Genomic DNA, 72,089 nt, shown 5'->3' on the forward strand with positions numbered 1-72,089 from the left:
AGGTGAAACGGTGTATGTTATGTACCCTTTAATACAGTATAGAAGCTATTCTGCCTTGTTATGTGTTTGTATAAACCAATTCTAAAATTGTCATTAGGGAAATACAGGGAAGAAATATATATAATACAAATTATTGGTTATCAGCCAACAGTGTATTTGATTTCTTATACATTTAAAGTACATAAGTCTGTCAATAAAACAGAATTTTTTTTTTACATTTCTGTCCCCCTCATTTCTGAAATGATGGCTATGCCCCTATGTGTGCAGTACAGAAAACAGTGCACAAGTCTTGTTGTGCTTGAATGGTTTAAAATCTTATTAAAATGCGCATAGAGGAATCGATTAGAGGAATCTAAATTTGAATTTTATAACAACTAGACGATTCCTGACCTTCAGCAACGTATTCCAGAATTTTATTTTTACCTTATTGGAATCGAAATTTGGAATTGACAAGAATTGGAATCATTAAAAATTCAAACAATGCTCAACCTTACCCATACCCCAGATTATTTTATACTGACACCTTTCTATTCACACCATTTTAGACCATTTCTTTTCTTTTAAACCCTGACTTACCCTTCTTTGCTTTTGCCCTTCTTAAAAACAACCACATAATCATGAAAATACTTTCAATACACAGAAAATACTTGCATACAGTGTAGGGCAGGCAGTCATACAGTCATTCACATAAGGTAACCACTTAATCAAAAGACAATACGGGGAATTATGTAAGGCTAAGAGCTTCCAACATAACTAGTCCTTATAGACATTATTAATACCAAATGAGTTTTAAGAACCAAGAAGAACAGCGACTGGCAGAGCTCTCCAAATGTAAACTTTATTTATCCTAATTATTAAACCGATACCATCAAGTTCACATTAAACCCCAAGACAATCACTATAGTTTTCACGTGATGTTATGGAAAAGACATTGTATCAAGTAATCTTTCATTTGTATTCCCATAATTCGCATACATTCAGAACCAAAAACCTATAGAACAGCTTAACATTAATTTTGTAAGCTGATTGTTAAACCTCTCTTTTAAAGACCAGTTTATACGTTTTATAATAATTTACTCTTTGTGAACTTTCTAAGAAGCTACGTAACAATTCGGTCATTATTTACAACATTCTACACTAAAAAAATATTAGTAAATATGACACAGTCACATCTTTTCTCGGACAATTTCTATTTACGTCACATTTATGATTCAGTGTTTGAGAACAGTCTTTGATCAAAAGAAGTGAACTGCAAGTGAGTGGTCTATTTACCTTTACAGTGGACCAGCACTAATATATTTAAGCACAACTTTACATACAATACAGATCATATTTTCTCACATGAAGGCTAAAGATTTCGATCCTTTAAATGTACCGACATAAAAGTGTCAGTCTTTAAAATTCCATACTGATGAAATGTTAAGAGGATGTGGTAAGAGATGATTAATTAATTCAATCCTATGTTGGCCCCTCAAATTAAAAAAAAGGCTTAAAAAGACATTAGCAGATTCAAATTAATCCAAAACGAAAAAAAAAAAAAAAACACTGGCTAAACATCATTTGACCTGACTAGTTGAAACAATGACACTATATGTAACAAGTCGCTAGAATTGGTCTTACCAGTCAAGATTTATACAAGTTAACAAAATAGACTTTTATATTTTACTTTCCAGTGACACTTACTGATCATTAGGACAATTTACAATATTCTAATGAGCTGAAAATGTTCTATAACATTTTACTTCAGTGTGTTAGTCGTGGCATGTTTTAACAACTTTGCAAATGCTGAATCACATTCAAACGTTACCACCAGTGAACAAAAATTTGGATACAAACACACTGGTAGATACAAAGCGAGGAGGTAGGTGAAGGTGTTCTGTCATGAGGCCATGACCAAGCAAGAGTGTGAGTGTGTATATGTGATCTTCATGATAATCATGCAGAAATGAATCCCTCCACTGTGATAATATAGTATTCATGAACTCAACAAGGCTTTCGGGCTTTTAAAAATGAAAAGGACTGAAATGGGAATAACCATATTCAAAACATTAAAAAAATAAAATTAAAATAAAATTCAAGTGAAAGGCTGGACACTTCTAACCCAACACATCACAAATCGCTGTGGGTCTTAATTTATCTTTGTTAGTAGTCCGATTTAATACAGCTAAAAAGAACAGGATCTTTGTGTATTCTTGCTGCACATGGTAGCACTGCAAATTGAAACTGTACCTAAATACCTGTACCATGTGTTCGTATAGCCACCAATCGGTGTCTTCACACTTATTACTTTCACTCCATGGTCACTTTTTACTTTGTCCATGGTCACAAGTCTGTCACTTTATTTTCTACAGCTGCAGCAACCTGTTGAAGCCGGTAGCCAAGCTGCATCTTCTGAGTGGTGGTGTCTTCCTCTAAGGCAGTGATAATCTAACAAACACACACATATAGGAATAAAATTACAGCATATATATATATATATATATATATATACACACAGTACAGACCAAAAGTTTGGAAGCATTACTATTTTTTATGTTTTTGAAAGAAGTTTCTGCTTCTGCTCATCAAGCCTGCATTTATTTGATCAAAAATGCAGAAAAAAACAGTAATATTGTGAAATATTATTACAGCTTAAAATAATAGTTTTCTATTTGAATATACTTAAAAAAAAAAAATTATTCCTGTGAATTTTCACCATCATTACTCCAGCCTTCAGTGTCACATGTAACATCCAGTCTATCACATGATCATTTAGAAATCATTCTAATGTTCTGATTTATTATGAGTGTTGGAAACAGTTCTGCTGTCTAATATATTTGATGAATAAAAGGTTAAAAAGAACTGCATTTATACAAAAAAAATATATAAATTCTAATAATATATATTCTAATAATATAGTTTCTTTACTATCACTTCTTATCAATTTAACACATCCTTGCTGAATAAATGTATTGATTTTATTAAAAAAAATAAAAATAAATTACTGACCAGTAGTGTATATTGTTATTACAAAATATGTATATTTAAAAAACAAAGCTTTTTTTTTTGTTTTTACTTTTTATTCATCAAAGTATCCTAAAAAAGTATCACATGTTCTGAAAAAATATTAAGCAGCAGAAATGTTTCCAACTTTGATAATGAATCATCATATTAGAATTATTTCTAAAGGATCATGTGATAATGATCCTAAAAATTCAGCTTTGCATCACAGAAATAAATGATAATTTAAAGTATAATACATTTAAAAACATTATTTTAAATTGTAATAATATATCACAATATGACAGTTTTTTTTCTGTATTTTTGATCAAATAAATGCAGGCTTGATGAGCAGAAGAAACTTCTTTCAAAAACATAAAAAATAGTAATGTTTCCAAACTTTTGGTCTGTACTATATATATATATATATATATATATATATATATATATATATATATATATATATATATATGCACAATTTTAGAGGCAGCAGAAAACTACATAATGCAGTAGCTAACATGAACAAATTAGCAATATACAACAACTTAAAAAAGTTAAGAATTATTTGATCAAAAATACATTAAAACCGTAACATTGTGGAATATTATTTAACATTTTATTATATTTTTACATATTTAAAATGTTACTATTTAGGTTTCAATTTTATTATTTACATTTTTATATTATATAATTATATTTAATTATTATCAATGTTGGAAACATTGCTGCTTAATATTTTTTGTGGAAACTATGGTATACTTTTTCCAGTATTCTTTTACAATCACTTTTAATCTATCCATTGTTGAATAAAAGTATTAATTTCTTTAAAGAAAATTTGGTAACACTTTCTATGAAGCTCGTATTTATAATAAATTATAAGGGTATTCTTAAGGCATTATAATGAATGCATAATGCATTATAAAAAACCTTATAATATGTTGTATCCGCTCATAAATATTCATAACAAAACTTTTAGTATATGTATTATAATATTTACTTATTTGTGGTTATAGTTTTTAAGAGTATGATTATTTATAACACAAAATGAACACCTTGCATCCACTTTTACAATGGATTATATTTCTCATAGTTATAATGTATTATAAGTCTCATATCTTGCCATTTTTCTGATGCTACTTTACTGAAAGTGGTCAAAGACCACTTATAAGTAGCAGTAATAATAATAATAATAATAATAATAATAATAATAATAATAATAATAATTCTCTCTCAAACAACCATAAGATCAGATGAATATGTAATATGACACATTTGCTTTGAACTATTTGTATTGTAATATTAGTTTGATTATTTTGATGGTACCCTTTAGACAGCTGTTGATAAGAAACTCTGCAACTACATGTCAACTAGCAGTCATTGGAGTATTAGTATGTGTGCTACTGTAAATATATTCAAACTCTTTATTTTGATGATCAACCAACAGATAAGCTGACTATAAGTGTCTTTGCAAGTATTAGATTCTGCCATTATTGAGCATATTAATACTCTAATGAGAGTTTGTTGGTGTGTAGTTGCAAAGTTGCTTATAGCCGATTGATTAAGGGGACCATCAAAATAAAATGTAAGCATATAAAACGTAGCATTTTTTTCAGTTGGGGTATTAAGCTCACATCAATTAATTAACATTAGCTTCACAGAAACACTCAGATAACACTCAACATCTAACCACTCTCAGCTGTAGTAAGATAATGTGCAGATCTTAAATAAACAATGTCAAGATATGATACAGTCCATTATAATGTAAATGAAGTCGATTTAATATGGTGTTCATTGTGTGTTATAAATAATCATACTCTTAAACTTATAACCACAAATACGGTAGTATTATGATGTATTATAATTGTTGTTATGATTATTCATGAATTGATATAACATATTATACTTTTTTTTTTATAATGCATTATGCATTCATTATAATGCCTTAAGAATACCCTTATAATGTATTATAAATACGGGCTTCATAGAAAGTGCTATCGAAAAGTTTACTGAGCCCAAACCTGTGAACAGTAGTGTATATTTTTTTCAGCATTCGTTAACACTTTAATTTAGGGACTGATTCTTACTATTAACTAGTTACTTACTTGCATGCATATTACTCGCATATTGGCTGTTTTTAGTACTTACAAAGTACTAATATTACATATATTAATGCTTTACTCTAGATTACCATATTTTAGATCCCCTAATCCTACTTAAAATGAACAACTAACAATTATAAGCAGCAAATTAAGAGTTTATTGGGGCAATAGTCATAGTTAATAGTTGTCCGTAGTGGGAATCCGCAATCTAAAGTGTGACCCAATATAAACATTAAGATTATGCTGTAGAAGTACATTGTTAGTTATTGTTAGCTTATAGTAGTTAACTAATGCTAACAAATTCTTCTAAATATCTTAGCCAGTCATGACTCACCTGGTCGTAGTATTTGTTGATGTACTTATAGAGCTCATGCAGGGCCACCAGATAATTTAATTCTCCAGAGTAATTCTGACAGTCAAAACAAATGTGGAGTGTAAATCTTAAGAACAACAAAACTACTACAGTGCTACAAAACACTATAACTAACCCCCCATCTCTAACCTTTTACAAATTCAAAAACAGTCAATATGACTTTTTCAAATTTTACAACCGAAAGGAAGTAAACAGACATACCCTGGAGAGCTCAGCAAGAGCGGAGTTCATGTCCTGATCGCTGGCAGAGATGGTCTGCTTGATGTCTGCATAATATCTATTTAAGAAAAACAGTGATATTCAGAACAAGATGACTTTCTAATATAGTCTATATACTGTAGTAAAGTAGTCCAAGGTATTTTTACCGTTCAACCATCTGTTTATAGCGAGGGATATCTCTGGCATACAGCAACTTATTAATAGGCGAATCCTAGATAAACATGAATAAAAAGAAATGTATCAGTTTTTCAATCTTCAGCGAGGTCTGTATTCCACTCTACTGGCTTCCTGTTCCTTTCTGTTTGTCTCTTACCCTTCCAAGTTTATGCTCTGTGGTAGTGCAGGAGTCCATGAATGTTTGAGCAATGACTGACAGAACCGCGTCCACATTATCTGACACCTGCACATCGAAGATGAACTGAGGGTTCTTTACAATGTTGATCCAGAACCGCAGAGGCAAACTAAAACCAAAAGACAACCAAATCAGATCATCAAGAAAACTTTCAACTATTACTTCACTTGTAGGTGGATACCTAATATTGTTTTAATCCGGTTAAGGCTTTCAATATCTAATTCTAATCCATTCATTTATGAGACTATCACCGAGTAGCTCCATTAAACACTTAGGATAAAGGTATAGTTCACCAAAAAAGCAAACTTTTGTTTATCTTTAGGATACAAATAAAGATAATATTCTCTTAACACTTTGGTCCATCCATTCAAAGTCTATACAACTAAAATGTATTTTACCCAGGAAAATGAACAACACTCTTAGTGTGCAAGTAAACGACAGAATTTATTAAAAACCTTTAGGGTGTACTGACCCTTTATCACAGATCACAGGTTAATATAAAAAGGGTAGCAAGAGAAAAATGAAAATGAATGACAGTTATTTTTCCGGTGTGAAAAAAAAACATAATTCCCGGATTTAGCATTTTTTTATGGTTAAATTGGTCACAAAGTTAATTAGTACCTGTTCGTTTTCCAGATGTGAATAGTTTCAGAGTCTGAGATGCCATGGCGCACTGCCTGATCATCAAGCAAGTCAAAGAAATATTTGATTGCCAGAGGAACCGGTTGACTAGTGCTTAGAATAACTGTGAACAGATCGTCCACAAACTTCTGCAGTGTACCCTACACAAAGACAAAGACACAGCAAGTAAACAGGTGTGCGTATGTTCATTTGTTATTCAGCTATGTATACTAGACAGAGTTGTACATGACTGGTATGAGTTTGGCTTCTCCTTCAAGCTTTTGTCTGTATCTTTAGGCTGGGTGAACGCATGTTTAAGATACCTTCATTGACAGGAGCCGTGTGAGATAGATCTCTGGTATTGTCTTGGCTCTTTCTCGTTCTTTTAAACTGCCTCGTCTGTGTTTGGGTAACTCTGGCTCCTCACTGGCCTTCACTAGATGCCACAGTCTCACTCCTTCCTCATCTGCATCCTCTAGCATGGGCGTCTCTGTGGAGGGAGAATGAAAGACAATAAATTAAAGCAATATATTCAAGTGTTGAACAGAGAACATAGAATGATAATGTTAGTTACCAAAATGTAGTCTACAATGTTTAATGAAACATTTTATACATTTTACACACTGTTTTTTTGGAGCTGCCTGTTACAGTTGCTTATATATGAGACACACACACACACACACACACACACACATATATATTAATGTCAAGAAAAGTGAAGCCAGTATAAGTCACAAATCCTGCCCTCTCCATGTAAACAAATAGGGTGTGACTATAATTGACTGCTTCTCTGGGTGAAGTAATCACAAGGCACCAGCAGACTTCTTTTGGGGGCTTCAGGAGGAGACTGAAGCACATTTACATAAAATTGGAGAAGCAAAGCTGCATAAAGTTTAAGAGGGTGATCTAGTATAGGCAGAACCTTGATACTATGCAGGCTCAGGCTTCAAATGACACCATCTGTGAAAGATAGCAGCAGCTATCCTGGGACATTTGGCTTCACTTTTCTACAGTGGAAGGACGATGAGATGCATTGTTGATCTTTTTTTACAGTTTATAGTCAGTACCCTTTTATTTATTTTTTTATATATACAATACTGTCTAAACAATCATTAAAATCAGCCCTGTGTGTTGCGTGTCTGTGAACATGAACATTTTGCAGAGTTATGTTCGCTATACTGTACTCACTCTCCCCTGCGATGTAATCATGGGTATCATGGTGAATATGTTTGCTATTGCGAAGCACCAAAGCTACAGTTGCTCCATCTGGAACCTGAAATCACAAAAATATATGTAGAATAGAAGTTAAAAGTGTTTACTATATTTTAGTTCATGTAACTAAGGAATATTTGGGATGTGATTTAGTTTAAATATGAACCAGTCAAATGAGGATAGTCCCTATGGTGCCCGGGAGGTGACATGGTCGGTTCACTTAGTTCTATCGTGGCCACGAAATAACTTGTGGCAATGTGATAATATGTCATGGCCATGAGACATTCATTCTTGGGAATGTTATGTTAACTCGAGGTAACGACATCCTTATGTCGTGGCCACGAATTCTTATGCTGAGGGAAGGACATCCATTTCTTGTGGCCATGATTTCTTATGTTGAAAGAAGGACATATTTTTCCACAAGTTTAATGCGTAAACAAACCTGCTTGACCATAGCTACCTGGGATTATCAGATATTTATTCAGTAATATTTTATTTTGAATTATGAAATTATTACATTATTTATTATAGAAAATATTTCATTATTAATTTATTATATTAACCATATACCTTTACAACCGGACTTTATTACATGCGATAGCGAACATTCACATAAAGTTTATCATGAATAAATGTAACATTATTATTATTAGTATAAGACTTTTATTAGTGGATATGTTTTATTCGTTTAAATTCATATTTTGCTTCATTTCGATCTTTTTACTTAACGTTCTGAATACTTTTGTAAATAATAGCCTACTGTAAATGCTCGACATGTAAATAAAGCCTTAATTATGCTTACTGGAATCTTTTCTGGATTGCAGTTTAAATTTAACATTTAAATATGAATATTAATGAACATTAATATATCATTATATTTCTGGCTAATTAATAGACCATAATTATAAATACTAAAGTGTTTCGTTGAGGAATTAATCATTCACGTAGTTTCATTTGTAAATGAAAACACATCACGCTCTTTTATCATTTATCTGACAATTATACCAATAAAGCCATAAGGGTGTCATTACCTCAACAAAAATATCTCATGGCCACAACATATTATCATGTTTCCATGAGTTATAATATAATGGCCACAACAAAACTAAGTGAACCGACCATGTCACTTCCCGGGCACCGTATGTCCCTATTTGGTCCTCCACTTTAAAACAAAGCAGATTTCCTAGTGTTGGGAAATTTTAATCCTCATGCAAAATTCCTAAATTGACTGATTTCTATAGAAATTACTAGATTTTGCCCATAAAAGTTAGCAGAGCAATAGTTTTTCCATTGGCTTGCTCACTAAAAGGATCTGTTAAGCATTGTTTTTTGTGAAGTACTTGACTTGAGAGGTTTACAGCACTGTAATTTAAAGATTGCATTGTACCTTATAATGCTGGAGCGTGTTCAGGCGTTTCCAGTTGCCCTGAACCACAGATGTTAGATCTTCATCTGAGAGGATTAGGTGACCTGCTACACCAGACCGCCATTCTGGAAATCCCAAAGGAACAATAAAAACCACATGTACAGTCATAGACATATAAAGTTTGAAAAGAAACTACTAAAAGAATGTAAGAATGAATGAATATGACATAAAGAGGAAACAAATGATATGAGTAAGAGAGAGTAGACTACATGTGTGAATAGCAGAGCAATTGTAAATGTTCTCACCCAGGTCCACAGAATCAGCATGTGGTCTATGGGAGTATGAGGTGCCCTTGTACACCTGGTCTAGTATCTTCTCCTTCGCCTGGGTTATAGTGTCACAGTCTAAAACTTTGGCAGCAACTGGCTGAGCCTCATTCACACCTATTCCCTGCATCAACACATTCAATGTCTAAAGCGGAAAAAAGATAAGAGAAATAATTAAGCATTCTAACTTCACATTTTAATCATCTACATTTTATAAAAGCACACAAAAAAATCCACCTATGATTCTCTAATAAATCTTATAAACTGGTCTGTAATATCCCATTTGATTTTTCTATTCTCTTCAAGACCATGGCTTCTGATCTGAACCATGTTATATTTAAATTGCACATCTTTCACCTCCACCATAAAACCAGCAATTTTTTTTGCTGAGCAGTTAGTAAGAATCAACTATGGATGGAAAGGCACTGTCAAAAGATCTCTGGGATGAAGTCAGGAGATGGATACAAAAACATTTCAAAGGATTTATCAATGTCTAGAAGCACAGTAAAGTACATTTATAAGACGTGAAACTTTGGTACAACACAGACCCTCCCTGATTTAGCATGTTACTCCAAACTGGATGAAAGAGCCAGGAGGAAACTGCTCAGAGAGGTGCCCAAGAGGCCTACAGTAACTCTGAAGCAGTTGTAGGACTTTATGACAAAGAGTGGTCATTGAGTGATCGTGAGACAACAATATCAAACATTTGGCTTGTATGGGAGAGTTGCAAGAAAAAAGGGACACTCCTCAAGAAAGGCCACATCCAGTCATGCCAGTAAAAAAAAACAAAAAAAAAAAAAACACTTTGAATAATTTGGCCTCAACACCAAAAGATATGTCTGGTGGAAATCCAAAACAGCTCACCATCCAAATAACAACATTCTTACTATATTAAAGCATGGAAGTGGTAATATCCTGGAGCACTTGTCAGGATATAAGGAAAAATGGATGGGGCAAAATACTGTCAGATTCTTGAGGAAAATCTGCTGCCTTTTGCCAGAAAGTTTACCTTCCATGATGACCCAAAGCAAACAGCAAAACTGCACACACAATGATTGAAGGAGGAAATGGTGAATGTTTTTGCATGGACTAGTCAGAGCCCAGACATAAACCACATTAAAAATCTATGGAATGACTTGAAGACTGCAGTCCAAAAATGGTTACCATCAAACTGAACTTGAGCGGTTCTGCAAAGAAGAGTGGGCAAATATTGCCCACTTACCTAGTATTAAGTCCAGATGCGCAAAATCTGTAAGACTAAAGTTTGTACAGACTAAAGACTGTAATTAAAGCAAAAGGTGTTTTAACAAAATACCGTAACACTTTAGAATAAGGTTCCATTAGTTAATGTTAGTTAACTACTTTCGTTAACATGAACTAAGCAAGAACAATCCTTCTACAGCATTTATAAGTCTTAGTTCATGTTAATTTCAACATTTACTAATGCATTATTTAAATCAAAAGTTGTGCTTGTTAACATTAGTTAATGCACTGTGAATTACCATGAACTAACAATGAATAACTATATTTTCATTAACTAACATTAACGAAGATGAATAAATACAGTAATAAATGTATTATTCACTGTTTGTTCATGTTAATTAATACATTAACTAACATTAACTAATGGAGCCTTATTCTAAAGTGTTACCCAAAATACTGACATCAGGGGGATCCTTTTTCCAACTCTGATTCAGTTTTTTTCTGACATATTGGTGTAATATCTTTCAATTGGATGTTATAAGTTACACCGAGGAAATGCAGCTAGATAAAAAAAAATGTTGTTCATCTTCATTTCAGGCTACAAAGCAACAAAATGTGGTTATTTTAAAGGGGTATTGATTCTTTTCTATACCCACTCTACCATTCTTCAATTATACCCATAAAACTTACTGTGAGAATAATGTTAATTCTATATTATAATACACTGATGTGCCAAAACATTACAACCGTCTAAAATGATGTTGGCCCTCCTTGTTCTGCTAAAACAGCACTGACCTGTCGAGTCATGTACTGTACAAGACCCCTAAGAGTGTCCTGTGGTATCTGGCACTGGACATTAGCAGTAGATCCTTCATGTCTTTAAGTTGCGAGGTTGAGCCAACAAAGAATTGGACTGGTTGGTCCAGCGCAAGCCGCAGGTGCAAAGTGGAGATCAGGACAACACTTGAACTCTTCATAACACTTCTTTAAACCACTCCTGAACAATGTGTGCAATGTAGCAGGGTGAAATATCCTGCTGGAAGAGGCCACTGCCATCATGGAATGCTATTGCTATGATGCACCTGGTCTGCAATGAGGTTCAGGTAGATTGCATGTCTCAAATTACATGAACATTGCCCAGAGCATCACAGTCCCTCAACCAGCTTTGTCATCTTCCTGCAGTGTATCCTGGTCCAATTACATCCCAAAGTAAATGTGATGCAAAAGAAAACTTTCTTACACTGCCCCAAGGTCAAGTTATTTTGTTTGTGTGCCCATTCTTGGGGCTTTTGGCTGTATACAAGGGTCATCATCAAGGGACCTCTGGCCAGTCTGCATCTACACAGGCCCATCATTAAAATGGTTGACACATGGACCTTCTACCACCTCCTCAGACCACTGTTGGTAAGTTCTCAAAAATGCTGCTCAGGAGCACCTCACAACCTTTGCTGTTCCACAACAATTCGGCCCCTTGCCAGATCTCACTCAGATCTTTGATTCCTGCCCATTTCTCCTCCACCTACACATTGACTGAATAAACTGATTGTTCATTTACCATAGAAATTACCTAGACCTTCACGTGCCCTTGTGAGAAGATGATTAACAATATTAATTTCACCTATGAGTTTGGCTCACCACCAGTATATGTAATTATAAAAAAAATAAAATAAAATAAAAACACTGGTTAACACTTTATTTTTAAGTGTACTTTAGTATACGTGTTACAAGTACTTACTACAGTAATAACATTAAACTAGTCATAATTACAACCAAATAACCCGAAACCAAATTCTATTCCTAACCCTATACACCGTAGTCAGGTCAGATGGCATGTTAAATTTAACGCCGATCTTTACATTGACACAAACAGTACAAAAGATTCCGGATCACACAATTTTACCAAATGATACATTTCAAAACTGTTTTATGGAGTTCTTGTCTACTAATTATAATTTTTTTGTTCCTGAAACACATTTTATCAGCTGAACAATTGTTCAACAACAGTAGAATCTATATAATACACTGTGCTTCTTCCCCCTCACAGCCGCGTTTTCATTCCTGTCCAAAATGAAATATGCCGCTACCCTGACTAAGGTCTTGTCAGGGTTCTGTCACTTCAGTCTAGTGGTTTTCATGTTTTGTGACAGAGCCCTGATACTCTCCTTCTGTCATTGTTTTCATGTGAGTGCGCGGCTTCGAGACCGCTCGAGCTGTGCGCTCTTGTCTGCGTGTCCTGTTTCATGTTGGAGCGTGGTGTTCGGATCCCGGCACTCATGTCTTGCTGAGTTTCGGTTTCGTGTCGGGGACCGAGCACTCGCGCTCCATGTTCTGTTTTATTGTGGCATTGTTGCACACAGCTCGAGTTATCGGCTGTGTGCTTGTTATATTTTGTCTTGTGCTGTCGCACGCAGCTTAGATTTTACTGGCTGCGTGCTGTCTTGTGTGAACACGCGGGTTATGAGCTTGCTCATTAGCTGAATGTTTGTGTCCGATTCGAGCACATGGCTTGCGATTGGTTTGCTGGCCATGTGCTTGTGTTTTTTGTTTTGTGTGAGCACATGGCTTTTGTCTTCGTTCCTATGTGCCATGTGCTCTCGTCAATTGTCTTGACCCCTCCCATCTTGTTACCTGATTATTGATATAATTTTCCCCACACGTGTTCCCTCGTTAACCTCCTCATTAGCTCCCTATTTATTGCCCTTGTGTTTGCAGTCTGGTGGCGAGTTCGTCGTCGAATCTTTGTCTGTGTATGCCTTGCCTTGCCTTGCCTTGCCTTGCCTTGCCTTGCCTTGCCTTGCCCAGTCAAGTTAGTCTGTTTTCCCCCACGGGGTAGTTTTTGTTTGTTTGTTTTATTTTTATTGCTATTAAAGAGCCCTTCTCTCTGCATCTTTGAGTCCTCGCCTCATCCCTCTACCCAAAACCCTGACAGTACGAACTCGCCAGTATGAGGACTCAGCGGAAGAAGGGTTTGCACTGTCCACCAGCCTCCACTCTCTCCAGCCCCCACTATCAGCGCATGCTCCAGTTCAAGACTTTGATCTCTCTCCATCAACAAGGGACTGGTGTGAGGGATTTTGCCCTGGAGTTCAGTGGGACTGCAGAGGGATTGGAGGTCAATGATGCGGCCCTCAAGGACCTCTTCAATTACGCCCTTGATGAGCCTCTCAGCTGGTGGAGTATGAGGGGGCTGGACCACCTGTCGTTTGGGGAATTTGTGGAGTTCTTGGCACGTTCCCCAGCTAAGGAGGCTGCCGCGCCCCCAGAGGAGCCTGTTGAGGCTGCCGCGCCCCCAGAGGAGCCTGTTGAGGCTGCCGCGCCCCCAGAGGAGCCTGTTGAGGCTGCCGCGCCCCCAGAGGAGCCTGTTGAGGCTGCCGCGCCCCCAGAGGAGCCTGTTGAGGCTGCCGCGCCCCCAGAGGAGCCTGTTGAGGCTGCCGCGCCCCCAGAGGAGCCTGTTGAGGCTGCCGCGCCCCCAGAGGAGCCTGTTGAGGCTGCCGCGCCCCCAGAGGAGCCTGTTGAGGCTGCCGCGCCCCCAGAGGAGCCTGATGAGGCTGCCGCGCCCCCAGTAGTGGCCGACATTTCAGTGCCCCAGTCTCGGAGACGGAGGAGAAGGAAAAGGAGAAAGACTTCCCCCGTCCCACATGGCCCGGAGGTCATTCCAGTCATGCCCAGTCTCCTGGCCCTGCCGGCGCCGCCCAGTCTCCTGGCCCTGCCGGCGCCGCCCATTCTCCTGGCCCTGCCGGCGCCGCCCATTCTCCTGGCCCTGCCGGCGCCGCCCCAGCCCGAGCCCCCAGCCCTGATGCCGGCGCTACCCCTGAGGAGTGCCTCGCCGGCTTTGCCCTCCCTATCTGTCGGGGTCCCTGTTTGGCTGGAGGTCTCCTGGTCTCCCCGTCTGGTTTCGCCCTGCTGGTCTGCCGGGGTTCCTCTTTGGCCGGATCCCCGCTGGTTCGTCCCTCCGGCTCCGCCCTGGTGGTCTGCCGGGGCTCCTGTTTGGCCGGATCCCCGCTGGTTCGTCCCTCCGGCTCCGCCCTGGTGGTCTGCCGGGGTTCCTGTTTGGCTGGATCCTCCTTGGTCCGTCCCTCCGGCTCCACCCTGGTGGTCTGCCGGGGTTCCTGTTAGGCCGGATCCTCGCTGGTTCGTCCCTCCGGTTTCGCCCTGGTGGTCTGCCGGGGTTCCTGTTTGGCTGGATCCTCCTTGGTCCGTCCCTCCGGCTCCACCCTGGTGGTCTGCCGGGGTTCCTGTTAGGCCGGATCCTCGCTGGTTCGTCCCTCCGGTTTCGCCCTGGTGATCTGCCGGGGTTCCTGTTAGGCCGGATCCTCGCTGGCTCATCTCTCCGGTTCCACCCTGGCCCACTGCTGGGACTCCTGGACTGCCTGAGCCTCCTTGGCTCAGCCCTCCCGCCCCTCCCTGGTCCCTTTAATAACTGCTTGGGTTTTCATATTGCTTGACTGGGCTCCCTTCCCTCCCTCCCCTCCCTCCCGTATTTTGTCTGTATTTTGATTTCCATGTCTTGTGTTCTGTTGTGTACCGGGTTTGTGTTGCCATGCCTGTGCTGTCTCGTGCCGGTCTTGTTTTTGGGTGTTCTTCGTTAGGGACGCCAGGTGGCGTCCCTTTTGAGGGGGGCTAGTGTCAGGGTTCTGTCACTTCAGTCTAGTGGTTTTCATGTTTTGTGACAGAGCCCTGATACTCTCCTTCTGTCATTGTTTTCATGTGAGTGCGCGGCTTCGAGACCGCTCGAGCTGTGCGCTCTTGTCTGCGTGTCCTGTTTCATGTTGGAGCGTGGTGTTCGGATCCCGGCACTCATGTCTTGCTGAGTTTCGGTTTCGTGTCGGGGACCGAGCACTCGCGCTCCATGTTCTGTTTTATTGTGGCATTGTTGCACACAGCTTGAGTTATCGGCTGTGTGCTTGTTATATTTTGTCTTGTGCTGTCGCACGCAGCTTAGTTTTTACTGGCTGCGTGCTGTCTTGTGTGAACACGCGGGTTATGAGCTTGCTCATTAGCTGCATGTTTGTGTCCGATTCGAGCACATGGCTTGCGATTGGTTTGCTGGCCATGTGCTTGTGTTTTTTGTTTTGTGTGAGCACATGGCTTTTGTCTTCGTTCCTATGTGCCATGTGCTCTCGTCAATTGTCTTGACCCCTCCCATCTTGTTACCTGATTATTGATATAATTTTCCCCACACGTGTTCCCTCGTTAACCTCCTCATTAGCTCCCTATTTATTGCCCTTGTGTTTGCAGTCTGGTGGCGAGTTCGTCGTCGAATCTTTGTCTGTGTATGCCTTGCCTTGCCTTGCCTTGCCTTGCCTTGCCTTGCCCAGTCAAGTTAGTCTGTTTTCCCCCACGGGGTAGTTTTTGTTTGTTTGTTTTATTTTTATTGCTATTAAAGAGCCCTTCTCTCTGCATCTTTGAGTCCTCGCCTCATCCCTCTACCCAAAACCCTGACAGGTCTATAGTACATGTTTTTAATTAATATTTATCATTACCTATTGGTATATTTACTCTAACAATCACACCTTAAAATAAAGTGTAACTAAACATTATGATACTTACATTTTGTAAGCGTGGACGCAATCTGTGAGCTAAGATGGAGTGTTTCAGTCAATTAAAACATTTTTATTGATTTGTTTTTTTTACAAAAGCTTTATGGCAATAAATGGACTAATGCACTAAAACTGTATAATAAAGAGATTCAAAGATTCTAACCAGAGTGCGGTATTCCAAATCCTCTCTCAGCAAACGGTTATCATTTAAGGTGTATTTGGCTTTGCCAGTCAATGCATCCACCGGCCCTTTATCCACTTGGTGTTTAATTGCTCTGAAGAGCATGTACAGAGGCTCACCAGCTGAGTGCTAAACACAGGAAGCAGAAATATAATCATTTACACAATACAACATGGGTGATCTACTTAAAAACACACATACAATTTTTTTTTTTATTGCTCACACAACAATCCTACCAATTTTTATACGCACCCTTAAGAAAGCATAGAGGCAGATGGATATCCAGTTTGTCAGGAGCTTTTCAACTACCGTCTCTGTTCTGAGAAGACAATTAAAGCCTCAGTCATACAGACACTTGAGAACAATGAATATTGAATTGGTACTTCTAATGTCAGCTACTGCAACATCCATACCTCCGGAGCATGAGCTTTGGGTTCTTGGCGATATACTGTTCCACCAGATCGTTCAACAGTGTTTTGAGTATGTCAGTAAAGTACTCTAGTTTACTGTGAAGAGCCACAGTGAGCAAAGAAGCCACATATCCTCTATCTCTAGGCGAAAACGTCCTCTGGCTCTCCAGAGTGTGGATAAACTGTAGGAAAGAAACATCAGAGAATTAATATCAGAAGATGGTGAGAGTTATCAATTAGTGTAATTATTCACAGACACAACTTTCATAAAAAGTCTTGTTTATTATTGTACACTAAGTATTCAGAAGCTATAAAGCTTATTTACGGTACATGCTTTCCCAAAATAAATAAAAAATAAGTACAAATAAGTACAGAGTATTAAGAATAACAGAAGTGTTTCACATGGACAGCAGGATGGATTATATATTATATATATATATATATATATATATATATATATATATATATATATATATATATATATATATATATATATATATATATATATATATAAAGTCAAATTATATTTATTTTGTCTTGCTACATAAGTGTAAAGACGTTCTTAAATTTCTTAAAGTTTTAAAGTGGTTAAGCAAAAACAAACTGGTATACATAGGGAGTTTAAAGTGCTCATCTTTGAGCGATTGGACAACAGTGAGGATAAGGGGATTTTAGCTACCTTTGTGAGGAAGAGTTTGCTGTTTAGAAGATTAGATAACTGAATGAGTCCTTGCTCCACCGTGGCCCGGCGACACTCCTGCACATCCAGGTCTCTGCGAAGTGGCGACTCGCGGTGCCCAGGGAAGAAGATGCGTTCAGCATACATGCGGTACTCCAAGAAAGGAATCCCTGATCCAACCAGATCACTTGTCATATCCATCATTTCAGTCATCAAATCTGTGGAGGTTTAAGAGTCAACTGGATGATTATTAAGAGGAACGATTTGAGAAACATAACTGATGGCTGAAATACCGCACTGGATAATTTGCGATTTGTTTAAACATTTTATGAAGCTTTATTGAACATTTCAAATTAATTCAGCTTTTCAGAATCTAAGTGGATAAGTGTGACCTTATTTTGACCAACAGGTCCAACTCTTATCATTTTATTTACTTTTTATTTACCACTATGAATGAATGATGGAATACATTTTGGCCTCGCTCACAGCTTTTCTTAGACTTAAAGGGTTAGTTCCACAAAAATGAAATTTCGGTTATCATTTACTCACCCTTATTCTCATTTGAAATATAGTAAACAGCAGCACAAATGTCCAATTCAATGGATAGACAAAAATTATGTCAATCAATTGAAGGTCAGTTATCTTCATTTGTGTTTCTGAAGATGTTTTTCAATTTTCATTTCTGGGAAAACCATCCATTTAAAATCATTAAAATCTATCCTTTGCTCTTTTTCTTACCTGTAAACTCTTTTTTGCAACGGTCTCTCACACTGGTCTCTAGATTCTCCAACTGGATCTGAACTTTCTTATAATCTCTCAGAGCCTGTTTACTCTTTCTCCTAAGTGGAAGAGATTTGAGGGCACACAATATCAATTAAGTTCATCTACCAATCTGTAAATGTTTTAATATTGATTTATTGCATTATTCATTGGTAGCAGGTAAGCATTCCAAACAAAAATGTGTTTTCCAATTTATGATGGGCAATTTATTATCAAATTCTATTGCTATTTATCCATTAACACTGGTAAAATGCTAATCTAATCCAAATATGTTCAGAAAAAGCTATATTCTTCATAGGGTACTAACTTTTTCACTGCACTGTATTTAGCACATTCTCTCACATTACATATTACATACACACCTGTATATAAAAACGATGATAAGTACAATAAGAGCAACAAGAGAAGCAACCGTTCCAACACCAATCTGTGCCACCAGTGGAAAGATAGAGTGACTAGGAGAATCATACTGCACTTGTCCCAGTGAAAAGTTCAAGTTTCCCATATGTACCTGGAAACAGATGGACACACTATTACACACCCCGTTCATGCAATACAATATCTGCCACAAAAGAACTGCAAATTACAGCCACTTCATATTAAAAGATGTAAGTCAAGTTTAAAGCTCAGTTTGTGAGGGTGTTGGCTTCATCCTTACTATAAATTCTGGAAAGGCCTCAGCTCCCTCTCGCTTGCGCCCATGCCTAAGGGAAAGTGGCGGCTGCTGGGATGGTGGCTCACAATAAAGGTGATTATGTGTCAGAGTTTTAACAGTACAAACTCCTTCACCAATCAGTGCTACTACTTCCTCTTTAAAGATGGCCAAGTCTAAATTCACACCCTGCAGAAAGAAATGAAAAGTGGTCCAAGAAAAAGTTAAAAGCAGCAGCATAAAATTAAGTTCTTAAACTTGACAAGTAAAATAAATAAATGGATAGATTTTAAAAAGTCCCACTAACCTCCACTGATATAACTGATCCAGGTTTGTAACGATATGGTTTTGTGGGATCAGGACGGTTCAGTGGGTGCAGGACTGGGTTTAGTTCATAGATGAAAGGTGATTGGCTGACAGATTTAAAGTCAAAGCGCAAGTTATCCAACAGAAACTCAACCAGCATATGGCCACCAACTACCTTTGGATCTACACCAGGAGTCCGACACAGCAACAGAGAAGTAGTTTTCACTTCGCAATCCTCCTCAAACTACAGAGAAAATGAAAACAAGAGAAATAGATAACAATGTGGACAAAGTCATCTAAGTATTTAACACAAAATGATGCATAACTATGGAGACTGTCAAGAAAAACTTTAATCTAATAATGTAATAAAACATTTTTTATCAATCTTAAAGCCATTGTGAATCAAGACAGATTTTCTTTAGAATATTATAATTTTTTCTGAATCTCCCTTTTAATAAATGTGCCGGATAAAAGAATAAATGGTTGATAGTAAATCAGAACCATAAATATAACAATCAGCAATCAATGCACCTGCCATGGTCATATCAGATATGAAATTAGATAGTATATACATGGTGTTTAAATAAAGATTAATACTTCATTCATACTGTATAATCCAATGAATGATCTAATCTCAATCAATTGTGTATGTGAGTTTATGAATGAATCAGTGGGCAAACATTGAGAAGATGGGCTTCAAATTTTTGGGTACAGGTGTTGGAATGGTCTATTAATCAGTGGATATACTTTAGAAACAGAGTACAAAACTGGGGACACAATAAATTAAGTGTATATGTTTGTTAGGTAAGGTTAAACAAAAAAAACAATACCTTTATGATAGAACAGTCTTCTGTACAGTCTGTTTCCTGCATGTCCACATCTGTTACACTCCTTTTTCTCCTTCGTCTGCGTCTCCTCAAGGGGTTAATGGAGTGAGGGAGCATCACGGTCACTTGCATCTTAGGCTTTTGGACCACATCCAAGTTCTGGCCGCTAATGCTAATTACACGCCCTCCACTGTATGAATGTGTAAATGAAGGAATATTAAAGATTGTTTTTTTTTTAGTGAAATTCATAAAAGAAAAGTTCATAAATACAGCCTTGCTCTAATGCAGGTACAAATCAGCAACTGATGAATAAAATTAACTCCCAAAAAAGTCCCTATCATTATTTATTTTTTCTTGTTCAGAAAGCTGTTGCACTCTGACAGTCACGCTGACTGTAAGCATGACTACAGTGCACTACACTCTTAGATCCAACATAAATCCCATTTAATAATTTCTAGGTACAGGCCAAATATATATAGACAAATATACATTTCTAGTACATGTCTAGTCCCATACAATAATCATAAAATGTCTAAAAAACTTTTCTGTCAGCATTTGACTGAATCCTAATGATGTTTACTCCATATTTTAAAAACATATATATGTTTTCTTCTCTGTGCTTCTGCGGTTTCTTATTTCCCACCTGGTTCTAAACTGTACTCTTAAACACAATAGTTAAAACTCTTATTTTCAACACTTCATGTTCACCTTTAGATCTTTGGTGTATTATTTGTCATTTTAAGTTACTGTGGATAAAAGTGCCCGACAAAGAAACAAATGTAAATGAAATAAAGGCAGGTAAACTCAAACACACACCCGACAAAGCTCTTAGAGGGTTTGGCTTGTGTAATGTTGGGGTCAGGGGTATAGTTATAGCCATTGCCATGGAGATGTCGCTCAGAGTTTCCATACCGCACAGTCACTCTGTGTTCTCCTGTCCTGTTACTAGCACCAGTCAGACACTTGATAGTTTCCTCCTGAACACTTGCTATTCTACAAAGGGGGAAAAAAGGGCATAAAAGAAGTTCCTATTCACAGACAATCCTCATATTACACCAATCTACAGGAGAGCGTTTTCCACAGTGATACGTAGTACTTACAATGAACAAGGCACATTCCCTAGTAGGACACTAATATCAGTAACACGACCGGTCAACAGTTTTCTGCCTGTGATTGTCAGAGTTGTTCCTCCTGCTTTTGGTCCTTTCTGAGGAGTAACTTCTATCAGCTTCGGGTCCTTAAAGGATGCAAGGTTGAGAGATACAATCAGAAGAGATTCTGCATTCAAGAACTAAATAATCACAGTTTGTTCTTCTGCAGACTTCAAGCCAGAAGGAATTCCACAACAACCATTTTCAAATACCAACAACGTGCCAACATGTTCTTAATAATCAGATGAAAAACAGGAGCTGGAGTGATAGGGGATGTCTATGTGTGTGTGGGGAAGGGGGGTTTACAACATAACGTGAGTCATTCAAAATGTATTAGAATGTGCTGCAACCTTAGAGCCACGCTTTTATGTCGCGTCAAAGAACAATACAGTCATGTTTTGTATAGAGTGTATCATAACACACTGAAATTGAATATTAACTATATTGTCTTCACCTTTATCCCACAGAACTACTTTAGCTTCAAAAGTCTCATCTTTTATACAGAGGGGCAAGTTATTTAAATACAAAATTACTATTCATATTATACATATGGGCAATGGAGTGTTCAAGCTTCAAAACAGACACAAAAGCACAATACAAAGATTGGATTCAAGTAGTCCATACAACACATGCACTATATTCAAAGTCTTCTGAAGCCATGACGGTGGTCATTATTGTCGATAGCTCACAAGTTATCCTATGACTTTTAACAATGTATAAAGAACACTTTTATGATATATTTGGGTGCAGTGGCCAGATTATTCCCCTTCTGTGTCCCATGTAGGTCAAGACAATATATATATATATTTTTTTTTTTTTTTGGAAAGACAAAAAAGAAATGGTAAAAAACTTTTTATAATAATATTAGTAGTAAATACAAGTTAACCTGGAAGCTGAATCTCTGACTGGACAGGCCGAAGCCTCCGCCAGACACTTTCACAGAGATGTGACCAGATTTCTCCTCTCCACTTGCAGTAGTTGTACATAGAATTCTAAAAGAGAGAGAGTAAGCATAAACAGATGCGTAAGACACACAGAGACAAAGCAAATGGGCAAACACTTCTTAAAATTATTTAATCAGTGAATTGCAAATACTGTATATTGTAAAGAACAATCCTTATTAGGTGCAGGACACATTGGTTCTATAATGTACTCCTTAAGTGTGCTTTAGGCAGTGTTGGGGGCAATGCATTACAAGTAACGAGAGTTATGAAAACAGAATACTTTCAGGTAACTATTAAAGTAATACATTATTTTCCTTCAGCCCGAGGTTTATTCATTACCCATTTTTGGTGTGAAAGGGCTTTCACATTTGCTATAAATAGTACTTCTTATATTAAAAACAATTAAGCCCTGCTCATAATTAAAAAGAAATGCAAAAGTAACGTAACGCATTCCTTTCCATAAAAAGTAACTAAGTAACGTAATTAGTTACTTTTTTAGGGAGTAACGTAATATTGCAATGCATTACTTTTAAAAGTAACTTTCCCCAACACTGGCTTTAGGTACAAGTTGAGACATTTACATCTAAACCTTAGCATACTATATGCATGGGCATGTATAAGTATGTGTACTAAGCACGTGCAAATGTGAGTGTAGATGTGTATGTGTTTACAAATGAATGTATTCAGATATATAATATCTGATATGCATTTCATGGAAGTGTAATGTTATTTGAGAAGTTTAAAAAAAATTAAATAGTTTGCACACAATGTATGAGTGTTTACCTGGAGGATATTTCATATAGATGTGGTATAACAGTGCAGGGCACACCTGCAACAGTCACAGACTGAAGGATATCCTGAGCTTTCTGTCCCAAGTTAGACCCAGAAACAGTTAAAGTAATGCCTCCTTCCACTAACCCTGACAAAGGCTCCACCTATGGACAGAAAACCAGTCTTTAGGCATTGTTTTTTTTATATATATGGTGGTACAGATTCACATTTACACTTACATATTTGGAAGAGGATTTTATCCAAGGTGACTTACATTACTTTCAAGTTATACATTTAATCTATTAAAGCATTCCCTGGGAATCGAAACCACAACCCTGGCATTGAAAACACTCTACTAGATGACCTTAATTTAATAAAGTATTTCTTATATTTATGAATATAATGCCATTGGAATGGTACAGTATTATGTGTTGTGAGTCATACACACAGACAACAGGCTCCACTCCACCTTAGACTGTATATGTGTGTTAACTGTAGGGTCAGAATGTTTCTTAGAGAGAGTGAGTCAGAAGGGAATGAAAAGAATAGAGGTCCCATTTACACCCAGGGTTTGGATGTGTTTCAGTCAATCCGATCATAAGCAGTATGCTAAAGCAAAATTAATTTTAGATTTGTGCATTAAAGAGTTTTAAAAAGTTACAAACTCCATATGCACTAAAGATTCTGCATTTAGTCATGTTTGAGACTGTTTAACAAACCAAATGAATGAGAGGAGCAGGACAGGTCATTTCGATGTGTTGGGAACAGGACTCTCTGTAAACACAACTGGCTCCACACCACACACAGTTGTACTTCTGATCTGCAGTATGACAGCGGCTACAGTCCAAGTGCCCGACTGAACAGTTATATAACGTCACTGAAATGGACAAAGAATATCAGTTAGAACATAGTTACAATATAGACGAAATAGACTTCAAATTCATACATAAGAGTGAGGTTCAGTAACTACATTTTTACATTTGGCATTCTAAAAACACAAACAAATTATCCGGCCAAAGGCACAAAGACTATACTTTCCACAAATGAGTGTTAAACTGGACAGAGGGGAGACATTAATTGAGAAAATAAAGGCATTTTTTCAAAAGTTCCATTATCGTTTCATATTTATACTAAATTAATGACTATTGCTACTAAAACATATAAAATCATACAATATAAATGTTTAAAAATATATATATATTTATAATGGAAAGTGCCAGGACCCTATTTATTTATTTATTTATTTATTTATTTATATGTATTTAATGGGCTCATAAGACAATACAAAATTATATACGTCTGTGTATTTTGCACAAACACAGCTCATCATGAGCATCAACAAATTATACTCACCATAAAGGTCGGTGCTGTCAATATGAAAAGTGTCTTTTCTCTTCACATACACCATGGCATTATACTCTCTAACTGGATCTGCATAAAAATACTACAGAAAAGAAAATTTGAGAATCAATGATATTTGCAAACTGCAGTCTTTCCTCACAGAACACACATGCATTTAAAACTACTACATAGTTATTGTTTTCTTCTTTAATTATTGTTGTGGGCTTTTGCCTTTACTTAAGACAGCACTATAGAGAAGTAACCAGGAACTAAAGTAAATAACAGGGAGACGAGACACATTTTGGAGCATGTGCGTGCCTAAATATTAGAGCAGTGCTTCTCAAACCTGTCCTAGGGACCCCCACCACTGCACATTTTGGATGTCTTCCTCATCAGTCACACACAATTCAAAGTGACATCTAGAAAACGTCATTTCAAAATGCTCTTCGTACACACAAGAAGATTTGAGTATTTCCAAAATGTCTCATCCACACTGAAACATCATAAAACACTCAAATCATCTCAGATAAAAAAAACGTAATAAATGCTAGCACTGAGATGATTACTGGGAGACCAGACATAATAGATAAAAGTTCTCACACTTTTCTTCCACCAAAACATTGGTAACACTTAACTTAAAGCCTTATAATGCATTTTAAAAGTAGTTTTAATGCATTAATAATACCTCATAATGCTCCTTATAATGCATTGTATAATCTCATGAATAATTGTAACCCCACTTCTAATACATTATAATACTTATAGTAGGTATTCACCTTTAGAAGGTAAATTGAATTAAAACAAATGAAAAACAAATGCTACAATGCATTTTAAGTGTGGTTACAAATGCATTTTAAGTTTGGTTACAATTATTTCAGAAAAATGATAATGCTTTACAACGAACATTATGAATACCATTATAACGTCAATTAAAATGTTAAATGATGAATGATTGTCTTTTTAGGGTGAGTTGAGTATAGGAATTATGTGTATATTGAGTGTTATATTGTTATTAATGGATCCATTTCATTTAATTTCCTAATGCATTATATATAAAGGCTTTATTTAAGGGGCTACCAAAATATCTCACCACTTTCTGCATCCAGGTCACACTTATTCAGCATTTCATGCATGAATAATTTAGAAAAGTGTCTTTAAAAATCTTGCAGGCCAAAAATGCCTTTTTAGTGTGAACAAAAGTCCAAAATGTATAGAAAAAAAAAATGCATTTTCATTTTTTATCTGGATAAGTGTATACATAACCCGAGTCTAGAAGTCTCTAATAATGAGATTATGAGCTGAATTAGGTGTGTTAGATTAGAGAGACATTCAAAATGTGCACTTTTTTTGTACTAGAATAGAGTATGGATTTTGTGTATTATAATATGAGGGCCTCATAACATGCTTACTACTCACAAATCATGCTCTGAATTATGTTGTTGAGGTACCTGGTGAGCATGACAGGTGATGTCAAACAGCAAAGGGTTTTCCTCATTCAGCGTAACATCTGCATCGACCACCACAGTTTGCCCCTCGATCACCATTACACACTCGTATGCCAGCTCTTTATCCTAGGCACAAGTGTGTTTCAAAATCTTTTTTTTTTCTTTTTTTATAAATGGATATGTATATATTTTTCAATTCAGAAAGAAGTGTGTGTTTTGTTTGTTTATTTCTACCTGGTAGAGATGCAAGTTACGGGCCAGCAGAGAGATTTTTCTCTGAGTTAGGACAGGGAGCAGAGAGGATCCTTGAATCTTCTCCACACATGGGCAGGCAGATGCCCCCCAATTGACAAACGTGCCTTCATCAGCCTGATTAAAAAAAAAGAAAAACAGTTCAATTATGTTACCACACACAAGCATGTATGAGAGTGAATGTTATTATGTCGCATCATCCAGTGAAAAGGAGGAGGAGGATGGGATTTAAGGGATAAAAGATTTACACACCCACAAAAAAAAAAAAAAAATGTAAGCAAACAATAAATTCTAATACATTTTAAAACTAAATTCTGCAGTTCTTACTGGGTTATAATTTGAGTTGCCATTAGATGCAAGTGACCAAATGACGAAATTATGTATTATCGGAATCAGTTTAATCATTTTATTTAAATATTTACTCCTAATGTTCAACTACATGTTAAAAAACAAAAAAACTAGAAATATCACGAAGATGGAGATAGTAAATGTTCGAGAATTTTACCATCTTTTCTGTTGTTGTAGAATAAAACACTGAATAAATGCTTTACCTTGCTGAAATAAAATGCTTTAAAATTAAACAAGTACCTTACAAACCTAAAATGTAAACAACTTAAACTAATATAAAAACACATATACATATATATATATATATATATATATATATATATATATACATATATACATACTATATATACACACACACACACACAAATATATATATATATATATATATAGTAAACGGTCATTATTAGCAGAAATAAAAATGACTTCTAAAGTAAAAACCTATATTTACAAATGACTAATTTAGCCATTATGCAACAGTAAATACTACACTCATTGTAATCTGTCATTTTAAGTCCTCACAACTCTTACACTTTGGTATCCACTTTATTAACCACAAAAACTGACATAACCATTTTACATTGCTAATCGAACGCTTCTGAGCAACATTCATAATGCTTCTTGATGCTTCTCCAGACATATTCATCATCATACTAGTATACTGTAATGTAATTACTATACTGTATACCTTGTACTTTGTATTATACAAGTGTAAATCACAGGATTTTAAAAATATTTTTTATATTCCAAACTAAGAAAGTACATTGCAAGTAAGACAGAAAAACATACTCTTCTTTGTTTCGTTTTTAGTTATGACTTTGTATCAGTTTTAGATGTTTGGACTCACCTGTAAATCTGCAGAGTCATACTGGTAATCAGCATCTATGTCTGCACTTCGCAAATGGAGGTATACCGGGGGATCACTGTCTGAATCTCCATCCCCTGATAAGACTGTGGCAGCAGAAAATGTTGCGTTGTCATTCTCTACCTGATCCACCTCCCCAGTTTCCTCTGGAGCCAGGTGAGCCTCTTGACGGTCAGTAATGATCCTATTCTCTGAAGGCACGGCAGGTGACACTCTCTCAGATATAGACAAAAAGTCACTGGTTTCAGAATCAGACCCGTTTGGTTCCGGATTTGAAGGAAAAACTGTAGTTTGGGTTTCATTTATCAAACTGAGCATTTCTGCCAAATTGTGAGGGGTGCTGGTAAGCAAGCTATCTTGTGTGGCTGGCTCCATTAGTGGTGGCAATTTGGTTTCAGCCAGTGATATCCTTTGCTCCTCAGCAGCGTCGATGACTGATGGCAACTCAGTTTTTACAACCTCTGCCAAACTTGCAAGAGTAACCACATCAGTGTCTGTCTCCCTCAGAGCCACTGATTCAGTATCTGTAACAAGAAGCTCTTTTTCTGAGAGGATCTCATCTAGCAGAGAGAGTGTGGAAGCTGGCTGTACTGTGGGCTCAGCTGTGGAAGAGGGGAGAAAGGCACTTGTAGGTGCAGCAGACGGCTTAAAAGTGGAAGAAATCTTAGTTGATGATGCTGGTTTCACGGGTGCAGAAGAGGTTAATGATTCCAGTACAGTAGTTATAGTTTCAGTTATTGCAGCGGCAGTAGTCGAAGGTTTAGTATGAGCCATGGTTTCAGGGATTTTGTGTGTTGTGACTGGTGAGGTTGTGAATGCAGCTCCAGAGGCTTTGGTTGCAGGAGGTAGGGTGGGCAGAGATTTCCACTAGTGAGAAGTGCAGGGAAAACCAAGAGAGGCACAATAGTACAATTAAATAAAGATAGATGGTTATAGGAAGCATTACAAATTAATACCCAGGTAAAAAAAAAAAAATTTTATTTATGAAACATGGCTTTGAATTCTCAAGCTGTGATATTCCTAACATAATGCTGCTGCAAACGTGGACAACTTACAATTATGTTTGCAGTGCATGTTAGCCTTACCAATGCCGAAATTTGTGTTTTATTCTTTTAAAAGTATAATGAACACATTACAGGAATAATTGAACATTTTAGTCAATTACATTTTCAATTTCCCAAAACATGACAAATTACTATGAGTAAATTATAAAAGACATGTAAAAAATATAGGCAGCTTGTTTTTCTATCCAAAATATAGGCAGCTAGCTGCAGATCTTAAAACTCTAAATATAAATTATTATCAAAAAGAAATACTCAAATTCTCAAATATCTAAAAAAAAAATCTCAATTGTCAGAGTGTTGTGTCTTCTTGTATATCAATATATTTGTCTGTCTATGAAGGTTTTTTAAATTAGCAAGCACTTTGTGATTTAAAATGTGTGAGAAGGAAAAGATAAGAAAGATAGCATGCATAGCTCCTTAAGAATATTTTGTGGATCTGCCTCCTGGTTCTTTGAATAAACTGGTAAAATGCATTCTGTTTTACCAATTATTCACAGAATTCTGCCGAAAACACTGTTCTCATGTTTGAGACAGATAGTGTCCCAACACAACAAACCTAAAGCATAGAAAGAAGGCACTTCTGAGGATGTAATGACTTACATGTTCATTATAGATTATCAGTCCCTTATCGCACACAGCCTTGTGGGTACACATATGTTGGTTTACACACCAGTTGCATCCCCAGCGACTCTGCACACAACCATGGCAGCTGCAAAAGAAAAGGGCATCCAAATTGGATTTTTTTTTCTCGTGACAGAGCTTTAATAAGTGTAGAATTCAGTTTTTTTGTGCCCAGAATATGTGCTGTTTTTGTAACTCACGGCATGCTTCCTGCAAGCTGTTTGACTGCTGTGCAATCATAAAAGGTGAATTCCTGAGAAGTCACAACAACATCATGGAACCGAAGAGAGAGCGTGACTGTGAAAAAATCTGATTCAGAAGGAAGAGAAGAAGATTAGCATGAAGAGATTCTGGTGATTGTTATACAGCCATGACTGTTTGGGCTTCTCACTTTCATCTTATCATTTGTGTCTCTCTGGTTCATCTTTGATGACACGTATACTACAAGGCAAGTTTGAACTCGTTGGGATTTCATCTTGTAGATCTTGGTTGGTTTAAATGATTTCAGCTGAAAATATTTGTGGTGGTTTTTGAAATGGGATGGGAAGTGTCACCGTCACATTGTTCCATATTTGTATGACTTTTTGTTCTACTGTGCAACTCAAAACAAAACAAAAACACTTTTTTTTTTTTATTATCTTTTGTGAAGCAAGAAGTGCAAACTGCTTTGAAACAACATGAGGGTGAATACTTTCATTTGTAGGTAAACTATCCCTTTATTACTAAATGTATAATGGAACATCAAGTAATATAATTTATACATTTCTCCCATTTGTCTAGAAGCATTCAAACATTCGATTCAACTTCCCTATATAGGTGTGCAAATTCAAGCTTCTTCATATATAATGTTGCTTTTCTTCAAGCAATGTAATTAAATTTGTTTTAGCATCACCTTTTGCTGGATTGTATGGTTCATGAAACACTAAACCATTTTTATTTCTATTAGGTTTTTGATGTCTTATTGGCCAGGCCTCCTGTGTCAAAACTAATTTGTTAAACATACATTCACAAATGTGAAAATTAGCTAGCAATATTCTCACCTTGACCAGGTGACACCGATGGCAATGTATAAACATGTGGAGAAGAGCAAGTGACACCACTCTCTGTGACCACAGCTAAACTTGACCTGTCCTGGAAGACACAAGAGTAATGCTCTCCTTGCTCCAGACTGGGAAGACCAGGGATGGATAAAGAGATCTAAAAGGAGCAAAAGAAATATAGAGAGAGGTGGAATAAGAGACAAAATCAATTAGGATTTTTAAGAACTGCAGAGTTGGTTATTGTTGTTTCTGTGCTCAATAATGGTCACTGTGAACTAAGCTTATATAAATATATGCATCTTTGTTTTTTTATCATGTAATGTGAACTACCAAATTAACTTTTTAAAAAGGAACTTTTTTTTTAAATGTGTTAATATGTGAAACATACATTTCTCCTCTCCTCTCGGCTGATGTTGGATGGATTGAGAAACGTCACGCTCAGGCATTGTTGATCTATATCAAAGCTCCAAAGCCACTGATCTTTCTGATCCCCACGCGCACACTCGCTACGAAGCCCACACCTGATGCACAAAGACACAATGTTCAAGTTCAAGTGACCAACTATTCAAAATAAAACATTCTGTACATGAGGTTCTTTCCCAATATGAACTTACTTCCCCTCCAGAACACACCAGCCACAATATGGATCATGAGCCAACAGGCAGGACTGACAATCCAAATACTTTTCACACTCCGCTACAGGCCTCTTCTCTAGCTGTGGGAGCACAGTAATAAAAATGATAATGAATGAATAAAAACAGCAGGGAAATACAATTAATGACGAAATTATATACTACAGATAGATTTACCAAGTCTATTTGCCTTCACATTGAATAAATTATTTTGAATTGTTATAATAGCTCATATTATTACAGTTTTACTATAGTTTTAATCAAGCAAATGCAGTATTAGTGAGAACAGAAAAACGTAATTATTCCAAATGTTTGAACTGTAAATTACACACACACACACACACACACTTAATTCCATTATACTGACCATTTTTGTTAATATATTCCCAATATTCCCTAATCAATTAGATTTCAATTTGTGATTTCTGATCAGAGAAGCAGTACATTGTTTTTCTCGTAAGCACAGCTATGTTTGTCAGAAACCTGACCGACGTTATAATTTGTTTAAACAGAGTTTTTAAATTCAGTTTTTTTCCCTAGAGGTGTGCAAATTCAAGCTTCTTCATATGTTGCTTTTCTAATGTCTTAAAGCAATATCATTAAAATAGTTTTAGCATCAACATATGCTGGATTGTACAGCTCAGAAATCTCTTATTTGACAAGGTTTTTTTTTTGTTTTGTACAGGGTTGCGATTACCTTTAATTGCTCTGTGTGAGCCCAACTCTTTTTTCCTTATAGTCCCTGCACCAAACCAGCAAGACAGAAACCTATTCTTCTGCCTTCCTGTGTATCATTTGAATATATTTGCATGATTTATGAGCTTGATCAGTCAAAAGCCTTATATTCAAGAATGGCAGCGATCACGGCCTGCTAATTCTTAAAGTCTGGATAATTTTGCAGCAACTGTTTGCATTAAAATCTTCACACTGCACTAGACTGCAAAACTGCACTAAACTTCAGAGATATATCAACATGAAACTGAAATATCATGTAATGATACAGATATATCTTCTTTTGTGATCCACAGAAGACAGAAAGCCATACAAGTTTGGAACAACATGAGAGGGTTGAGTAAATGATGAAATAGTTCATTTTGGGGTGAACTACCCTTTTAATATTAAGGTTTTTGTTCAGTTTTGTTTACATCAGGTTTCATTTGATTAATTATGCATGATCAATAAAGAACTACGTTGTCAACAAATCACAACATTGACACTCCAAGTTCCTCTTCAGTAATGTGGTAGTTACCATGTTACTTGTCAAGATGTAAAGATGGTTCTCTTGATGGTCAAGCCTGAGCTCTCTGCTTATTGGTGCACTGGGGTGGATGGAGATCACTGCATATTCTTCCACCTCACCCTTTGGCCCAAGATACACCTGGATAAAACACAAAAAAGTGAAACATACAACACACCATGAGACAGCATATGGAACAGAGCTGGAAGAGAGCTGACCAGTTACTCCTGATATCACTACTCAAACCTCTTTTATCTCGGATCACATTTTGAAGTAGGTATTGCAAAGTGGTGGACTACAACAGCTGTGTATTTTTTGTTTTGTTTTTTGAGTGCAGTTTTTTTTTATTTTACTAAAAGACTAAGCATTAAAATAGTCGTATATCACCCTTATTTATTTATGTATATTTATTTTTATTTTGATTTTGAAGCTTTCTTTTGTAGACAACATGGCATAGCAGGGGCCCAAATCTGGGCTGAAACAGAATGAGGATCACACATCCCATATTAAATATCACATCCACTGCGAATTCATAATTTCCACCAAGCTGCACTAAACATATGCATAAAGAGATGGGTTAATTATATGTTAATGTTTTATGATAATTACATGATGGATACATAACAATGGCTATACTGTACCATGCATTACTTTTACGCAATTATCCCACAAAGACTTTGCTTATTAAAACAGTGAGACACACTCCCACTAACTAATAATAAAGTTTTACATATCAACTATGGCAAAATTGACGCTTTCTATTTCTTTAGTTTAGGATTTAACTTAGGTTTTAATACCTTAAGTCTACATAAATATAGAACACCTCTGTAACATTAGTAAAAGACTGCTCCAAGTTAACTGTGTCACATAATTCAGGACTGTATATTGACATATTAGGTATACTGAAAAAGAGAAAATGCATAAAATACTGATGATAACTATTGAAGCCTCAGGTTCTATGTTAATGAAGTGGGAATTAAATGCACTTCCATTCATAATGATGCACTTAACATCAGATGGTGGGTTTCTCCTCAAAATTTTATTATTACTTAATAATTAAAGATAATCTTATATTTTCATGAGTTTCTCCTCCAAAATAACCAGCCTTATTTACAACCTAATGCAAATTCAACTGAAGTATGTTTGCCTCAGAAAAGAGAAGAATAATGGATGAACTGCATACAATTATATGATTATAAAAGTTGACTAGAAGTGTACACATCACTCCTTGAAAACGTTTCTATACCTTGTGTAAGTTTCCTTGGGAGTCTCCTAGAAAGGCAATGGTATGTTCCTCCCTTACACTCACAGCGACAGCAGTGAGACGGACAGACGGACTGTCAAAAATGGTCTCAGCTTCCACAAGCACCCGACTTGCCATTGGACTAGGGGTGTGATCAGAGCCACATGGGTAAGCATCCAAAGTGTTCTATAGAGAGAGACGAGTCAAAGATTAAAACAAAGCTTAACTCAATATGGTCTACAACATATAAATTTGACTGTCATGTCAAATACATTTAAAGGTATAAAGTCAACATAAAAATGATGTTTTGCACACTTCTTTCTACACAGTAATATAAAAGGAGTAAAGGTTAGTTTATATCATCTCAAGCCTACATAAAACTACACATAGCATTTAAAAAATCGTTTCTGTTGTTGCTGTTGTTGTTAAAATAAATTTAAACTTTTATTCAGCAACAATGTATAAAAAATGTCAGTTAAGAAGACCGTTTGTATTTGAATTTTGTTCATCAAAAAAAATGTTTCCACTTTTCATTAAGCAGCACAACCATAATTAATCAGCATATTAGAATGATATCTTTTATCATTTTCCTTACTGATATTTTAAATAACTGTTAGGTACCCTTTCTGGACCAATTTAGAATATTTAATTATGGCTACACAACTGGGGTGTTGGAATTCTGACGTCATCATAGAATGAAGCCTTGTTCAATTGTAGTTTTCCTTCCCCTGAAGAGGTCAGCTGCTATGTTCAGGGGTACAGTGATGCAGGATCTGATACTACAACCTCAGTAACCAACTAATATATCATTTCCCGTTACTGGATAATGTAGGCTCTGTTTGTACATGGTATTAAGATCTAGTGGTCAAAAGAGACACATTGCCATATTACACCTAGTAGTAAAATGGATTTCCAGTGAACAGTTGTGATCGGGAAGGGTATGTTCTATCATTTTTAGACTGCGTTTCTCTAAAGAAAATGCTTTTAAGTTTGTAACAGTGGGACTTGGAAGCTTCACAACTGTTGTCTGAAGCAGTAAACTCACCGCTGGAAGATTGGCACAGTTTGATTTGACTTCATACTCGATGTATGCAACCTCCTGTCCATCTACACGACCCATTTCAGTGTAGCACAGATCTCTTGTAGCACTGATACGTTTATCCACTTGCTCAAGTGAAAACACACATACTGCGGACTCTTCGTTTGGCCGACTGGAAGAAGCGTAATGGCTCGAAAACACCCCCAAAAGGACCTCTTGTCCCAAACCAGCTGTGCTTTCTTTCCCCAAACCCTCATCTGACTTTGGGAGACCTACATGTAGAGCTTGTAGAAGGTTATACTTCTTTCCTCCAGCTGAACGACAGCTTAACGGAACTTCTACATATGAATAATATGCGATATCATCCAAACACATACGGGAAACATATGTGCGATATTCTCTCGATGGTGATTGTAAGTCCCTCCGATAGAACATGAAGTAGACATATGAGCGATGGGTAAATGATGTTATAAAATGGTGGTCATACTCAGAAAGCCTCCCAGCCACCGCTAACTTTGAAGTTTCTTCATATGAGAAAACAGGCTCCATAACTAAGTTTCGAGTAGATATTGGTGGTTGGCTGTTTGTGTAACCCCGCCCCACAAACAGCACTGGCTGTTGTTTCCCACGGCCTCTTGTGAGCGCCACAAGTCCTACTGTTGAGACATCGGGGTCATTAGCCGCCACATACTGCGTATCCACAGGCCTCTCTGCAGAGAAAAGCACTTTCCCCACTGAATCCAAACTTCGTTTCTGACATATTCCTTGATAAACACTTCCACAACTGATGAGCTCCTGACTATAAGGATCCACGAGTAGTAGCTTGTTGTGGTTATTGGTCAGTTTTGCCTGTGGGCAGTTTGTGTCACTAATTGGGGGCAGGCAGTCACGGCTATCTATCACAGGCCCCGTCTCTTCCTCTGCCTCAAGCTGAAGGTCGAAAGAAAGCTGGTAAAGCCGATCACGGGCACCTAAATAGACCCGACCCAATTTAGGATCAGGATGCAAAGCCAGGTGCTCGAAGTAGGTGTCATTGCGCAAGAAAGTGGGGTGATGGCTGGAAGAAGCAGAGCTCTGGGTGACCACGCAACAACACAATATGGAGAAAAGAGAAGAGAACACACACACCATCCCAGGTGGCATGTCAACTAATCTGAGAGCAAAGAGAGAAAGAGGATAAAAGAGAAAGAAAAAACAGTGAAAACTACGTCATAATAACAACCCCAATTATTTAATCATCAGTGTAAATATTGAAAATGTTATTAAAACAACACAAATCAAGAAATGATGCCACATGTGTCATGTCACAGCATGTCACAATATAAAAATGACAAATTAACGTTTCATTTACTGTAATCAGAGAAAGAGCAAAACAGAGAGATTGTTGAAAAAAGTTTCTTACCAGGGTTTGATCTGCAGGGGCGACGTGCATACACACAAAACACAATCAAATACACGTCCCCATCGGCTAAACCTATAACACAAACAGGAAGAGAGAGCATGGTTTAAAAAAAAAAAAACACCTGGTTCCACTTAATAAGTGTCCCTAATACCTGTGTACTTACATAGTAACTAGATGTGTACTAGTAGGAAACCACAATTTAAGTACACATTGGAACATAGTATCTACAGCGCAAACAAACAAACCACTGAATGGTATGTGTAAATACAAATGTTACAGTTTATATTAGATTTATCACGTAATTACTCTGTTACACAGCTGCGGCCAGTAAGTTAGGCTTTACATATAAATTGTGGTTGGTGCCCAGAATGTTCACTTTATATTAAGTGGACAGTACCTGAGGAGTTACTATGTAAGTACACTGGTATTAGACCTTTTAATCATGATAACTGATCTCTTGCTAATTTGGTTTTTCAAACAAGTTACCAGATTTGATGAAAATTATCTGGATTAAGCTGTCCGAGATTACTTAGTGTTTATGTTCTCAAAACCACAATTAGTAATGCAGTGATTGGATGGTGGCAGGACAGCAACATAACGACATCATATAATTAAGATCAAGAAAACAGCTTAGCAAGCAAAATGACAAATAAAGTTCTAATACATCAAATGTGTAACATTTTTTTTTTAATGACTGACAATTATTTTTCACCATTTTAAAAATTATTTACAGGCTTACAATAGTATTTTAATTAGCAATTGATTTAATTTTTAAGCATATTTGTTATACGTGAACGAATAAATTAAAGTTAATATCCATCTTAAGACATGACAAACTGTTTAAATTAACTGTGCATCATAAAAGCAACTCTCCATGCTATTGAAATTCATCACCAGCCTTGACTAATTCATTAAATGTAAAAATGATTTCATTACATCAAATACTTGAAAATAATAATATTAAATTCCTTAAATACACCGTTTGCGGGACGTTTGAGAACATAAAATGTTGCCCTGTGTAATTTTTTCAATATAACTAGTATTAATTTCTCATTCAGTGTTTTGAAAAATACTGCTGTCACATTTGAACAGAACTAAGCTTAACTGCTTTTTAATGCTGAAATATTTTCCCTAATCGCTATATAATTTGCAAAGACAGCAAGGCTTTTGAAATTAACTTTAAGTGAACTTAATAAATCCAAATCCTATAAGATGACTTGTTCTTTTATTTTGAAATACATTTAAAAAAGTCTGAAAGCATTAAAAGAAATGAAAGGTGTTCCTATCCAGATTTTGAGTCGATCACCGATTGTTGATCACAGGAAACAGTATCTGCCAATGCGATACCGATCTTTTTGAAGCCTTCTTTTTATCAAGTAGTTATTTATAGTGGTGGAAGGGATGAATTTTCTAGATATTTTTCAAAGAAAAAATAATTATCTCACCTACGTTTTTGATCATGCAGTGCATTTTTGTTTTTACAATGGGGCAATTGTTGCACAACAGCTTACACATAGCAAAGGCCTGATTTTGTGAGCTGTATCTGAGTGGGCCTTATGTGTGTGCGCTTTAAGTTCAGATGAGTACCCATCTCTAGAAGAGGGCAGTTTGGTTGTGATTTCTCTTTTTTTAACTTCAGTTAGTGTGTAATGTTGCGTTTAGAACATAAAAAATGTCTGTAAAGTAACGAAGTTCAATCAATGTCAAGAGAGATTTTCTTTTCAAGAAATCATTGTTTAATGACTACAAAAAAAGGCTGATACAACAAGCAGGGTTGCCAGGTTTTCACAACAAAACCCGCCCAATAGATACTCAATACTATCCCAATCGAGTTTCGGTGGGGGTTCCCCCAGTAATCGCGTTCCAGGGGTTAAAATTCACATTCCAATGGCTAAATATCACATTATTGGAGTCGCTTCAACCCACGGACATGAAAAACAACCCACGGCAACAGTGTTAAAGTAGCCCAATTCCACGTAAAATCTGCGGACTTGGCCACACTGACAACGAGCTTCTTCCCTGGTTTGTGACATCACTAACCCTTTTTTTTTTACGCAGCTACACATAATGGTAATGGGGGCATGATGTTTCTGGACAACTTGCACTAACCAATCTGAGCCTTATTGAGTAATTCTGAGGGAGGGGTTTCATAGAAGCAGGAACTCAACAGACTATTTTGACGAGAATGGAAACAGTGTACAATAAAGTTGAAATATGTGAAAATAATGTATATATATATATATATATATATATATATATATATATATATATATATATATATATATATATATATAGATAGATAGTCATTTATCATAGAGCTCATACAACAAATGATAGAAAGTTATTCTTTACATTCAATCTTATAATTTATGAGATTCAGTTGGCTATTTACAACAAAGTATATATTGTTTTATCCTGTTAACATTGGTTTGCTTGTGTACATTTACTTGTACATTCACTTATTAGAAATAGCATAGTAAAACATTAATCATTAATGCCCTAAAATATTATATTTTACCTGATGTTTTCAGAAAAAGCTCTGTATAAAATTATATAACCACGTCTGACATAAAGCTAATAAAAATCAGCATTTAACTAAATACTTTGCATATTTACACAAAAGGGAACTTTGGAAATGAGAACAATAAATGGGAAACTGATCTGACCAATTAAACAATCATTTGACATTTAGTGGCAGAAAAAACAAAACGATGCAACAAGAACAAGACTATTCAATTTCACACTGCAGGAAAATGTGGCCTAATTTTTTTCCATGACAGTGTGAACAGCACAAACTAGGGCTGCATGATATTGGGAAAAAAAATGACATTGCGATATTTTATTTTTCTGCAATTTATATTGCGTTATGAAATCAAATCAAACAAAATGGCATGAGCACACTTACATTCTCATTTTAAATGATTTAAACATCAGAGTATTATTTAAATTAGAGTAAATTATTTGTTTGTAACTTTAGGATATGGTTTGAATTGTTAACATATTAACTAACATGAACTTACCATGAGCAATACCTTTGTTACTATATTTTTTAATCTTTGTTTATCTTAGTTTATAAAAACACAGCTGTTCCTAGTTTGGTAATGTTACTTCACAGTGCATTAACTATGTTATTAAATACTGTACAACTTTTGATTTCAACAATGAAGGCTATAGCCTAAATGTTGAAATTAACAATGTTGTAGAAGTGCAGTTTAGTAATAGTAAATGTTAAATAATGAAGTTAAATAGTTTAATAAATAGAACATTATTTTAAAGTGTTACAGATTTTTTTTATACACCAATTCAGACGTCTCGTGAGTTCAGTGTTGGTCAGATCAGTTGTTTAAACCATTCATTAAATTGATTCGGTTCAAAGGAATCAATAGTTCGCAAATCAGACGTGTACAGCATGCATTGTATAATTATCTCTGCAGTTTAGGAAATCGCACAAGATTTGACAACACAGAAAACATGTCATCAAAGAATTATATTTTATTTTTTCGTCACCATCGTGTCAATTGATTTTGATTAATATGCGCGAGGGAGAGAGCAAGACAGCGCTTGTGTTGTTTGAAGACACGCACGCACCCACGCGCGCGCACTCCCTCTCTCTCTCTCTCTCTCTCTCTCTCTCTCTCGTGCTCTCTCTCTCTCTCGTGCTCTCTCTCTCTCTCGTGCTCTCTCTCTCTCTCGTGCTCTCTCTCTCTCTGGTGCTCTCTCTGCTCGTTCTTATATACGCTCTGTTAAACTGACAGGACTTAAACTGTGCAATTAATCTGCGAATCATATTCGGCAAGGGCCGGGGAGCAGCTGCCCGTACAATTAATAAATAACGGATCAACTCACCAGCCTACATCGCACATCCTGCGATGTGACAATCGCGGATTCGTACATCGCGATATCGATGCTTAAACGACACATCGTGCAGCCCTAGCACAAACCACATGGAATCTGATCTTTTGGATTTTGGATTCTGATTTGGGCCATTTCCATATGCAATCCTAAATCTGATGTGTGAGATGTGTTGCAACTAAACCTCAGTCTGAACGGTCATATCAAAATTCATCAAATTGGAGCTATCACTCCAATTTATACTCCAGTAGTTCTTTCATCACTCTCTGAATATGACAGACAGTTCACAGGTGTAAACACAAGCTAAACTTCTGGGTTTAACTTTGTACCATAAAAATTTCTCCTGCTCATGAATTCGCTGGTTTCCACAGTAAATCACCTTATAAATAAAACTTGTAAATGTTTACTTCAGTGGCCTCCATGTTTACTTCTGTATGACAGCATGTTTCATGCCATCTTGTTAACGTTCTTTTGTCCATGCAGGTTCCGTTCAGGACCATCATTTGTTCACAATGGAACAGCCATACAAAAAATCTGATCTCATCAATAAATTGTAATTGGGCACTAATGCTTGCAGTGTGAAAACAAGTGAAATGACATACAGCCAAGTATGGTGACCCATACTCAGAATTCGTGATCTGCATTTAACCCATCCAAAGTGCACACACAGCAGTGAACACACACAAACCGTGAATACACACCCGGAGCAGTGGGCAGTAATTTATGCTGCAGCGCCTGGGGAGCAGTTGGGGGTTCAGTGCCTTGCTCAAGGGCACCTCAGTCATGGTATTGCCGGTCCGAGATTCGAACCCACAACACTAGGGTTAGAAGTCAAACTCTCTAACCACTAGGCCACAACTTCCCGGTGGGCTGTAAAGGCCGTAAAAGGCTGTATACATCAAAGTCCACAAGGCTACTTTCAGCACAGTTATACTCTAAGCAAGGAGTTTTGAAAACACAAAATGTCTAAAATGAGTACTCTGTCTTAAATCTCTAGGAAACATCTGCTAGACTCTGCAAAGAGATAGGAGGACAAGTATAATAGTTATATCTTTTCCTGTCAGATAAACATTCATTAAAGGTCAACGTGAAATGGGGTTCACCCATATTTTACTTACTAATCTGATATATTCCAGACTGAAAAAAGAAATACAACATGAGAAAGAAAAACATACTACAAACTTAAATTCTTAAACTTAAACTCTTGTTTAAGAGGTATTAAAATGTATTAGAAAAGTAAAACAAAACACATACAGATTTTATGTTCACTCTAAGGAGAAAAAGAACACAACACATGGGAGAGAGAACAGCCCAGTCTTCTAATACTAACAGCAACTCAAACTCAAATTATTTGATCCTCTGGCCAAAAACATGTACACACTTGCCCAACACACCTCTAGGATGACATACACGCTCAAGTCCTTAAAGGGGTCATATGATACAATTTAAACTTTTCCTTTCTCTTTGGAGTGTTGCAAGCTCTTGGTGCATAAAGAAGATGTGTAAAGTTGCAAAGACTAAAGTCTCAAATCAAAAGAGGTATTCTTTATCAATGTTAAGACTCTGCCATTAAAAAAGCATCATATGACCCCTATAAAACAAAACCTCAATTTAACATTGATGTCCCGCTGTCCATTATCCTAAAACGATCTACTTTAAAGGTATATTAGGTGATCTTGGAAAATGCTTACATTAGCCTGAAGGCACTGAAAGCAAATGTCCTTCATCCACCCCCCACCCCTGCAATCACCGTCCAAAGCCACGCCCCCTGAACGCATTTACGCTCACACACCAGAATACCAGAGACAACATTGCTACAATAAGCGGTTCCCAATTCTAGTCCATGTTCCGAAGTGAACCCCTGCTCAGGGAGTAGGGCGCAATGTACATGGTGTAGGGATCATATCGATCAAAAACAGTTCATTCATGTAGCTCACTTCTGACAAGTTGGTCATCTGAATCAGGTGTGTTAACCAAGCGAGACATGTGAAAAATGTGCACGAGGACTGAAATTGGAAACCGCTGGGCTACATCATGTGTCATTCACCAGCGAGTAATTTTAAAAGTACAACAATACCAGGAAGGAAGAGCGGGTTGTTGATGTTTGTCTGCCATTCTAGCTTTGTCTGCACAGCGTGCATGAATGTGTTGATGACGTATCCTGTCTGCGCCAACATGGTGGGCAGAGGTATACAGACAACTACATTGATAAGCAAGTAGGAAAGCCATTTAAAACTCTCGGACAGAGTGTTTTGATTGGATGTACATTTCTTGGTCCTTCGACTTGCACAGAATATATACCGTAAATCCTCAAATAAAAGCCGGGGCCTTTATTTACCTGAACTGCAGAAGGTAACAGGCTTTTATTTGAAGCAGGCTTTTATTAGAGGCAGGCCTTTATTTCTAATTCCATCTGTTTAATAAATAATTGTTTTAAATTAATAGCGATAGCATTCCAGTGGACAGAGATCATAACATTAGCACAGAATCAGTTCAGAATCAATCACCAAAAGAATCAGTTCGGTTCAGACGCGCTCTGTGTCAGTCTGCTTCACGCTGAATCACGCATGCACATTATCATCAGTTCCTCGGTTCTCGAATCGGACGCATCGAACAGAAACGTTTCTCGGTTCAGTGTACTGGTGATCCGAAAATCGATGCAACCAGTTCTTTACTCGAGAACGAAAAACGCTCCTGCGTTTATCATAAAAAAATTTTAAAAGCTTAAATAATATAATGTCATCTGTTTTTTTTTTTTTTTTTTTTTTTTACATTTCACAGATGGGAACATCTAAAAAATAAAGTGGAAGAGACTTCACACACACACACACACACATTTATTTAACTATCCAAATGGGGTCATGTCCATTTATTTATTTTGTTGTTTTATTTACAACTAGTTATAAATACTGTAACCTAACCCACTCCCTAACCATAACAGAAAACGTTTGCCATTTTTACAATCAATCAATCAATAATTTATTATCATTATTATTTTATTATTAATGGATTATTATTTTATAATACATTATTATTTTACAAACAAGGACATCTTGAAATGGAGGATTTGTCAGCTTTAGCTCACTTCCTGGTACAAATTTGTCCCCAAAATATAGTTAAAGGGATACTCCACCGCAAAATAAATTTTTTGTCATTAATCACTTACCCCCATGTCATTCCCCACACACAATTCAAGATATTCTGGATGAAAACTGGGAGGCTTGTGACTGCCAAGTAAATTACACTGTCAAGGTCCAGAAAAGTATGAAAAGCATTGTCCGAATAGTTCATCTGCCATCGGTGGATCAACCGTAACTTTATGAAGCGACGAAAAAACATTTTGTACGTGAAGAAAACAAAAATAAAAACTTTACTCAACAATTCATCTCAATTCATGTCTCTCCACATCACTGTAGCCTCATTTTGGAGAATATGAGCTGAACGCATGCAGTGTACGCTCTTCTGAGTCAGCCGCACCACAAGGATATGTTTTCTACATGTATTTACACTTTGATTTGAAAGAAAACAGCACATCCGTGTGGCGCGGCTGTCACAGAAGAGTGTACACTGCCAGCATTCAGCTCATATTCTCCAAAATATCCTTAATTGTGTTCCAAAGATGAACAAAGCTTTTACAGAATTGGATTGACATGGGGGTAAGTGATTAATAATTAATTAATGAGTGATCCTTGAATAGCTAAATATTAACACAGACAAAGGCCACGCCAATGTGTGCACCTTTGAACCTGAAACACCGAACTCCGGGCTAATGATGATGTTGTTATATGAAGAAATAAACAAAACAAATGTAAGCCTTTAGAAGACTTGGAATGTAGTGCACAGCTTTTAGGGACTGCTTCTTGTAGCTTTTCAGACATGGTCACCATGTCCTGTCACTGCACAGAAAAGAGAGCTGGAACATTACTCAAGGCTTCCCTTTTGTGTTTCACAGAGACAATAATATCGTACAGTTTTGAAAGAAAATGTTCTAATCTCTCCACTGAATTTTATGATGAGGTCACATTTGCCTTTGCTCACTCTAAGTTACATGATTAACATCCCTTACTACTAACAACTTTCCCACCACATTAAAACAGTCCTTAGTAACTGCACTGTTCAAAAACCCACCACTTCACCCTACCGCAAGAGTGAGTACAGATAAAGTAGTAAACTTAAGCTTAATCATCATCATTTCGTCTCTTCCACCCCCCCCCCCCCCCCAAAAAAATAAAAATAAAAATCAGCATCAAATTCATCCTAAAGTGCTGGTTCCAGCTAAACCCAAAATTTAGTCAGCAGTCAAAGAGGCACCATTAGGCTGCATACGGACCCTCAATTTATCAGGACAAAGTTAAAATTTATTAATTCAATATGAATAAATACCGGATTCCCATTCAGACACCAGCAAAAACATAATTCCAGAAACTGATAAATATTACAGTTATTCTTTATAAAGTTCCATCATAGAGTTTCTTTTTTCTTAAAAGACAGAAATAAAATAAAAAGTAAAAAGAATAGCCTACAAAATTAACTTGTGAACTTTTAGACAAATGAGAGCAAAAGTGGACAAGTGTGTGGACCATGGAATGCAGCAACCACTGAATCAGCAGTAGAGGAAGTGGTCATCTATACATCAGATTCACCATCTATTACCCCAAAGATTCAGAAATGCCAGAAATGCCACCACTGAATGAAGGAGTTGCCCATACAGAACAAGTGTTCATCCAACCTCTGAAAAAACTATTAAAAGTCTTGCCAACTAACCTCAAGAAAACCACCTCCATAGGCAAGGGGGAAGGTGAGGGGCAAGGCTGCAAAGGTAAAAGTGTACCTTTCTGCGCCAACAATAAAATCAGAAACAGATTAACTGCAGCTGTTGAATGCTTAAGAACTACCACAATCTTGCTGCAGTGGCTCAAAATATTCTCGGCAACAAGTAGGCCTATTCCTTCAGTGGGAGTATTTAGTGCGGTGGACACCCTTTCACCTCACTGTTCAAACCTTAAATCAGAAAAAAGTAAACATGGTTACATTTTTGCATTCAACAAAATTATACCAGTCAGAAAATATGTTCTGATTCTTTATTATTGTTCTTTAGTTGTGTTATTTTAAACTATAACCTGTTTGAAAAGGACTATGCCAGTTTTTTATTTGTAAGTTTTACAAGTAATGAAATAGTTTGACTGTTCATAAGTGAAATTTTAACACTTATTTGAATCTTAACACACTAACTGACAGTTAAAGCCCATTCACACCAAGGATGATAACTTTAACTATAAAGATATAGTTTTAAAGATCATTCTAAATGTATAGCACTTTCCACACCACAACCAGTCTCAGCCTTTGATGTCACGCCTATGGACTGAAGGTCTGATGCATAGAGTACACAAAAGTGGAAGCACTTCAGAAGTTTCGAAGTCGCCATTGGATTGGTTGAATTATACAGGATTTCCGGGAGATGTGTGTCATGTTATTTATCTTTTCACCTGGAAACAAAGATGACAAACCCCCTCACGAAAGAAGGAAGCCATCGTATTTACAACTGTGATGACAAGCGCTTATCAGGATCAACTTAACGCTGGATTCTCAAAAGTATGTGAAATATTTAAAGTTCTCGGCAAGGAATCTTTCAAATAAGAGTTTTAGACATATAAACACTCTGTTATTGGCAACATTTCCACACTCCGAAATGTGATGCTGAACTGAAACAAACTGTGATTGGTTGTTTGACATGTCGATCAAACTGCCTCATGGGCAGGCGTTGGCCAATGAAAGCGGCCATGGATTCCAGACCTTCAGCCGTCAGTCTGAAGGTCTGGCTACACGAGGCTACACCACAACTAAAATGCCACAGAGAAACAAAATGTTTGGAATCACAACTGAAGAACGATAACGTCTGTTTTAAATAGCTTAAGCAGTTATAGCGGCAGGCACTAAAATGCAGTGCACCTATAATAAACAGAACATCATTGTGTATTTGTAACGCAATTCAATAACTGTGATTATACTTTATACCAAGAGATTCAGAAATTATTGTTATATTAAAATTTGACACAGTCACATGCCTACACTGAAATCTGAATGGGAAACTGTGCATGTTCATTGCCACCGAGGCAATCTATTAGCAGAAAAACTGCAGACCCTGGGCTACATGGGTCAACAAGATCATTCAGGCTCGTAGCCAGAAGAGCGAGTTCCACCAGCTGCAGCCCGTACAGGAACCACAGTTGAGTGAACTCTAGTTCCAATGTACTTTGGGCTAGAGAAGACTCTTTGACTACAGCAGCTTTGTAAAAATCACACACTATACACTGACTTTGGTCTCTCTGTAGTCTTTTCTCAACTTTGTTGTGTTCGTGGTTATGACCACATTGAGTCTGTAGTGTTCACTGTTGCTTAGAACCAAACTAGCATCTTAAATATTCAGGATTCACAACTGCATTTTGGTGAACCAGTGCTTTGTGAACATTCTGAACAACATAAACCAAAACAGACAATTATTATGTTGTTGTACATAACCATGTAAAGGACTGCAAATTGCTTCATTTAATTCTAGGATATCCAGCAATCATAAATGGCTAAATGACTAAACTTTTATAGGGTCAAGTGCTGACAAGTTGAGTCAAGTTGTTCACACCTCCGAGTTGGTTCAAGACTCATGAAATGTTCAAAGAAAGCTGTGGAAAGGTGGGAGGGAAGAGGAAGAGGGGAGAGGATGGGAAGAAGAAGGGGATCAAGCACAACCCACAACACAACAAAAGCACACTCATTACAGTGATGAATGAACATTAAAATGGGAGTGGAGACAAAGACAAAGGAGCTGGGGCACTTTGCTATATCATTCAGGACAAATGCATAAACATGTGACAGGACAATACAACCGTTTGTAAACTGGACTGGATAATTTGGGTCAGAGTCACTTACAGCACCCAGAACAACCATAAAAACAGAACAGGGACAAATTCAGAGATTTATGAATATATGTCTTTGGTGCCAAAATAGTTTGTTGCTAATCTTTAAAGATTAAATCCCAAATGCCTCCCTTAAGAAACATAAAGCAAACAACTATTATAACACTCCCAATTATTAATAAAGTCTATTTTAACATTCAAGTACTTACTAAGTAGGGCTGTGCGATTAATCAGAATCGTAATAAAATTGCGATTTGAGCGTGAGATTTCTAAATCGCTTTATTGCACGATTTTCCGCAGTATGCTATGCGAACCAATCAGGATACAGCGCGAGAACAGCACAGACTTGGCATATGCCTAATTCAATGATCACACACTCTGTGATGCGTAGCCTTTTTTTTCGAGTCCATGTTAATGGATCAGTACGTTCACACTGCACGCGGTAAAAGATGAGAACAGAAAAGGTTAGAAATAGAAAGGTGCGAAAATATTTATTATTATGCGGATGAGTACAGAGAGAGTTGTGAGTGCAGAGGACACTGGTTGAGCGAGGGGAGACACGTTTTAAGGCAGCATGTATCTGAGCCTTATACAGTCTATGTTTTGAGCACGCGCGTCTGGTTTTATCTACAGACCAAAGGAAATCTGCATGCGAGCGGAAAGATTATTTTAATGTGCTTTCGCGTTACAATAATGTGCTCTCATTGCTGCTTCTGAACCGCGTACACATAACTTACTGTATACGCACTGCAGACGGAGTGAGTGTGAACCTGTATAATGTATAACAAGTCAATTTCATCATAATTTTAGGCACCGCTACAATGAGCTCTATGACCAATGTATGGCAAAAAATAAAAAAAAATCCCTGGACACGGGTTTTATTTTATTTTATAATTATTATTATTTGACTTATATTTTGACTTATGTCTGTTCTTAGAGACATGTTACAACTTTTTGATAAAGCTCTCATTGGTTTTCTTTTGGAAATATGTTTCAAATTTATACTGAATGCATTTATGACTGTAAAGCTTGTCTTTGTTTGTCAAAATCGTGATTAAAATTGAAATCGCAAAATTGATGAAAAAATCGTGAAAGGTTTTTTTGTCCATATCGCACAGCCCTATTACTAAGCTGTAATTAGGAGGAATAATTTTCTAAAGCCCCCCTTTCACCCTATTTTCATCACTTTTAACAGCAGTACTGAACAAAACACGTATTGGCTTAATACATCTGTGCATTCGTATTTTAATTTTAATTTTTCATCTTTATATTGTTTCTATCTGAATAAGCCACTGCATTCATGATCAAGTACTGCTGTTATTTCCATAAATGCAGTTCAACTGAAAAAATGAAATGGAATGAGCGTGAATAAATGGTGTTGGTTCATGTTTGAAGCACTAGACTACATCCAGAGAAAGCTTAAAAATATAGCTAGGAAAGCTTTACTTGAATTTTTATAGTTGATTTCACTTTCTTTGTTGATTTCATTTCTTTTCGAATAATTCTATAACCTTATTGCCTAATTTACCAGTACGTGTTAAACACAGTTAAAACTTCACATAACTTAACACACATAACTTCCTCAATTACCGATGCATGGGGCTCCATAACCAAAAGATTCAAAGCTTTCCAATTTCAGTAATTTGCTGCTATAATGGTATGTATGCAGGATTCTTTTAAATTGTTTGGGTTGGTTATGCTGTCCATGTCCACACAGGCTTGGACTCTGAATATTGCTGCATGCAGCTGTATTTCACTTTATTGTGCTCAATTGTTGCACACCCTGTTTACCCATGGCACACCCAAAGCCTTGTCCCTGGCTATGCTCCTGCTTTTATGAGTTGTTTTTTTTATAAGCTTAACAATCCCGGTTTACTGTATGCTTTCAGTATTTTAAAAAGAGCAGTGTGTTAAACTTTTGTGTTTGCAAATAAAAACGTTCAGAATGAATAAAGGGTGAGCGAATGATGAAAGAATTCACATTTTAACTAGTGAACTATCCTTTTAGGAAAGCTTATCTTTTATAATCTCTTCATAAGAATTTAATGAGATCATAATGCCAAAGGAAAGGGCGAATATAGGTAAAGTGGGACAACTGGTAAAGCTTAGTCATTATTCTTCCATTACTAAAACAGTTCACCTTAATTGCTGGTCCCCACTGACTTGCATATTATGGAAATAAACAAACACTATGCAAGTCAATGGGAACCAACAACTGAAGTCAACTATCCTTTTAAGTAAAATATTATTTGACATTGATATAACCATTTGTATCATGTTTTTTAAAAGCAGAAATAATGGCAACGCACTTCAACACGTCTCTATAATGCTTATCCATTTCTCAGTATAGTTTTTCTCTATGCAATTCAGCAGCAGGAGAGAAGTGCTTTTCTGTCCTTTGTTTATGCCACCAGTAGCAGGGCATGTTTGATGAATGATCAAAAACTATAGATAATGTGCTCTGAACAAATGAGACAAAAGTTGAACTGTTTATTTCTAAACCTAAAAATAGTCTTTGGCTAACAGGAGATCCAAACAGTAATGCAGGAATGGAAGCATTATGGTTTGAGGCCAGACAGGCCCTGAGGAAATTACAGACTCAACCAAGCATTCCACAGTGTACCAAAGCATTTAAGAATATAAGGCCATCTAAGAGGATCTTGTACAAACACTGAAACAAGTCCACAAAAGAATGTCTAAAGCAACATGAAATGGTCATTTCATAATCCTTTAAAAGCAAGGCCCACTTTTGAAACCAAAAATTATATCGGCCATCATTAAGGCCTGGATAGTCTGCAGGTTTGTGTTATATGCAACAAATGTATCCTTATGTAACAGCTACGAAAGAGACAGCGAGAGAGTGAATGTGTGTGTATGTGTGTGTGTGTGTGTGTGAAGGTGGGTGGGGGTTTGTTCCCACTAATTCAGCACTGGGAGAAAAAGAAAAGAGGGGTAGTTCCCAGGACAACCAGAGACCCACCAGAGCTTTCCAACAAGAGGCAAATGATTGCCAAGGAACTCCACTAACTGTACGGAGTTATTCACACATTTTCCTGAATGCATGCTTGCTTACACAATCAGTGAACATCAACTCTTTTCTACTCTGAATAAACATTAAATATAGAATGCATCTTTTGTCGATATTGCCTCCACAGCATCAAAGGGGCTATTGTAGTATGGATCTACATATATTCCATATATAAAAGGCATTTCATATCTGCAATAGACAAAGAGCCAACAAAACTCTTGCACTTTTAACAGATCAAGAATGCTATTACTTGCAACACTGCATCAGAGAATAAAAAAGGAGAGAGATCTTTATTAAAGCTCTAATGGGCAAGAAGGTCTGGTCCAACATTCATGTTCCCTTCACCATGGCAACTCCTTTTCCCAGGATAGAGACAATCTCAAGGGTAGGAGTGTTTATGAGTGTCCCAGGAAGAGTTTTGAGGAGTTCTGTGTGACTGCATCAGTGGGACTGAAATTACCTTGGTTTAGATTTTGGTTCATCTTTCTGAATTACTGCTATTAAAAGTGAAGTTAGTATCTGAATTTAGAAATGTACTAAATTACAGATGATTTTTTTTGTCCTGATGTATTCATGTTATTCATGCCCAGACAACGCATAGAAGTTTAAAATGTAAAAGAAAAACATTAATAAAACAACAGGTTTTTTTAAACCATTGTCTTCTGGCAATACTACATTTTCTACATTTATCTGCTAACTGTCAAGTAACAAGGAACGCATAACACGTTAAATTAAATGCATGTTGATTAATATCTATATACAATAACAAGGTTTTTTTTTATTAAATACTAATGCACGTTACTAACTCCAGCATGTTCAAGCACTCATTCACATATTCAACAGTCACTCACTCATTCACCCCTCCCCTACACCCTCCATCTGCAACTCTCCTCCTTTCTCCAATTCCCCCTCTTTTCACTGACCTTTTAAATCTCCACTCCAACAAAAGAGACAAAGGGGACTGGACGGCTTTCTCCCTTTCCCCCCTGCTGAAGGGGAACAAACACACATACACAAGACTACAGTCCTTCATTCCACAGAGACACAGGCCCAAAGTAGATGCACTGATTTGCACCAGTATATCACTGTATATCTCTCAATTTCTTCATCACTATTTGCTATCTCTGTTATTAGTTTGTTTCTCACCATTTAGAAGCCCTAGGAAAGATCCCTATTGGTATTAGCTGTATTAAATAAAAAATAAAAGTCTATGAAACCAAAACTTTGATGCATCAAAAAGTTATTGGAAAAGTAATCCATATGAATCGAGAGGTTTAACAAAATTCTTCTGAAAAGTCATGATCTCATCATATGATGAACGTGCCTGTGTGACACGAGAACAAACTTCATTGGTTCTCTCATGTCAAATAAGTACATCTGAGCTTTCGTATACCATATTTGAAATGCTGTATAATGCTGTATGTATTTGATCAATATTTATTGCAAATAAAGTGACTGCATCTCTTCAGAAGACTTGAATTAAACCACTCGATTCATAGAGATTACTTTTACGATGTCTTAATGTACTTTTTCAAGCTTAAAAAATGTTACACAGACAGTCAATGGATGAAAAAAAGGTGATAAGAGAATATAAAAAATATCATAATTTGTGTTGCTAAATGGCACCTGCAAAATGACGGACTGACTGGCACATCAAAAGCTGGCTAAAGAAAGAAGTGGACTGTGAGCACTTTTTATTTTATTGTTTACAGAGCCTTGGGCTGCCACAGAGATGGCGTTATATCTCTTGACATTTATTTCCATGTTATGATTTAAGGACATAAAGACTTAGCAACCCTAACAACACCTAGTAATTGTCCAGAACAACCAGCTAGAACCTCCTAGTGATGCTTAGCAGCCAGCCAAAACAGCTTAGCAACTAACTATAACACCCTGAAAACCAAATAGCAAAGTATTTCATCCATATTTTAGCAAAAAAAAATTGTGCATGGTTATATATGCCATCTCACTATATGAAGACACTCCACTAGAAATTCATCTCCAGAGCTGGTGATAGTTGACTTCACAAACATTTCACCATTTCATTTGCTAAAAACTAGCATTATACATTATCATTATACATAAAAATCCTAATAAATTATTGTGTTTTATGAATTCAATCGATTAGAACTGCTTCTGTATTATTTAAATTCAATTAAACCATTAAAAGGGAATCCAGAAATTTTTTAACAGAAACCACTGTATTTGGGAAAAATAAAACATACAAAAAATTGTAGGGTCTTAAAAACAACAAATGTTATGTTTCATAATTTCAATCAATTAGACATGCTGTTTGGTTACTACAATTTCAATTTAACTATTAAAACGGAATGTAGAAAAGTTCAAATGGAATCCAGAAAAGCCCTTCAAGACCTCATCCTGCGCACCTCATTGTCCTAAGGCTCCAAATGTAACCCATGACACTGTATATGGGGAATGTCAAAAACCACAGAAGTGAACCAGTGATGACCCATGTGAGGCCCAGTTAGGGCTGTGAGATATGGTAAAAATATCTAATTGCGATTGCAATCTGATTTGCGATTTTAAATTTGCTAAGTCAAGCTTCACCTCAGTATTGTCAATAATGTGCAGCACAGTACGAGTATAATTACCCTGCTGAAAAAAAAAACCCAGAAATTCTTACAGTTTCCATCAATCAATTTCAAATTTCCTTTTTGTTTTTGGCATTATTCCAATAGGAATTGCTGTTGTTCTATTAGTTGCCATCTGCCAGATTACATCTCGCCAATAGAATCCATCAAATAGACACCATTATAGATTAGCCAGGCGTGAGTCAATGCAAGTTGCACGCGTGCGTCAAGCCTCATCCATACTGCCAGATGTGCTCTTGGAGATTTGCGGTGCAGAGTCAAGCAAGAATATAACAGAGCGTAATGAAACAGGCTGCGTGAATGTGGCAAGTGTGAATGGCTCGTCCGATTAGCAAATCGTAATGTCTCAAATCACGATTGCGATTCAATTTCGATTAATCACACAGCCCTAGGTCCAGCCATATCTCGGCACCATAAAATTGTCTTATTAAGGCTACATTTACACGACAATGATGTAGTAAAAAATGTAAAACTATACACGTACATGACATTTGCACGGAAACGATAACAGTGGCATTTTCAAAACCTTGCACTTTGAAACACATTTTCAAAATATGTGTTTTCAATCCCCAAAAAGCTGTTGTCTTGTAAACGAATAGGCAAAATGCATAAAAGGTTTCCAGATTTTGGCTGAAAACGTTGTCGTGTAAACGGCCCTTAGAAGTCCTGTATGAACTTTAAACTAGGCTTTGTTAAATTCGAGTTTAATCTTATGCTGGGTACACACCAAAAGACAATCGGGCTGATTTTGGGCCGATTTCCCCCCTTCTGACAATCCTAGCTATGACCTGATTATTTTGATGGTTCTACAGATTATTTTATCAGATTTTCCCTTGGTGTGAGGTATGTTAAGAGTGTCCGAACCTGATCGGAAAAATGTCGGAGCCACCCCGATCGCAAATCGAAAATATTCTACATGTTTAATATTTATGATCAGAAATCCTGATGTGTGGGGGGGGGAACCCTGAGGACAAACACTCGCACGCTCTGGAGATTTATCACGTGAAAGGAAACAATATCCAATCAGAAAGCGAGATGTTGGAAGATGGAAGCAGTCATGGTGCAGCACAAAGTGAAACTGATGTGGACAGCAGAGATGGAGGATCAGCTTATTGATTTGTGGCAACAGCACGAACGTTTATAACAACGTGTTGTGTATAAAATCCTTCCAAACACTATCATTGCAATTTCTTCCTGCATATCGTCTGCCATGCTTTTTCTGAAGTCTCGCGAGATTTTGTGAGATTTCCTGTGTTCACAGTCGAGACTGTGTGGTGTGCTGTCTTTGTCACATAATGGCACACCACACACTATAGGAGCAAAATGGTTAAATCTAGGATTTTTTCATCCTCATGTTTGTGGTCTATCACATTTTGAAAATCATAAGATGTAAAAAATATTTTGGTGTGTACCTAGCATTAATGTTTTTAGCAAATGAGAGTCACTGCAATTCATTCAAAAACAGTATGCAATTATTGAACATAAAGGTCTGGAGTTTACTGTCTGGAGATTCTGAATTGTATGGTCCTTGATATCATGTGTCTGTTAGATGAGAGCACTGCAGAAGTAGACTGAAAGAAACTCAACATTCACAAACACAGTAGCTAGAATTTAAAACCCTGATGAAAAGGCTCAGCTAACTGTTGAAAAGATGCAATATACTCTGTGTTGCGCACACACAATATCTCTTCTTTTTGTGCTCTTAACTTTTCATTATGGTGCGAGGGTTCACCTATGGCTCAAGAAAGAGGTTTTGCAGTAAAGCACACCATCATCTGTAAAGCACCCACGATATGCATAAAATGTGCCGCTCTGCATTGGAGCCTTTCATACAGTTTTTGCAATGAAAGATAACTAAAGCTAAACTGGGTCACTTCTCTGTTTGAAAATAGCAATTTAAATAACAACTGTTGGGACGGATTTCCTAGTAAACTGCATACTATTATCATCTGTCTGTCTATGTTTAAAATAAGATCATATAATTTCTTTTTAATTCTTTATTTAAATGGAATTGTAAATCCAACCCCCCAAAAGAGCATGCTATTATTTTCTGATGAAATTAAGAATAGCAAAGGCAAAGCACAACTCGTAATTCCCCAAAAAGTTCCCCTACAAGCACCTTGCTTCAACCAGGAGAGAACCTAAAGTTATAAAATGCAGCTTTAATATTTAGCCTAGAATTGTTTTATTGAATGTATAATATCTGTTGTCCTAGTAAACCACACATTGTTTATACAGTGTATATATTTATGTAGGACTATTTTACAATATAATACATTTTGTTACATTAAATATCATTTATGTAATATTGTATGTTTTCTCTTCATTTATAATGTAGCAGTGTGTAGTTAGCAATATTCTGATATGAAAAAATAACACTATGGATCAGTATTGTCAGATACTGTAATTTTTTTACCGAAAGATTGGGTTATGACATTTTAGTTAAACACTATGTGGTAAGAATAAAAAGTACAAAATCCATACATTGATGAATCATTCCCGATAAAACCAATAACAAGACTTTACTAATTTGATAGAGTGAATCTTAATTTCATGCCAGATTTAGTTTAAATTGTCTTAAATACTATGATATAAAGTTTATCACCCTTTTTGTTTGGTCTATATCGACCACCCACCCCAAAACCACAAATAATTCACCAATGCAGAACGGAAGTCCTGTCACTTACACACCCTAATGTTGTTCCAAAACCAAAAGAGTTTCTCTTCTGGGGAACAAACTATGGTTATATTTTAAGAATATTGTTATTTGAGGTGTTCTTATAATTACAGTGAAAGGGGGCTCATGTCATATATTCCAAGTCTTCCTATCGCTTTGTGTGACATTAAATTTCAGTCATTATTCACTATTCGCAGATTTTTCCAAGAACTGGTTATCCTGGCAACCACCTGTTGAGGCGTGATTGCAATAAACCAAAAAATTTTTAATTAGGTTTGGAGTCTGTTTACACCTGTATTTAACACCATCTACTTGTGAACAGATCTGCTGAGATGAATGTTAATGCCAAATTTAAAGAGGATGCATAACACCTCTGTGGTTAGAAGAAGTGTTATCCTCAAGCTTTTTTATTATTGTTTTTTTTTTCAGATTGTCAAAACAGATATGATGCTTTAGCACCACCGAATAGACCACTATGTGGTCTAAAAAATAAAAATAAAAAATAAAAATAAAAAAATAAAAAAAACACTATGTGTAGCAGCAAATATGTCCAGACACTAGATACAAAAATAATTATATATTGTCCTGATAAATTAATTAATTATTTTACAAGATCATTGTTTCATAAGACAAAATCTCTTCCCTGGTGTGAGTAGGTGCATAGGAATGCACTGTTTTGGTTTTTTTTTTTTTTTAATACATTACCTTTTAATTTGTGGTAAATATGCCTCTTACTAAATGCTAATGCTAATTATTTTTTTATTTTTTTTTACAATAAATACAATTAAATCAACGTTAGATAATGCATATTTTCATCACATCAAATCACTTGTTCATTTACATACAATAGTACATATCTTTGCATTACACCTCTAAACAAAATTGCATCTTCAAAAACAAATGTATTTTAGCAATCAAGTAAATTAAATTGTATTCCAAAAAATTATTTGCTTGTATTCTGCATTTTTACCAATAGTAAATTCATGGACTGCCTTAAATCCATTTCGAGAACAGGACACCAAACAATACTTTTAATCCACGATTCGTATAATCAAAAGGACATCTACGACTTAAAGTCCTTGAAGAGTTTCATGGGTTTTGGGTCCCATTAGACCATAGCTAACTTACTTTGTTTAAATCCCATTCACAACCGGAACTCTAAAACAAATTACCTTAACTTCAACATGAATATAACTAACGTTACACGGTTTACGAATTTATACACTAACGTTACTCTACTGTAAAACATGTACATAAGCATGACCACAAGCGCACACATGTGTAATTCACTTACCTTGTCTCCGCGTTACTCGGCTTTTGTGTTTGGGAAAAGTTTATCCAACTTGGAAGATTTATGAACAACGCAAATTCGCACGCTGGCCACAGAGTCCACTGTGTGATTCACTCGGTGTAAGGTACACAAAAAATAATTATTAAAAAATAAAAAATAAAACAACATTGATAATTATGACATTCCGATTATTTTTGTTTACATAGGGTAGTCGCTTAATTTGTAGTTAAAACTGGTGTCCATTTAAAAATAAGTACTTTGCAATTTACTGGCCCTTTCACAGTCGGCATATCGCGCTGCAACAGCTTTTCAAAGTGACGAGGTTTCGTATAAAGAGAAGATTCATTAGAAGGGAAACTAACGAAAAGCATCGGTTCCATGAAAGGCGACCCGGAAGTAGTTCTAATTGGTCAAAAACGTTGAGGACGCCATTCGTTTTCTTTTTCAGCTCCAGTGTTCCAAAGAGTATGTTGAACATTTTTGGGTCAAGCCTGGGCCTAGTGCTCCCAGTTTTGACAACACTTTTCACTGACTTTGTCTATTCATGTTGTTGCTTTTAAAAAAAGGATAGAACTCTGATCTCTTTACCTGCTTCTGTACGTTTTTGGAATAATAGATTCAGTGATATAGAATGGAGTTCTTCTTAAAAAAAATATTCTGCAACAAAGTTGTAAAAGGGTAACAAAATCATTATGTGTTGTTGATAATTGATAACCAGAACACTATAAGCTTGCATAATGTACAGTATATTTCCCAACTCCACATTTGGTCAACACATTTTGTATTAAATGTGATCAAATCACTTTATGGCTATCAGAATTCTGCCTATACTTATAAAAGCAAACTTGTTACACATGCAAGGTTAATTAGAGATGTGAAGTAAAGTGATAGTGACGTGAAGCCAATTATGGTGTCCCATACTCAGAATTTGCACTCTGCATTAAACCCATACAAGTGCAAACACACAACAGTAAGTAGTGAAGACATACACCGTGAACACACATCTGGAGCAGTGGGCAGATGTGCTACAGCACCCGGGGAGCATTTGAGGGTTCGGTCACAGTGCCTTGCTAAAGGGTCTCACCTCAGATGTAGTATTGAAGGTGGAAGAGAGCACTGGTTATTCGTTCCCTCCACCTAATTTCTGCCAGTATCAAGACTAGAACCTGCAACCTTTGAGTTACAAGTCAAACTCTCAAACATTAGGCCAAGACTGCCCCAAATTAATTAATATCAGGAATTTACCTTTGATCACTTTTTGATCTGTTCGATCTGAATTGAGCTCCATAAACAAACACATCTGCCTGTAACTGTCAAGTAATTTAAAAAACTTGTTTGATTTTTTGTTCGAGTCCTTACAGTCTTCGCCACTTGCTATAGATGCAGGAGTGACAAAATAGTTCAGGATCAACATTTATTTGAGGAAGATGAAGGAATCACAGAGAATTACATATCACACAGCTATCAAAGCAGAAAGTCCATGATTGATTTCAACTTAATACAGAGACAGCGGAAAACAGACACACTGAATGCCTGTAACACTTGTCATATTTCCTGTGGCTCAACTATATAAGTGGGTGTGAAGACAACAAGTGTGTGTAGATTTTATTATGTCCTTATGTAACAGACAACTAAATTTAGTAATGCTTCTATTTAAGAGATTTAAAAAAGCAGTTGCACATTTTTTTTTAAAATACACTTATCTCTGCAACAGTAAAATCTGCAGCACTTTACATTTTACTACCAGTGCCTAATTAATTGACCTTACACTTGAAAGTTGGCACTGGAAAATGGATATAGGATAAAACGTTTTAAAAACGTAATGATAAAAACACATCTAAAAAAAAAGAATAATACAAATAAATAACTTTATTAAACTTCCAATGGGGCTTTGTGATGTAAGTGGGTTTTTAAAAACAAATAATTGCAAGAAGTGTAGTGAAAAGAGAAAGGGAGAGCAACTATTAACATTAAGAAATCTTTTAAATCCATGGTAAGCACATCTCTTTCTTGAACAATAATCATTTGTTTAGGTCGGCATGCAAATCACAGAGGAATTATATGTAACAATGACTGATGAAAATCTAGTTCCACTTCCAATTGTTATGGCCTTCCCTTGTCAGCTTCTTCTTTTCGTTTGTTTTGCTGTAAATTAATCAACAATGCTAAACTGCCCATGATGTAGGCTAAACCACCGGGAAATTCTCATTCATTCTCATTTACATTAATTCAATTTTTTATTAGTATCGCAATACTACAATTACAAAAAAATTATTATAATTATACATATACCATAACCGTTATGGCAGCAGTAACACAATAAATAATATATTATAGTGTTACCAATAATTCACCATAATTGCACCCTAACTGTGGAGATAACCATATTGACAAGACTGTTCCAGTCGTTGGACCACTAGTCATCGCTTACTTCGCATGAGCGCCCACTACTGGCGGAACTCATGCAATGATTTTAAAAAGAAGAATCTTGGATTTTCACTCCTGTTCCTGGAGATCCACCTTTCTGCAAAGTGTAGCTCAAACCCTAATCACACACCTGAATCAGCTAAGAGCTTCAGGAGTACTTGATATTTACCGATCAGAGGGAGAAAGGGAGACATTTATACAGCATTCAGAAAGAAGTGATAGCTAAAACGTACAGTAGTCTGAATCTCCGTCCACATGAAAACTCAAACGCACGCAGGCTATGATGCACTGTCACGAGCATTCCCAGCCAACAGGTGGCGATCATAATCTCCACCGTGAAGCCTGGAAAAGTTTCCAGTAGGCGGAGATTACATGAAAACTTTCGTCCGAAGATGGTGAAAAAATAAAATTAGTGAACTTGAACAATTTGCAATAGAAGATATTCTTATTTATAATTCTAAACTGACGAGGGATCTTTCACTTTTGATTAACCTTATCATCATTATGGGTAAATACCACATTCACATAAGTAAATGGAAAAAGCAATTACAAAATGTAAACTGTTTTAAAAATGAATTTCGTATGTTATTATCCTCCTTGAACCTTGTAAAAAATTCTAAACAAACTGTAGAAGCTATTTGTTATGCTGCTGAAATGTTTTTGATTGTCAAATCTGCATTTTGTTGATGCCTTGCCCGGTTTTCTTATTCTGTTGTCTCCACGAGAGTAAAAAACACTTTAATAATAAAAAAAATAATAAAATAAAATAAAAACATGAAAACTTTCTGCAAGAAGCTCAGCTTGCAAACAAGATGTTTTTTTTTTTTGTTTTTTTTTGGTTGGTTGGTTGGTTGTATTTGTTTGTTTTGTTGTTGTTGTTTTTGTTACAGTAGCATATAAACTGACATCCCACTAAGTTCAAACCTCAGTCCAGAAGATGGCAGTAATGCACCTCGTTTGCAAACAAACCAATAAAAACTACAGAAGAAGTTTTTTTTCTTTTACTGTCTATGATATTAACAGACAGGTGTGTTAAGCAGAGGTTTTGGACTGAACTCAGCAAGAAGGCAGAGCTCCAGGAACAGGACTGTGTACCCATCCCTTCAATCAACTTTAGCTTATAAGATCCTCCTTTAAGTATTGACATGTAGCATGTAATTTGCACTTAATCATTTGCATCAATTTCCCTGCTGTTTATATATGCTCTATATAATGTGACGAATAAAAACCTTAAATCATTTGAGATGTAGGGTTAAAAGTGTTTGATAAGCTTTAAAGTGGTTATTTGTAACATTTTGTGTATTTTTAATTTTGACAGTATTGTACTGAATTCATATTGTTGTTGTTTTTCTTACAGTTTACGCAACCACATTGATTAAATATAAAAAAAAAAAACATCTGAGAGAGCTGTGAAGTGTATCAAATGGTTAAAAACTCTAAAGGCTGACATGTTCTGCATGAGACACGTTCTGATCTTTTAGCTAAACTTACAATTATGGTGCTCATGGTAAGGTACTCTTAAAACACATGAGCTATGTCCAGACAGTGAAAGGTATCAGTCTTGCTCACGTTTACATATATTGTTTGAAAAAAAATTCCAAGAATTGTACCTTTAGGAGTACAGTAGCTTGTCAGTGACAACTTTACCTTATCTATACACATGGTGCTAATTTCCTCAATTATATGACAAACCCTATTTAACTGGCAGCATTCCTCCAGTTTTCACTGAGATTGTGAAATGACAGGCTGCTCCTTTAGATATCTGAAACCCTGCGACAGGAAGTGGTCCTGATGAACGCCAAAGGGATGACCTTTTCGGCCACTGCACAAGAAGTTGGTTGTTCCAAATCTGTGATTTCTCAATTATTGCAGTTCCTTTAAGCCAAAAAAGTTTTTAAATAATGAAATGGCCATGTTTCCTGATCTAAACCTGGACTGAAAGTCTCTGGAAAATCTTTGGCAATGAAGTTATGTCTAAGAAACCCACTACAGTCACTTAACTATGGAAGAGAGAGAAAGAAGAGTGGATCAAGATCACACCAGTGCAGTGTGAGAAACTAGTGATGTCCTGCAGCCGCAGATGTGCTAAAGTCACTCAAAGCAAGGGACACTACACTTCCTGCAAATTTCTGACAGCTGAAGCCCTCCAAAATTCTAGTTGTGATCTTTCATGCTACATTGGTTACAATTCTGTAATTTTGATCACTGTGCTTTCCACAAAATAAAGGTTTTCATTGAAATTCCTTGGTTATTTTGTCAAATGTGTTAGTGGATCAGTGGTACACCTACATCTAATATTCCTTCAAATTTTGAGCGATAAAGGTTAACATTATTTTAGAAAAAAATACTACTATTTTCATCTTGGATAATGTCTCTTGAGGAATAAAAATCAGCATATTAGCATTTTGTCTGAATTATCGTGTGACACTGAAGACTGGAGTACTATTAGGACATAGTACTGTTTGCATGTATAAAGCTATTAAGAGAAGCACCATGGCTTTAATCACCACAAATGTTGACAAAATTGATTCTTCTCATGGATGAACGAGAATTATTCACATACTGAACTGAATGAGCAAACCACTCTCTAAATGTAGACTGTTGTAGTGATATTTTTCATAAAAAGTGTACCTGTAATGTTTATGGACTGAAGGAAATGCAAAAAAGAAAACTAATAAACAACTTTGTCTATGACCATATTGATAATTCTTTTCATATTTCAGACTTTGCAAGCCACAAGTGTCAGATGTGATTGTAGATACCATGTGTGGAACTGGAACAATACCTTTAGAGGTTTGTGAAATTAATTAAACTGCTCAATTTTCAGTCTGTATATTTCTGGCATAAGAGGTGAATTGTTATGGTTTATAATTATTAATTTTTTTTTTTTTTTTTACAGGGAGTTTTTTCATTCTTTTTAGCACAGCAGTCAGCCATGCAGTCAATAATTTCAAGCACATTGTAAAGAGAACACATGATGGAGGACGGTAAGGAAGCTTTGATTGTGTCCTGTCAACCATTTACCTACTATTACTTACTTAGCACTTTTTATATACTACATTAATATTTATATTTTGAATTAAATTATTTGTAGATATTCAGGTTTCTTTACATTTTTTTTGCGTGTTATTTTATATGCTTTTGTCAGTTATATATATATATATATATATATATATATATATATATATATATATATATATAGTTATATAACTATATATATATATATAGTTATATATATATAACTATATATATATAACTATATATATATATATATATATATATATAACTATATATATATAACTATATATATATATATATATATATATATATATATATATATATATATATATATATATATACATAGTTTTTTTCACATTTTATTACTTTAACCTAAACTTTTGAATTGAGTAAACTATATTTCAGTTAGTTGTAAACTTTTTTTTTCTTTTTATTAAAACATACTACAAGGGGGGGAAACAACATTTCAAGATATTAACAATGCACAGATATCTATACACCGTATACCATTTTGTATTTTTGTATGTATTTGTTATTTGCTCCCTGTTCAAATGTTCTCAGTGTTTCATGTGTTGTATTTTAGCTCTTCAGACTTGCCCATTAGACATAGTTCTGTGGGACTTGTGCAATCTACCCATAAGAAGCAGTTCAGTGGATATCATCATTACTGACATGCCTTTTGGGAAAAGGTACTGACAAACATCTGGAGATATACATTTTTAGAACTATCCCAGTTTATTATTGAAATTAATTATTATATTACATTATCAGTATATTAATTATTCATTGTGTTTTATATTCTTCATGGTGTGTGTGTGTGTGTGTGTGTGTGTGTGTGTGTGTTAAAGAATGGGATCCAAGAAGAAGAACTGGGAATTATACCCTTTATGTCTTCGAGAAATGGATCGAGTTTGTAAAGTTTAAGCAGTATTTTGAATCTCTTGTAAGTCCTTGTTGTGTGTAATGCAGAAAGTCATTTCTCTTCATAATGTCCTACTTAATACTTTAACCATCTTTTGCATGTATTTTCGCAGATGGTGGGGTTGTGGCAGAAATCGCACACTGTTTGGGTGATTGGGGGGGGACTGCATGCTGGCGTTTTTGTTCTCAAAAGAACGGCATTAGGTTTTGGCACCCCTTCTGAAGATGTAATGGAGCCTCATCCAGGAACAGGATCAAAAAAGGAGAATATGAAGGACCCTAGTCAGTGAGAAGCCTGAATGACAAATTAGCAAATGCCTTTGTGTTCTTCCTTTTTCCTGAAGTTAACATGCCAGAGTTTGTCTTTTGTCTTATTTATATATTATTATTTTTTATTTGTTCACTTAAATCATAATCTTGGCCTATCCTTATTCCAAGAAAATAAAATGTTTAAATGTTAACGTTCAGTTTGAGGTGGGATTTGTGAAAAGACAATTACTAAGTGCAACTGCAAATCATTTGTTCACTCTGCATTGGACCTGCCATATTTGTCTTTATTGAATTAAATGGAAAGTGATGTTTTTACATAATTTATTTCTATCTTAGCATAATTGGTTTTAGTAGGGATGTGCAGAGTGGTGTTATTTAAACCGATAGTCAATAGTAAGTGAATCAAGTAATAATAAGTCTAAGCAATAGAACCATTAAGATATTTTATTAATAATAACGTGAAAGCTTTTTTAGATCAAGACAGTTTATTCCAAAAATATCAAATGACAAAAGGATGTCTCTGGGAAACACTTGTACAAATTAAAATGCACTTGATTAATTGTTTAAGTGAAATGTACCTTTATCAGACTAAGTGTGGTTGGCCAGGGCAAGGATGCATTTGAATGTCATCTACTAAATGAAGTAACTTGCGAAGCATAATAAATGCCAAATCTAGCGGATGTCCATTTTATTTTTATTTTAAAGAATTTAAATCCAATAATGAATAGGACCCAATGTTGCACACATTATCTGGGTTGTTTTAGCACTTGCTTTATTAAATAATTATGCATTGTTCTGCATATTTGTTGTTTTCTCTTTAGAGAATGTTTCACCAAAAGACTGCACTGTCGCATTCAAATGTAGCTGTGAGAAATGATCCCTATATGTAATGTACATAACGCATGTAAAACATTCAGTTTTAACTGATATCATAATCGGTTTTAAACCTATGTACATTCAAGCCTTGCTTTTCCTCTTTGCTGAGAAAATGTTCTTCATCTAGCTTTCCACTGTTCTGCATGCATGCAGAATTTCATGCTATTTCTGTGATAAGAATGAAACAGATTTTGCACCTTTATTGGTAACCTACCTGAGTTAGCCTAACCTAACGGAGAGATTGTATGTCAAAGTATCTTAATATTATGTCTTGCAGTAAACTGGCTAGCAGTAATGCACATTAGCATGTTAAATATAATTACTTAAATTACTATAACATATGGTGCAATGATCACTTCACTCTCATTTGCAACCACTGGTTTTAAAAACTACTTAAACCAGTTAAGCTGGTTTGCTTGTCTCAGCTGGTTTTCCTGGCTGGAAGACAAGATTAAACTGGAAAACCAGTTTAGGCTTTTCCAGCAGGGTTCTTCACCTACCCCAGTCCAAACCAAGCTCCATTTAAATCCTCAAAATAAATCCTTCAAAGTTCTAAAACTCAATAGAACTTCGAACCCTAACATGTTCCCTTTTTTCAACTTGCTCAAAACACACAAAACTGTTTTCAGTTAATGCAAACAAGATAATTTTATCCCAGTTTATAAAGTAAAGTCTATTTTCATCGCACTCAGCGAAATAACTGGATTATTTGCTCATTTTAATTAAATAAATGGAACCGAAACCTGATGATCTTCAAGGAGAGTGAGTTAAATCTGTTTTTCCTTTTTTTCCGTGTTTTGTGTGACGTAATACTTATACCGGCCAATCAGGATCGGGCAGTCACATGTGAAGGGCGGAGCTTTCACGAGCTGCTGCTACAGGGACACCAAGATGGAAATCCAGGGGCTTACAGACACCAAAAACACCCAGTACCAACATGGCGTCCCGCTCTACACGACATTCTCTCAGCAGACAACAGCTTCTGGGATTCATGCGAGAACACGTGTGACTGAAAATGCGATCTCGGGTCTTTCGGGATCGCTGGGTTTAGAAAGCGACGCCCACAACAACCGGGCCAGGTCCTCACCGCTTCGAGCTGAGGAAAATGGCAGCGGCTGCGCGCTGCCTCTTCAAAACATCCATGGTAAGAAATATGATGTTCAGTCCGCAGATGCAGAACTCGGTGACGTGAATGCGTCCAAACATAAGGTGTTTAATGAATTAGAGTTGCTGCCTTCCGAGTTTGGGAGGGAAGATGAACATGATGACAACGTTCTGCAAATGGCGCTTCCCCTTCTGGACGCCGAGTGCTGTGAACAAAGACACTCGACAGAGAGGATTCTTCTCAGCAACACCTCCACCTCTTCGAACAAGAGCCCAGAGGAACTATACGTGGTTTTTAACATAGTACATAAAGAAGATGACGGTAAGGAGCGACAAACGAGCTTTCAACACAGAGCTGAAGAGAATGAATCGTCATCACCCAAGTCAAAGACTCTCAGTTCCCCAGTAGATTTAGACGAAAACTTCAACAGAACATCCAAATCGGCACATTTGTTAAATTCCAGATCTGAGACAACAGACCAAAATGTCAGACATGAGATGTGTCTTGTGGCAGAGAATAGAGATCCAATATTATCAGACGGCTATGCAGGGAGCAGTCAAATGCCAAAGGTCTCTACAGTAGAAATGCTTAGCAATAATTTAGTTGAACATTCAACAGAGGAATTGATGCAGTGTGTCACAAAAAATAATAGCCCTGCATTTGTTCCAGAGAACAGGGTTGCAACTGAAATGGCTGAAATGAATATCATGGATTATGCAAATCAAGAGTCCAGCAGTAATGCGGACTGTGGTCCTGATGGGACCCCAATACCTGTGCACGAAACGTTCTCTGGGACCATCATGATTAACAATCAGAGTATCATTGTGACTATTGAAAATGGAATATTGACCCTAGCCACCCCACCAGAGGGCTATGCTTACAAGGAGGATGGTATGATAAGCTTGAAAGAACATTTGGGAATGAAAGACAATGAAGATTTTGTACTGCTCAATTATGACGGGGGAAATAAATCCATTGGGAAAATTAGCAATGTTACCTCGAGTCTACAAGATGAGCCAAAAGCCAGATTTGCTGGCAGTGATTCGCAGTTGACTCTAGCTGATGACTGTTCACTGTCAGAATTGGGTGTTACTCTGGATTCTTGCTCATCAATTAAGCAAGAAGAAGGAACCGTTTGTGCTGTAGAAGATGATAGTAGTATTTGCCAAAATTCAAAAAGCAAACCAATTACTTGTGACGAACAACAGCCAATAAACGTATTAACTGTATCGGGTTTGATGAAGAAAGGTTCAGTAGTAAAGTATAGATGTCCCCAACCAGGCTGTTCCAGCACCTTTGAAACCCGACAAAATCTCAAAATCCACTTGGTTCTACACACAGAGGACCAGCGTCCCTTCAAGTGTACGGTGGAGGGCTGTGATTGGTCCTTCACAACGTCATACAAACTGAAACGCCACCTGCAGTCTCATGACAAAGTGCGGCCTTATAAATGTGAGTGGGAAAACTGTGGTCGCAGTTTCACCACAGTCTACAATCTAAAAGCTCATGTTAAAGCACATGACCAGGAAAATGCATTTATCTGTGAAGTATGCAGTGAGAGGTTTCGCACCGCCACGAGACTCACTAATCATCAGAGAACACACTTTGAACCAGAGAGACCACATAAGTGTGAGTTCCCAGGTGAGTTCAATTGATATCTTAACCAATTTCCAATCCAAAGTCGACCGTAAGCAATATTGCAGATAGTAGTACCAACCTGATAGTGGTGTTTCTGTGCATCCCCAGGATGTGAGAAGACCTTCATCACTTTCAGCGCCCTGTTCTCCCACAACAGAACCCACTTTAGAGAAATGGCTCAGTTCACCTGCACCTATCCTGGCTGCGACAAGCGATATGACAAGGCCTGTCGGCTCAAAATACACCTGCGTAGTCACACAGGTGAACAAATGAGCGGATACTTGGAATCGAGCAATATTACTTACTTAATAATGATTTATTTCTAACATTGCCCTCTCATTTTTTCCTCCCAGGTGAAAGACCGTTTGTTTGTGATTCTGATTCCTGCGGTTGGACCTTCACAAGCATGTCCAAATTACTCCGGCACAAACGGTAAGAAGTTTTTAGTACTTACGAATAAATAAAATTGTTCAATAAGTTTCATTTATCTATTAATAAATAGATTAAAAAATAATCACACTTTAAAATGCTAAAACTTAGACCCTTCAATGCAAGGTGCCCACCACAATAGAAGTACATTAATGTAACCGTAATCATGCACTGAATATTTCAAATCTTGTCATTTCAAGTCATAAAGCATAGCCACATGAACAGCACTCTGAAATATAGCCAGCGGTGCTTGGGTGACCCAATTTCAAGTCCAATCTTGTTGTCCTTTCCTTTTCCTTTCCTCCTTCCCCTATTGCTCCCTGTCTCTTTGTTGTTCTCTCAAAATAAAGGCAAACATGACCAAAAATATAACTTAAAATTTAAGTTTCAGATTACATATTGTTTCAGAGTCATCAACATGCTATTGAAAGTGATTCATTAGATGTTGATCTTTTATCTACAGAAAGCACGATGATGACAGACGGTTTGCATGTCCAGAAGAAGGTTGCGGGAAATCCTTTACACGGGCTGAGCACCTCAAGGGCCACAGTATCACACATCTGGGTACCAAGCCATTTGAATGCCCTGTAGAAGGTCAGAACTAGAACAAACTGCTTTTAATGAGTTGGTGTTTATGAATAAATGTGTGATTTGTGTAACTGCAGCAGCTCTAAATATGGCAGCCATTAAGATTTGGGTTTAGGGTCACATGTTTTCATTGCCAGCAGGAAGGGTCTTTTTAATTTGGTTTGTGCAGAGTATACAGGCTTGGTGCAAAAGGACCTTAACTAGGGGTGCGCTGATCATGATCGGCCAATTGTTATGCGCATCTCGTCAGTAAAGCCGGTTCTCTAATCAGTGGTAAATTCTATGAGGTGCGTGATTTCACATAGAGTAGCTGTTACTACACAGAGCCATTGTTAACTGAGAAGCTGCGCAAATCCACGTTCATTTTCAGCGTTTATTTGCGCATCTTCAGCGGCTCTGTGTAGTAACAGCTGCTCTATGTGTAATCACGCACCTGATGGAATTTATTCATTATAGTGTTTATTAGTTACGTTGAATCAATAAAAGCAGTTAAATCTTGTTTATCTAGCTACTACTTTAGACATTTCCTGGTTTTCTTCTGCCAGGTGTCGTTGAAATTTCGGCGCGAGAGCGCCCTCTTTGCCTTAGGATGGAGATATTACTGAAAGATACGCATGACAATCGCAGCTTCTGTAAAATTGCGATTTCGATTCCATTTCGATTTATCATGCAGCCCTACTTTCTATATGTAATGTTTTCGTGGTTACTATCATCAATGTATTTTTCAATTTCAGATTGAATTTTATTATTTTGTGTGTAAATATACAGGTTGCAGTGCAAAGTTTTCAGCTCGGAGTAGTCTCTACATCCATTCTAAGAAGCATAAGCAGGATGGAGTCAGTCTGCGGAGTCGCTGTCCTGTTGCCGGTTGCACCAAACACTTCTCATCACGCAGCAGTCTCAAGACACACATGCTTAAACACCACAACCTCAGCCCAGGTAAACACACACACAACTTCAGAGCTGTTTATTATGTAGAAAGACATTGAGCCTTAGTACATCCAATTTTTTTTATTATGAGTACTTATAGTAATAAGAAGAATGGATATTTTTTTGTAGAACAAAATCAGGTTAGAATGTCTTTAGTTTTGAGGAGCAATGGTTAGTAGTTAGCTTACTGGGAAAAAGTAATTCTGGTCATTTCTCTTGACAGCTCCAGCTATAAATCTAGTGCTTGGCTTTAATTTCATATATATGTATTTATCAGCACACTTGATATAGGTGCTGTCGTGCTGATTATGTTCTGTTCCTCTTTCTGCAGATGTGTTAAGTCAGTTGGACGACACAGCCACTCTCACCCCCAGCAGTGAGCTGACAAGCACTTCACAGACTGTCAGTGCCCCATCCTTACCTCCAGGAGCAGAACTCAGCAGTCTGGACTTGTCTTCTCTGTTCTCCAGCATCCCTGCATGTCCTGTGACCACTGCTGTCTCCGTAGGAAGTGAAGGCAGTACCGTGGCTGGATCCTTCTCCATGGACATGCCTCTGGTTAACACCGGAATCCTCACAATAGATCCAGCTTCAGTTGGCTCAGCCCTTAATGGGGCAAAAACTGTGGATCCTCTCATTTTAGCTGCTGGGCAAGATATGGGCGTACATGTATTAGACACAGGATTGGGCGGTGGAGGAGGTGGAGTGGTTTTGCCCCATGCCACATTGCATTTGGATGATGTGCAAACAGGCAACCCAGAAGATCTGGGAACTCTAACTGCTCTGGCTATTCAAAGTACTGCATCTTCAGAACTCCACACTCTGAACTCCTGCAATCCCTTGACTGTAGAATCACCATCTACTCTCACACCCTCTCTTTCTTCATCGCTCTCTCAGTCTCTTTCCTCACTGACAGCAGCTCTTCAGCCAGCACTCGGTTCCTCTCTTGTTCCTTCTCTCTCCGCCCCGCTCTCCTCCATGGCTCTGGCAGCAACCCCTGTACCGGAATTACTCTCTCCGCAGGCAAAGCCTGACCTGCCAGGCAGCGAGACAGCCGTCGGGCCCTTGTTAAACAGGGTGGAGGTCATGGCTAGGTCAGATGGCAATAAAGGGATGTGTCAGTTTGTGTTCCCCAGTCACAGTGGATCCTACAGTGGACAGAAAATAACAGAGTTGCCCGCGGTCACGTGCCCCACTATGGTTAGTAGTAAAGAGTTGATGTTAAACCTTCTGAAACTGATAGCTGATAAATAGATTTTAAGATTCTGGTTAAATGTTCGTTGTTCAGTCATTTTAAAATAAGTTAGCACAAGTTTAAATGTGTTCTTGTGTTGTTCCATTAGGAGAGCAGTGGATCCGCACGCACAGACTACAGAGCCATTCAGCTCGCCAAGAGAAGAAAACAGAAAGGTCCAGGCTCTTCCACATGTCCTTCAGAGACGGGCCAAAAAAAGACTAAAGGATCAAAGGGCACCAGCTCTGCTCCGCCGACTAATTCAGGTGCTCACTTTGGAGATGGAGCTGCTACAGGAAATAGTGAGCTACCCATTCGGGATCCGGTCGCAGGTGCACAGTTTGTACAGATTCAGCTGCTGCAGGTGAGATGATGGGAAATAATTTGAAAGCATTCTCACTGCAGTTCAGTACATTGATTTCAGTGTGTTTGTTGTAGGATGACCCTGCTGCTGATGGAGACTTGGCTTTCCAGTTGAGTTCACAGACCTCATGCTCACATTCTCAGCTCACTGTGGATCTGCCCGTCAACATCCTACAGGTTCATACAACAACTAAGCCTCATTATCAAAACCTTCTTTGTATCCTATGTTTTATTTGTTTATTTAATTTTATATATATATATATATAGCTTTAATATTTAGATATGACGGTGGTTCGTTTGAATTTGAAGTGGGAAAGAGGGGGGGGGGGTCGAATCAAAAAGGGCCAAGAGATGGTATTCAGATATGGGTAACTCAAGGTAGTGGTCTGCATTCCCTGCTTGTTAGCATTTTAACTGCTTGTGTTGTGTGAATTTATTTTTATATTTATTTATTTTTTTTTTGTATCGTCATATCGCCAGCCTGTGAGATCATCAATACAAGATATTATCGTATGTGCGTGGGTGGGTGGGGCAAGAGAGAGAGACTCTCTGTACTTGTTATAGGCTATTTTATAACTATTTGGTGTTTTAAACCACGCGTACGTGAGACAGAGAGCTTATAGAAGCACCAATAATCAAAATGATATACTTTCAAACATACTGTAAACTAACATGTTGAATACAATATTTGGAAAGCTTGTTCATATATATTTATTTAGATACAACGATCAAACATCGCTATTAGGATCGCTATAAGGTGGCTTACCAATAGATGCATGGAAGTTATCAGTATAAAATGTCTACAAAATCCGTCAACTGTAAAAAATAAATAAAAGGTAGATTTATTTTGAAGACCAACAGTTTAACACTAAATATTGGACCTAAATGAACAGCTTAAATATAAAAGTATTTGAACCGGGTAAGTCGATATATATTTGAAGTAAAGTTACATCAGGATACATCAGTCATTCTGCGCTCTGGACCATGTTCCACTAAAGTTTAGTATCGCTAGAGTGGGCAGGATTATTTACGTCATTATAGTGGCGGCACCTCTATTGCAAGGACTCCTAAAAAAAAGTTTTCATTCCACGTCACCCCATCAAGCTCTCGCTGGATCTGCTCCTCTGCAGTCAACGAGAGGACGTCTGTACCCAACGTGTCCCAACAGACAACAAACCTTTTTGGTTGTTAAAAAAAAAGGTGCGCTCGTTTGCGGTTCCGTTCGCTCCTTCGCTGGCTGTGCTGATTTAAATCTTGCGGTTCTTTTGTGTTTGTGTCGCAAGTTTGGTGACTATTCTCTCCGGCCAATCCGTGATTGGCAGAGTTTACACGTCATGTTTTGGTAACGTACAGTTCACTTGGAACCTCAACTGAGGTGGTACTAAAAAAGTACTAGGTACTGTACCCAGTGGAGAACATCCCGAAAGTGAACAATACCATTTCGTACCATGCAGTGGAAATGCGCCATAATTGGGGTTGGAGCTAAACTCTGAAGTTTAGGAACCCCTGGTCTTGACTATCGACAAAGACATCTGCTATTGACGATACACGACACTATCATGTATAGGTACAGAATTATTGCCTGGTATAGTCTATAAATTACATTTAACATATGTCATTACATTGCTATTGACATTGCGGTTTCCTTGCTGGAGGTGATATGTATGTATAATTTGTCCCGTACAGTTGTCCTGTAGTGTTTTGAAAATGTGTTAATGGTTACTCGTCTATACAGTATCCTATACACTAATCTAAATATTATCACTTGTAGGAACCTACAGTCATGGCTGAAGATGAAAATGGATCTGATAACTCCCAATTCACTGGGAGCACCATCAACTTACAAGACTTGGAGTGATGATGGAAACAGGAAGTGCTTCTAAAACACCATCTATGTCAGGCTGTCTCTCTCATTCTTTTTCTTCGATGATCTTGTACATTTTCTCAGTGCCTCCATTGGTTTAATCATTATCTAGTTTAAGCAAATCACTGCATTCTTGTTTAGTACATGAAGTCAGAATTGTACAGTAAGCTAATTTGCCCAAAATCAAAGCACAGTGAGTTTTGTTTCATTTTTGATCATGTGACTTGCTTGATTTTTCAGTAGTACATATTTCAATATAATGATTTTTGAGCGCACAAAAGATAAATGGCAGTGGACATCATCATTGATCTGTCTCTTAACCAAAATAAATACTATTGGTCTTTAAAAAAGAACTGTTTGTCATGAGCTGTTTATATCTAGTCTGATTTGACCTTAACTTATTTGCCTGATTCACCACTATGAAACAAAGTTGTTTTGATGCCTATTTTTGTATGGCTTTGTAAAGTGCAGATATAGTTGTTAAATGTTTGTGAAAAAAAAAAAGAAGTTTGTTCTACTTTTTATAAAATTACACACT

The 72,089-nt window shown here is 36.8% G+C and overlaps 3 protein-coding genes across 6 annotated transcripts in view; 1 reads left to right on the forward strand and 2 right to left on the reverse strand.

Annotated features, from left to right (window-relative positions):
• Window positions 1-822: 822 nt before the first annotated feature.
• plxnb1b (plexin b1b) lies at window positions 823-56,215 on the reverse strand. Its single transcript, XM_026213945.1, has 38 exons — window positions 55,892-56,215; window positions 35,518-35,589; window positions 34,122-35,268; window positions 33,080-33,262; window positions 31,846-31,974; window positions 30,579-30,679; window positions 30,353-30,485; window positions 29,965-30,121; window positions 29,125-29,233; window positions 28,904-29,012; window positions 27,222-28,106; window positions 26,012-26,146; window positions 25,781-25,903; window positions 24,345-24,435; window positions 23,711-23,868; window positions 23,004-23,155; window positions 22,163-22,268; window positions 21,226-21,362; window positions 20,942-21,118; window positions 20,129-20,315; window positions 19,300-19,542; window positions 18,999-19,181; window positions 18,703-18,851; window positions 18,299-18,399; window positions 17,561-17,778; window positions 16,885-17,063; window positions 16,724-16,790; window positions 16,454-16,600; window positions 9,527-9,692; window positions 9,243-9,346; window positions 7,832-7,916; window positions 6,967-7,133; window positions 6,644-6,804; window positions 5,984-6,131; window positions 5,817-5,881; window positions 5,653-5,728; window positions 5,413-5,487; window positions 823-2,427 (listed from the first exon to the last, which is right to left on the reverse strand). Exons 3-38 carry the CDS (start codon window positions 35,256-35,258, stop codon window positions 2,323-2,325), a joined length of 6,648 nt encoding a protein of 2,215 aa, XP_026069730.1. The 5' UTR covers window positions 35,259-35,268; window positions 35,518-35,589; window positions 55,892-56,215; the 3' UTR covers window positions 823-2,322.
• An 8,020-nt stretch (window positions 56,216-64,235) lies between these two features.
• LOC113050706 (zinc finger protein ZXDC) lies at window positions 64,236-71,904 on the forward strand. Its single transcript, XM_026213946.1, has 9 exons — window positions 64,236-66,146; window positions 66,252-66,404; window positions 66,497-66,575; window positions 67,036-67,166; window positions 67,929-68,099; window positions 68,422-69,290; window positions 69,434-69,688; window positions 69,763-69,864; window positions 71,459-71,904. Exons 1-9 carry the CDS (start codon window positions 64,292-64,294, stop codon window positions 71,543-71,545), a joined length of 3,702 nt encoding a protein of 1,233 aa, XP_026069731.1. The 5' UTR covers window positions 64,236-64,291; the 3' UTR covers window positions 71,546-71,904.
• A 134-nt stretch (window positions 71,905-72,038) lies between these two features.
• Window positions 72,039-72,089, reverse strand: part of cfap100 (cilia and flagella associated protein 100) — a 7,797-nt gene continuing 7,746 nt past the window's right edge. For all 4 annotated transcript variants that reach the window (XM_026213949.1, XM_026213951.1, XM_026213950.1 and 1 more), the window contains one exon: window positions 72,039-72,089. This exon is cut by the window's right edge and continues 379 nt beyond it. The gene's annotated coding sequence lies outside the window, so the exon portion shown is untranslated.

The sequence above is a fragment of the Carassius auratus genome, chromosome 31 (genome assembly GCF_003368295.1).
Source record: "Carassius auratus strain Wakin chromosome 31, ASM336829v1, whole genome shotgun sequence".
NCBI classification, from domain to species: domain Eukaryota; kingdom Metazoa; phylum Chordata; class Actinopteri; order Cypriniformes; family Cyprinidae; genus Carassius; species Carassius auratus.

Coding starts and splice junctions, on each gene's coding strand:
- LOC113050706 (XM_026213946.1), top strand. CDS start 64,292: ATGGAAATCCAGGGGCTTACAGACACCAAAAACACCCAGTACCAACAT. Junction 66,147..66,251: donor ACATAAGTGTGAGTTCCCAG/GTGAGTTCAATT, acceptor GTGCATCCCCAG/GATGTGAGAAGACCTTCATC. Junction 66,576..67,035: donor AAATTACTCCGGCACAAACG/GTAAGAAGTTTT, acceptor TTTTATCTACAG/AAAGCACGATGATGACAGAC.
- plxnb1b (XM_026213945.1), bottom strand. CDS start 35,258: ATGCCACCTGGGATGGTGTGTGTGTTCTCTTCTCTTTTCTCCATATTG. Junction 29,013..29,124: donor CAGCTTGCAGGAAGCATGCC/GTGAGTTACAAA, acceptor TTTCTTTTGCAG/CTGCCATGGTTGTGTGCAGA. Junction 17,064..17,560: donor GCAAACTCTTCCTCACAAAG/GTAGCTAAAATC, acceptor TCTTTCCTACAG/TTTATCCACACTCTGGAGAG.